The sequence below is a fragment of the Xiphophorus maculatus genome, chromosome 23 (genome assembly GCF_002775205.1).
Source record: "Xiphophorus maculatus strain JP 163 A chromosome 23, X_maculatus-5.0-male, whole genome shotgun sequence".
In the NCBI taxonomy this organism is placed as follows: domain Eukaryota; kingdom Metazoa; phylum Chordata; class Actinopteri; order Cyprinodontiformes; family Poeciliidae; genus Xiphophorus; species Xiphophorus maculatus.
In genome coordinates, this window is record NC_036465.1 from 4,524,592 (window position 1) to 4,596,680 (window position 72,089).

Consider the following 72,089-nt stretch of genomic DNA (forward strand, 5'->3'; position numbering starts at 1 on the left):
TCTAGGGCATATTTTCCTCTATCCATTGTCCAGATTTGACATTTCATTGACCCATGTCTCATTAAGAATTCACCGTCTTTCACCATTCTTCCTCCCTCCGCGGAGGCTGAGCACTAAATTGCCGCAGGGGCGTTGAAGAGTCGGCGTGTCTTAATGGGGGACATGAGTGGGTGGTCTGCACTCTGACAGCCTTCTGCAGCCGCTTACCTTCCTGTAATGACTCACTCAGCTCAACGCAGTCTTTCTTTTGCTCTTTGGTTTTTAGGCCCAGATGTCAACAATGCTGGAGAAAAAGGCAAAAATTGGGTCTTTAGTTTCCTTTCTACTTCTGCATTAAATATGAACCAATATGGTTTTCTCAATGTTCTCATAGCTGCATGTAGGTGATTCTTAAATGAAGATAGAAATGATGTTTCAAAGTTCATAATGAAAGCTTCTCAGTTGAGATAAATAAACATTTTGATGTGAACATTTAAATACAATTCTAAAAATTAGTTCTTAATTTTTTTTTGAGTTGAAGGAAAACACAAGAAAACAAGTGTAGAAATGTAATCTTGATTTTGTAGCTTGCAATTGTTTTGTGCCAGACTCTTTAGGTGTTTCTCAATTTTTAAAACTGTTTTTTGTATTGCTTTTGCACTGGTTTACACAATAAAACCCATGGACTTAATTACTTTTTAAAGATTTATATTTTGTTTATTAACAACATTTTTAGACCTGCTTAGAGCTTTTGTGTTAAAAAAGAAATCAAGCACCAAAACCTAGATCTAAATGAACAGTAATGTTGAAAAACGTTCAGGTAAGAGAACGTTTCAGGGAAATATGGGAACATACAGCCAAAGAAACCGCATCATTCACTAAACCTCGCTGGTGGAAGAGGCAATAGAGCTTGAGAAGCTCAGTGGTTATGGTCAGACTGAGGAAAACCTTTGTGGTTGGACGAAAATCCAAAGTGATTTAAGACAGATGGAAGTCTAAAGCACTGCAGAACTCAAATGCTCAGTTAAGATCAGTGGTCATGATTCAACACTTAGAAAGAGACTGGACAAAATGCAGAGAGTTCTAAGGTTATCAAATAATTTAAAAAAAACTAATTAAATTTACTGACAAATATCTTGATGATTGCCAGGACTTTGGAAAAATATGTAGTTGACTGACAAGATGAACCTTTTGGAAGGCTTATGTCTCATTATATCTGACGTAAAACTTACAGCATATTATAAAAACATCCCAACACGAGTCAAACATGGTTTTGTGAGTGTAATGCTTTGCTTGTTTAGGACAGAAACGACGCATCAATAATTGCTGGAATCATAAATTATTTTCTTTAGCAGAAAATCCTGAAGGAGAATGTCCTAGTATGAATTCATTACTTTAATCTCATATTCATTTAGGCTATGGAGCAGCACAATAATCCAAAGCACATCAGCAACTTCACTTCTAAAAGGAATAAGAAAGAAAACAGAATGAAGGGTTTTCCAGCAGCCTAGTCAAAGTATGCACACAAATCTGGAAATCTGCAAAACATGCTGTGGCATGACCATTCCTTCTGAAAACCAGTCTAGCTGATTTAAATAATTCTGCAAAGACAAGTGGGTCTTAATTTCTCTGCAGCAATGTAAAAAACTCATTGTTGCTACAACCCGTTATTACATTTAGGGGCTAATTACTTTTCACATAGAGCCAGGTTGGATTGGATGGCTTTTATCCATCGAGAAATAAAATTTGGATTTCAAAACCGTATTTTGGGGGGTTTAATAGACCTATTGTATTGCAATAAAACATATTTTATCTGACAAAGTTACAAGAGAAAGAAAAGAAATGAGCAAGGTGGCAAATACATTTTCTCTGGACTACAGCATATTTGTTAATTAAAGTGGCAACGGTTGTGAATCACCTGTCAGAGAGCCTGTGTTTTACTTAATATGTAACACATCCCTGTTGTTCTGTATGAATGTGCTAAACACTGTTTACTTCCACAAATAGCAACGGCTCATTTCAGGCTAACGTGCAATTATACAGCAAACTGGTTGGATAAGCTGGTTGGTTACTGCAATCCATGGGGTTCGGTGAGGTTTCACAGAGAAGTCGTCTGTATATAAAAGTTTAGTTTTAGTTTTAAAAGCTGCTTCTGAGGCAAACAAAGTCTTGTTTATCACAGCAGAAATCTACAAATTTCTCCTAATTCTGTGTCATATTAATACGGTTTTGAGGTTATTTCTCTTCATTTAGATTTAGAATGAAAAATGGTTAACTTGAAAGAAAATATAGGTTTTAATTATTTAAATGATCAAATTATCTTTTTATAAGGAAGTTTTTTAATGCATGTGTTTTACCTTAAATGTGAAAATGTGTGTTAAAACGGAAAATGCTGGCAATAATTTTAGCTTAAGGTTCCTTCCTAAAGCAATTTGTTTTGTCTATTTATGAGAAAAAAATAATTAATATTCCTATTAAACTCTAATGCAAGTTTAATTATTTATAAGCTTTTAATTTGTAGTGTTTTTAACTTTTAGGAAAATCTGAGATTTCCACCCATTTCGGAAACTTTCCCTCTCCTCCAACTCCAGACCTCTTTTGGTGCAGATCAACGACACAAACATGTTGGAAATGAAGGACAGGCTCTTTCTGTAGTTCCATTTATATGTTAATCTGTCGGTGGACCTTGGCTTGGATTTGAATGATTCCAGCATAAGGTTTGGTGATGTATTCTACTCGACATTTCCTGACAGCGCTTGAAAAGCCTATACATCCTCGTGGTGTCAAAGCAATCTATCATTTGCGTGGTTTGGCACAACGTCGGGCCTCTTGAATCCATAACTGTTCCATTTAGTTCAAAGTCTAGTGAAATGTCAGTCGAATGTAGAGCAGAAAGGCAAGCTGAGGTTACCTTTCATCATAAATCCAGAAGACAAAGTAGGAATTTAACTTTGTATGACCGACTCTGCTTTCGTTCCATGACTATTTGCTTGCTTACGGTGGCAAACGTTCAAAGGAGAAAAAAAGCGAGATTTTTCAAACATGAATGATGCACCTTAACAGCTGTTAAAAGTAATAGGGAGAGCTGAGTGATGGCTGGAAGCTGGAGTCTTTGTTTTTACAATGTTGCATAAATATAAAAAGCTTTTGTTAGACAGCAACTGTTGTCTGTTCATTCTGATAAAAGGCTTGACGTAAACTCACCATGACACGTCTTGTAGTTTTTCAAAGTTCTCCACCTTACTTACAACCATTTCAATTCAAAAATATTCTATTAATCCCAGAGATAAATTAAATTTTACTCATACAATTTTATTCTAAGACTTGTTATAAAAGCTGATGGCTGTGGGGAGGAAGGATCTCCGGTAGTTGTATGTTTACAGAGTTTCTGAAGAAGTTTATGACTGAAGACACTCTTTTGTTGAATGAAGGTTTCATGACTGTAATTTTCTAGATTTTATGTAAAATTCTTCTTTGCATCATCATCTTCTGCAGTCGTCCCCAGAACAGAACTGAACTTTTTATCAGGTTGGTGAGCCTTTTTAGTTCCTGGGTCTGAAGCTGCTGCCCCAACAGATGACAGCAGAGGAGATTACATTCTCCACAACAGACTTCTAGAAAATCTGAAGCATCTTCCTGCAAACATGGAAGGACTTAAACTTCCTCAAGAAGTACAATACGCTCTGTGCTTTCTTATAGACAGCTTCACAGTTTAGTCTCCAGTTCAGTCTGTTTTCAAGATGAGCTCCATCAAGGTATTTATATTCCTCCACCACCTCCACTTCTTCTCCGATTATGGAGTTCTCTTGAATTTTACAATCACCTCCTTTGTTTTGTTCACATTTAAAATGAGTTTATTGTTTCCACATCATACCACAAAGTGGTCCACCAGTTCAATATACTCCAATAATTGTCCATCTCTGCTCCAGCTGATGACTAGAGGCTTCTGAGTATTTCTGCAGATGACACAAGTCTGTTTTGTACTTCAAGTCTGAGGTGTACAGAGTGAAAAGGAAATGGTGAGAATACAAGCCCCTGTGGTGCTCCTGTACTGCTGACCACCTTGTTAGATACACAAACCATCTGTCTCTCAAACTGTGGTCTGTTTGTCAAGTAGTCATGGGTCCAGGTCTTCACCTGTCTTGTGGAGTTTCTGGCAAAGAAAATCAGGCTGAATTGTGTTAAATGCAGTGGAGAAACCAAACAATATAATCCTGACAATGCCCACTGTCCAGATTACAGTGGGCTTGTTGAAGCACAACTTCAATGTATTACATCACAGACTAACACAAACAATTCATGGTAGTTAATGGCAGTCATTTGTTTTAGTTTGATGCCCTTGAGGAACTGCCATGTTCCCAAATGAGGTCAGACTCTTTGGTGCTCAGTGGGTTGAATCAGAAGTACGTGAATCCTGGGTGTAACAAACAGACGAGGAACAGCAAACAAACCTTCAGAGTCTGTATGGCAGAGCCAGGGGGGGTGAAGAAACTGTGTAAAAACCATGTGTGCAGGGCGGTTCCTCTTTGTGCCTTTCACATTTAGAGCAGTCCTTATTTCAAATGTCATGCACTGATTGTGCTGAATGGAAGTTACTTTCAAGGACTTGTGTCACACACAAAAGCGTGGTCTCTGCTGTGAATGGCATTAGGTTTAAGTCCCAGAGCAAGAGCCCTGCAGACACTCTTACTATTCCTGTAGCAGCTGTGCAGCAGCTTAGTGTCATACAAATTCATCTCCAGAGCAACAAACATGTTTTTGTTTCATGAACCAAAATCATACGGCAGATGTTGAGCATTTGCATAACCATCCCATTTAAGAAATCCCAAAATGGAAACACTTGGAAACACTGCCAACTGTTCATCTTGTAATTTCTCAATTCATATTCTGTTTTTCTGGCTTCATCATATGACCCTCTAATTTGGGAAACACACAAATTAAAGGGGTCATAAGATTTTGCTATTGAGATATCAAGCTAACTAGCGCCCTAACAAGCCCTATGGTCAACGAAAGCAGGAAAAAGAGTTGAATTTGACTTTGAAAAAAGTGCAGGTACCGCTTGTTGTGGTCGTGGAACCGGGTAGGCGTCGAGGTCCACATCCAACACAGAGAGAGCACTCAAGTCCAGGTACAGATGTGTGGAAAGAGAAGAAGAATTGTAAGGTGGGGGTTTAACTCCCTTTGTTTTAGAAGCAGTCACAGAAGCAGGAACATTTTCAGATTTAATCATAGAAATAGAAGCATTGTCATGTCGCCCCGCTATTTTCCCAGAATCATCCTCATATCCAGCCATTTGTTTAGCATTTTTCCTCCTTTCCCTACAGTCTTGTTCTTTCATCCAGCATTCCAAACTCTCTTTATGTTTTTCAAGATCAACAAGACTCCTAGTCTCTATCTGTTTTTTTTGTCTCTTAAAGTACGTTCTCTATTTTCTATTTCTCTTTGTACTTTTTTCAAAACAGAGAGTTTCAATGAACCACCCGCAGGGAAAACACCACATTTTATCCATTCATGCACTCCATACACACTTTTTTCTCCATATTTTGTTATCATATAGTCAAACAATTCACCCTGAGGAGGAGATTGCGTTCTGGAACCACGTAGACCCATTCTTCTTGAATTGGGTGGGATATCCTCTTTAGACTGCAAACGTCTTCGCAGAATCCAACAAATCAGCTTTGTGGTAGCTCTGCCTCTTACTCCTTTAAGAGGGGCCTTTATTTCCGATAAAGGTCTTTAGGATTCTCTAAAGGTTTAGTTCCCCTAATTTAGAAAACCAAAACTTAAGAAAATACTTGCCTTATTCACCGATAAGGTCTTTCACTAGGACCCTCAGCCTAGAAACCCGTGGTTCCCTTTTTTCTTCCGTTTGAGACTGAAACTCAAACAATTCCGGAGAGACTCTTTCCCATCCGTTGTTTTCTCTTTTTTTATTATTTCATTTTATTTTATATTTTTTTATGTATTTTATTTTACTTTTTATTTTCCCCGTGGGACTTTAACCCAACGTTTCTTGTTAACACCGTCAGTCTCTATTCCCCAGGGTGAAAGGTTTATCGGATCCTTTAGAATTTGTAAAATTAATTTGTTAGCCTGAGTGAGTATCCCACCTGATAACAGTGGTTTTGAGTTTGTTGATCCCAGCGCTGGAGCCGTGGAGCAGACCAACAGCCCTCCATTCTTAAATCGAGCTTTGAGGCTGGAATTTAGTCCAGGTTGGCGAAACGCTGTTCGTCGACGTCCTCAGATGTCCAGTCGAGGGATCCGGGTCACGGCACCAAACTGTCGTGGAAAAAAGCTATTTCCAAGCACTGTTCAGGTAAAATCACTCAATCAGGTTTATTCATGAATTGTGCACAACTCAGAGAGCTCACAGGACAGTCAATAATGAAGCAAGTCTGAAACGGAAAGCTCTGCCAGGCAGAGACAACACATGAGTTTTGTACAAAGGGATAAAGGATCCAAAGCATGGGAAACAGACTGGTTCCCATGCAGCTGGGAAAAACAACGTCCAACCTTGTGCATGTAACCCAAACAGCTTTAACTTGGTGGGAATATACAGAACTTAGAATAAACATATAGCAATACAACTAGCAGGTGTAACCTAACTGTAATTTTTCCACATCATAAAGCAAAGATGTGAATTTGAGCATAAAAGATCAAATTAACAATGAACAAAATAACAGACAGCACTTGTGCACAGTTTTTCAAGAGTATTTCAAGAGTAAATAGGATTTCTTGCCTGGATTTTATTTGGGCTTAGAAAGGGTTTTAAAGAATGTATTTTTCTCCTACATTAACAATTTTGTCTTGATCTATAGCATAACATTTAATTAAAATACATCACAATTTGTGATTTGTCATGTGACAAATGTGAAAAAGTAAGGAATTATACTATTGGATTCACTTTGAGTACATCTACAGTAAGACATGTTGTTTTGTCACAAAAGATCATGCAAAGCTAATGTTTCACAAATGGTGGACGGAAGAATATCGATATAAAACAGCAGCGACTATTTGTAGAAATAAATAACCTCCTTATTGTTGCCTAATCCATGCAGAGGTAAAGTCTGGAGAGAGGTGATTTATTTAACCATAGCATCAGATAACTCAAACTGTCATATTACACATTAAAACCAAAAATCAGAGTAAAATAAAACATGTTACCTGTCAAAATGGCGCTTTCGGTTGACTGTCAAGTCGTTAACTCTGTTGTAAGGGTGTAGCAGATATATAATGTGTCTTTTTGAGGTGACTGCAATCTGGCAAGGAAGAAATACATCCGTTTCTTAGGTTGGTGGCAAAATCTATAAAAATGCAGAATAAATTCCTTTTTGCAGCATAAATTTGATCTTTGAAGTCTTCTTAAAGTAATATTAAAATCTATTTCTCTCTCATTCTCGTGGCTCAATATTGTGAACTTTATGTATCGTTACACCCCTACTCTGGTGTGTTATTGTCTATCAGCTTTGATTTGTTCCCTTTGAAGCCAAGTCTTATGCAATAGCAATTGTTTCGTAATCCGGTGACAACTGTATTCAAGAGGGAGACAGTATTTTTGATGAATGAGGTGAACTCTGACCTTTTTTTTCTCTCTAATCTTTCCCACTTTTCCTGGGCTCGCTCCATTTTTTTCTGATTCGACATAAGGCCTTCTTTTATCAGCCAACCAATCTCACTCTGAGTCTTTACAGTCACCACTTTATATATGTTTGCACATATTTATAATGGTGCTCATTGTGTCAGAAATATACATTTCACATTCATTTTTCTGCTTTGAAACAAAGTAAATTTCCCCAGCAGATTATGAAGGATTATAAGACTTTTGACCCTGCATTTTTTTGGAAACATTTATTTCAATAAGTGTTACTGTGAATAATTTGAACAGAGACCAGAAATACCTTGAGAATGTTCACTGACATCTGCCCGCAAAACTCGGATCAGGCCAAATTTGTTAAGCACTCGTGACAAGACACATGCAGATACAGATGGTGGAAAGATCAAGAAAGCATATGACAAACTCTAGCCTAGAGGTCTTCATTGTGTACAACAGTTTGCAGCTTCCATGTGGCATGCAATTTTAACATTTCTCCCCATGCTGTGTGTGGCAGCAAAACTCAAAGAATATCTTTGTTCTCCGTCTGTCCCTGGGCCCCGTTACACCCATGCTTTGGACTCATTGGACAAACGATGTGTGTGTAACAACAGCAGCAGCAGCAGAAGGAGCAGAGCGGGGCTTTGTCCTGAGGTGAACTCTGTTGCAGCCGCCGAGAGAGCTGCTGGCAGCTCACAGAGCGAAGAAATGAGACATCGAGAGCAAAAGGCACGAGAAAATGCAGTGGAAAACGAGAGCAAGACGCTGAAAAGATGGGCATGGTAAACAAAAACAAAGAGGAAGAAGCAGATGAAGAAAATATAAAGAAAAGGAATGAAAGAGCAAAGTTAGTAATTTAGTGACATACCAAGAGAAATAATTGAAGACATGATTGCAGAAGAACATGGAGGAAAAGAAGCTAGAGAGACCTGGTTGAAGGGAAGTCAAGGACCTTTGGCAGCAGTGAAATTTCCTTACCTCCCTCAATAATAGTTCTGCATAATAAGGCGATTTAGTGGGTCACGTCTAATAAAACACCCAGGTAGTGAGTGCTCAACTCTCACATCGTGTTTCAGGCAAATCTGCTTCTCATCATTCTGTTTGTGCTGCACACATGATGTTCATCAACAGAAAGACTCTGGCAGAAGATGCCGTGTTGTCACTGTGTCTCTCAGCTTAGAGGAGCTTAACGCTGCCAGTAAATGTATGTGACAAGCAAGGTCAACTTATTGTTTATACTACTACTCGTTGCAAATTGGTTCCTTAGTATTCATTGTTAGCTTTTGTTGTAACAAAAATAATTAGCCTATTATTTGTCAGTCAACCAAAGCATTTTTCATACACAAAAAAAGATTAACAAAAAGAGTACAGCAAAAAACTATTTCACAAAATAAACAAAACAAGACTGATCATGGTTTGAAAACAGAAAAATAATGTACAGAAACGTGATGCAAAACTCCAATCACAAAACACTGCTTGGTTCCAAGTGATGGGAGATTCATGTGTCATGAATGCATACAAATCACATTCTGCATGCATTTGACCAATTTTGGATTGAGTTTGATTTCTATTTACACTCACAACTGATGTAAGTCTTAGGAAAGAAGCCGCTAGGTCTCACAGAGAAACTTGGGCAAGTATTGGTGATCTAAAAAAAAAAGAAGCGTAAGGAGAATGTAGGTGAGTTTTATCCCTGTCATGCTTTTATATGTAGCTGCCATGCAGTCCTAGCTTGGAGATACCCATCAGTGGTATTTATACTGAAAACACAGGTAGCACAACATTTCTACCAGTGTGATGTTAGCAGCAACGTTTGAGAAACCAAAGTATTTGTGGTTAATGTGAATGTTATTTTGCAATGCTAAAGGGATAGCAGGGTGGCAGAGTAAACAACTTAAAATTAAGTTTGGATGAGATTTGAGAATCTTCAACTCAGATCACAATCAAATTTGAATCAGAGATTTTCATGATGGAAGTTGTTTCACCATGTATGAATCTGCCTTTTTCAGCCCATTTCTAGTCTGATAAATCACTAGCTCCACTCTTAGTTCCTATCTTCTATTCATCCTAATGGAGACGTCCCAAAAAACTACACAAGATTTGAAGCATCCTGTAATAATGTCCCCATTCTGTAGAGATCTGCAACCTGTAGTAGCAAGTGACTCTTTGGATCTTCCTCAATGGCTCTTTATAACTTTGGTTAAAAGTGATAAAGAACTGAATAACGTTTTTAATATAGATATAATAACAAATGCAAGTTTACCTTTTTTAATTTTTTACTTGTAATATATGCATTGAATTTCTACAGAGAATGACACTAAAATACCAGTCATATGTTTGAAACTCTTATTGAATTATTTGGTTATAATGCACATGATGTTCTGTATCTGTGTTCAATGTTCAGGTTTTATATAAGCCTCTCTAGTTCTGAACTCTTGGTTCAGTTGCAGTTGCCTCTTTTTCTAAAATAAAAACGTACTTGATTAAAACCTGAAAGCAGAGTGGATTTTACCTTAATAAGGATCTTCGGATATATGAGACGTTTGCTTCTCATGTATCAGATGCATAAAATTTAATTTAAAAGTGGTGAAATGAATGACATGCCTGGTGGTTTAGAAATAAATCTTTCATCTTCTGACGCTTAGACACAGCACTTAATGCTTCTGAATCTGGATTTCCTTCATGCTCTAAAAATTATGGTTTTCTCACTTCCCCGTAACTCAGCAGCAGAGATAGAGGCAGAGTGTGGAGCCTTCTGGTTTACAGGCAGCTGCACACGTTTCATACCAGAGTTTTGCAGCTTGTGGAGCAACAATCCTTTTATTGTGTTGAGCATGAGTCCATTTATTGTCTTTGGCTTCAAGCGCAGTGATTAATGATGTGTAGTATGACGTATCTCTAACCCTTTACACACAGCAGCCTCACAGCTATTTTTTAAACTCTTTTTAAAGTCTTTGTTTTCTGTTGTGATACGAATCCCAATCAGTGTTTAGTAAAAAATCGCCCACCTGCATGCATGATGGGATGCTGAGTTGAGTTTTATAAAGAAAAGAGGCTTTTTAAATGTGAACTGATGAAAGATGTTCATCCACGCTTCTTGATGAGGGACCACAGGGATTATGTAAACAGGCTACAAAGAGGAGTAAAGTATGTCAGTAATCTCTCATTTTCTAGCTTTGTTGGCAGTGAGGTGCTGCATTGTTGTCGAGTGGAGGCTGCGTTCAAAGCCACTGGCTTTTTTCCAGAATTTTAATTCAACTGTATTAGAGCTGCACTGCAACAGATAAAAGCTTCAGTGAAAATTCATGCAGTTTGTTTGCAGTTTTTCCGTTCTGAGAGCTTTATGTTGTTTTTCACTGTGTTTAATACGCACAGCCTCTAAACGGCTCGTAAATGCCCGGCCGTGTCCCACAGTGGCCATAGAAATCCAAAGCACAATGACTCCCTGAAGGGTGGCCGAGTTAACTTTAGCAGTCAAGCTGTTTCGCAAGCATCAAATACTAACTTTAGCTTAGCTCACTTGGCAGTACAAGACTCCAAAAACTTTATAGCAGATATAACCAAGATTTATCGCAGCGAACGATAAATCTTGGAGGGGGAAGATAATGTCTTAGATCAATATAAATGGCTTCATGATTGCTAGTGGAGTTTTAACACTTGCATGCACGCTGGTGGCTTCAGCTAAAAGTTAGATGTAACTAAAATCCCACTGTTTCATGAAGCAGAATCAGCAGGTTGAGGCTGAAAGAAAGTCCATTTGATGACTGCAGGATGCCGAGATCCTGTAGCTACAGAACAAACCCCAATCATCTTCTTTCCACCACCTTGCTGTGATGATATGTTCTGCTTTTATGCAAACATGCTGCTGTGCAATGCTGCCAACAAGCTCTGCTTTGGCTTTATCTGTTGAAGGACATTGTTCCTTAAGATGTGAGGTTCATTCAGATACAACTTTGCAAGTCCAAGTCAAGCTAGCATATTTTTGTAACCTAACACAAGTAAAATAAAATTTACTTTCAAACTATTTAGTTTTTGGAGAGAGAGAGAATGAAACAATTTTCAGACAGACAAAAAGCTTGTCGAAAGGTCAAAATAATGCAACTCTCCCATGAAGTAACATTTTTCTCTGATCAGCTTTTGCTCCAAGCATTTAGAAAGATGTGACTTTAAGAATGGAAATAATGTTTCAGTGTTTGCGTCACTTTGGGCTGAGAAAATATTCCTCCTCAAGGACATGACAATATTTTTGATTTCATAATTACTCTGAACTCATAGGGCTGAAAATCTGCAGCTGCCTTAATGCAAATGAAGCAAAAGCATTGGAGGATGAAACCCGGCATGCAGGGCAAAGCCAGGGGGTCTAAACAAAAAAATGTCTCTGGAACAAGTTGACCTCAAAACTGTCGCCAAGTTATGCATTTTGCGTGGGAGCTTGTTAGCTCTGTATCCAAAACAAGGGCATGGGTGGAGAAGAACCAGATGTGGACATTGGCAGTTGGTCTGCAAGGAACTCGGACAGTGAGAACTGCATGACGTCAGCGCCAGATGGTTTACTCATTAACATCCACCCTGGAAGCATGTAGGGAAATGCTGCGCTGATGGCTCACAAGACAAAATGCCACTTAAACCCCTCTGCTACTTTGATGAAATGTTGGTGGAAATTCAGCCCACTGAACTTTAATTAAAGGTCAAGGGGTAAACTGGTGTTCATGAGGTTAAATGCTTCTGAAAGTTTTATTTGGGCAATGCATCACTTGAGCTAAACAATTCATGAAGCTTTGTTTTTGCTGAATCTCTTTCTCAGTTTGCTTTCGGCAGCGACGAACTGAATGAACTCTGGGATAAAATAGGGGGCAGCGATAGCGCTTTGGCACGCTCGCCTGTTGTTCCATTTCAGTTTGATCCATGTGTTTGGACGCCTGCAGTGTCCTGGTTTGGCCTCTACATATCAAATGACCAACACTGAAGTTAAGTATTAACAGCACATGCTGTGGTTTCACAGCCTCAACACGATGGAAAAATTATCTCCACAGTGAAGAGAGAAAAAATATATATTTATATTTAAAACGAGAAACTGAGTTAGTAGCAGATTTCTGATGTAAAAATTCTGCTGATGTTGAAACAAAAGCTTTCGTGTGGCAGAGAAGTCAGGTTTCAGCGTTGGAAATTAGTAAACCTCACAAATCTCAAAGTTAAAGTTTATTGTTGGAGATTTTATATTTCACCTACTTTAGCTGCTTTTCTCTGGGTCACTTCAAAATGCTCTTGCTCGATTTTTAGTGCTAGCCAAATACACCTATTATTTTGTTTTTCCTGCAATGGGTTGATACATATTTTACAGAAATAGTAACATGAACACAGTTCGTCATCAGATTTTAGCTAAATAAGATCATTTTGCCATTCAAGTGTAAAGAAAGAATTAAAAAAAAAAATCTTTCTGCCTTGACATTTCTCTTATTACCCCTCGTTTGTCCTGATAGTTTGATCAACCCACATATTGAAGTGTGTGGGTTCACTCTCATTGAGTTAAGTTGAGCTAAGTCATTTTGTGCAAAAACAAAATGATTAAAAAAGCACCTGAAGAAGGGAGTTAGGTCACAAGAGAATAAAAACAACAAAAGGAAGAACAATACATGATTTAAACAATGTGACATGGGAAGGTCTGGAAATTCAAACATTTCAATATTACAAGTATTCATCCTTCAGACTGATTCATAGGTAATGAGGTTGATTAGTTGGAGAGACTTGGAAGATTTTAAAGTGGCTTAATCACACTACATTGCATTCCAGACATCTTTTTGTTTTTCATATCTTGGTGCAATTGAGAAAATGGGCAGGACTCATTTTTCAGCAGTAAAGCAAATATGTTTATTAAGCACTTTTAATATACATCAGAAAATTCAGCTTCGTATAATACAGAAATTATTTTAATGAAAGTTAAATGTACACGATAAGCTATTTACAATCCAATCACTGAGTCAAATCAAAGTGGACAGACCAAACAGGTTCGAGACCAACAAGAGAACTGTTTAATAAGACTATACATCATGATTTCCTGCCTAAAATCCTTCCATTCGCCCTTCGTGGCACGCAGAGAGGTTTCACTTATAGGTGTTTGTGCATGCGATAAGTTTTCTACTTCCCCCGAAATCCCAGCTCTTGGCAAAAATATAGCTCATTGTTAACATTTTGAGAAGCCTGCAAAGATGTGACATAGCCTCTAAACGCTAAAGCAGCTCCGCTCGGTTCATAAGAAACAGATGTTTCAGTTCTCTCCTAGTCATGGTTGACCAAACTCCTCCTCCAAGAGGAGGTGGGACAGTGTATGCTGTTTCAACTTTGGCTTTTGAAAGTCTGCATTTCAAACAATATCACTAACAGCTAGGGGCTGTCTTAATGGCTGAACCCATTTTGTGTCATGCCCCTGAAAAGTCCAGCAGAATATAATGAAAATGATACAGAAACAAAGCCGGAGTTCTGTTTGCAGAGCTGCTGAGAAATGCTAAATGAAAACAAAAAAACTGCTGCATTTAGCACCAAAACCTTGCTGACGATACACAACGGTTACTTAAATACTCTTGCACATAAAAACACCACACACACACATACAATATAAAAACAGAAAAATCCCATAGGGACGAAATCAAATTTGTTTTACATTATAAATGAACCTCCCTCCTGCTTAGATATTTAAAACGCAAAAAAAAGTCCCAAAATGTCTGCAGGCATCTTCTGAACACAGCACCATGGTAGAATGCAACGCAAATAAAAATGCAACAAAAGTGGCTTGTTTTCCTAAAAAATAAATACGCTTTATATCCCAGTAAACTGCTTTTAAAATGTTACATGCAACAAAAGGTTTTAGCACTCGGATCAAAGGTAACACAGATTATTTGGGGTCTCTAGAAAGGCAATGAATGACAACCATGACATCAGTTACTGTCTGTTTGGGACAATGCACCCACTGGTACACTGCTGTCAGTGAGACAAAATGCAACATACTACAAAATAATAAAGAATTGTCATGTTTCTTCTCAAACAGGTCATGAAACATGAATGGGATACAAAGCGAAGGGGAAAAAACATGTATGTCTGTCAGTTTATTATTTTAAAAGTGCATACACTGCTTATTAAATAGTATAACATTAAATTAAAATGATATTTTGAATGAAAACAGAAGGCTGTAACAGATGTAGGCACATCAAAGTATCAGTTCACATACGCTGCAGGCAGAGAGTTGTTTTATGGCATCCCACGGAGGGAGGATGGGGGAAATTCAATGTAGTTTTGTTATGCAGACGGAAACTGTTGCTTTGGCACATTCTCCCCAATGTCAGCATGATGGATGGTGGTCACAACATCTAAAACAGCAAAAAAAGAAAAGAATATGGTTAGTTTTTGTTTGTTTGTTTTGAAGGGGAAAAATATTGTTGGCACTACTGAAAAAAAGAGGTGTGAAAATCCTTGAAATAACTCCATCTTTCATAGCAGCAGCACAATCTCTTACTGTAAAAATCCAGCCTCAAAACTGAGATCAATTATTCTTGACAAAACCACTGATTGAGCATTTATTGCTACACCTACAGAAACCTTCACAATAAATTTAACTGAAGCTTTGAAAAACAAATACATACCTAACTTTTTTAGGTTGGTAAGAGGTTCTGCTAATTTCTAATTCATGATTAGATATTACAATTTGCTTTGTACTATTAAAATATTGACATTTTCAGCTGCAAGAAAGCCATTTATTGTCACTCGTCTTTCAAACCAAAGACTGAGTCTTAAAAATTAGCCTAATCATGAACTTTTCTGCTGTAAAACTGTGTGTAAAAGCACCTTATGCCCACTACAGTTTTATGCATTTCTTTTTCATTGTTTCCTGAAATTGTCTCCCAGATTTAACCATTTTTTCACTAAATATTTATAGTCAAGTACAGCTTTAACCAAAAGGTGTTTCTTATGTTTATTGTAAATTATTTTGCAGCTTTGATTTGTTCACAGCATTGTGTAAAAGCAAAGAACACATGCAAAAAAATGTAAATATCTTGCACTCAATTACCTGTAACTGTAGAGTTCAAATGTCTGGAAAAACATTATATAAGGCTCTACTGAGCATTTTCAGACAGGGTCACAAAGATCATACTTATTTGCATTTGAAAACACAGAGTGAAGCCATCTGGTTCATAAACATGGTCTCAGGACTTTTCATTTTGATGGCACTTTCTATGACATGAAAACTTGCTTTTAAGGAATGAACTATCCATTTTTAACAAGTGACACTTGTTAAACGGTTATCACACAGATTATCAACTATGTTTTGTAGTTTGTACCAATTGTTTTCAGAAATACAGTAGCTGTTGCGCAAATGTTAATAGTGGTGTTAGAAATGCACTGAAACGACTAAGAAAAACTATTAAAAGGTCATAGGAACCTTGCTAAAGTCAATGGATTTACCAACTCTTTAAAAAACCAAGAAATTTTAAATAAATATCATGTGGACACTAATCAACCTTCTTCCACAGTCATTAGTGGTCCTCCTTAAAGTTAAATGTTATACAACCTGTGGGGTGAAGAGATCAGGGAGGGCCTATGACTCTAAATCCAGAAAGATTGTACAGAACAATAGTCAACGATTCCTCTCAGTTTGCTCCAATCTTGAAAAAACATGTTCTACTTTTGGCAAAAGGCAATTGTACAAAGTTTTAACAAGGGTATTAATAATTTAGACCTAAGTGATTTTGAAATTGATAAATGTACTTAAATCAAAGCTTGGATTTTTCTAAATTTTTCAGTTTTTGATTATGCTCCTGCCATAAATAATGAAATCTGACCTTCCTTCACAGTGGTGATAAATCTATTCACACCACGTCTTCCATTCAGTGCAAAACATACTGTTAGGTCTCTTACCAGCTATAACGGAGTCTCCTTTTTGTAGTTAAACCCTGGGTCGGATCCTTCAATCTGCAGCTTCAGGGCTTGTTTAAGGCTCAGTTCTGTTTCCCCAATGGGGTAGTTCTCTAAAACATCCTGGTGGGCCCTGTTCTGCACAGTCCGTGGAACTGACACTCGACCCAAGAAGACCTGGTTGCCCTGTAGGTGATATTTGGGGTTGGTCATAATCCCGTTCCTTTTCTTCTCTGAGCAGCTCTGTGACTGGATGAAGAACGGGTCTTGGCACTGGCCTCTGTCCTGTTGCACGGAACCACCGATCATGATCTTACAGTGAGGATCCTTCACTGCAATATTGGCAACTGATTGGTTGAAAGCCATTCTCTTGTCAAACTGGGTCATCTCGTACTCCAAAACCTGGCCTTGGCTGGATCCACTGTTTTTTGTTTTCTTTTTGTCTCCCAGAGCTGCTTTGCTATTTTGAGTTCCGTTTCCTGTCTTAGTTCCCTTTGCCGACTTCAGACCTGACTTCAGCTGAGACCATTCAAATTCGTTGGATGGAGACGATGGCTGCTGATTGACAGATTTGGTTGTAGAGCAAGGGGACACAATCGACTGTCTGCTTCGGCTCCGAGGCAGTGAGTGCTGCTGAATCTGCTCCGTAAACGTCATTCCATGGAAACTGTCAATGGGTACAGTTTGAGCTGTAGCCGTGGACGACGTGGTTCTTAAAGAGGAGTTTTTTGAACTCTTGAGGGAATTGTTTGATAGGGATGACTTCTGTCTGTCCACAGTGGAGTCGGGAGATTCTGACGGCGAGCTGAAAGCGTGGACGGGTCCGTCGGGGAGACCACGTCCAGATGACTGCACGTCTCCCACCCCTGTGCTGCCAGAACTGCTCGATTTAATGGTGAGGGAATGCATTTTTCCGGTCACTGATAAAGGTGTTTTCTCCTCCATGGTATGAACAGGGGAAGGGTTGCAGCCATTTAATGTTGTAGCTCCGTATTTTTCTAGGATTTTAATGATCATTGAGTGGCCGCCTTTTGCTGCCACTCTCATTGCCGTGCGGCCAAATTGATCAGCGTGGTTGGGGTCCGCGCCATTTTCCAGCAGTATCTGCACGACGTCAATGTGTCCCTCTTGGGCAGCTATACCCAGTGCAGTTGCTCCCTGGTTGCACGTATGATCCACATGTGCTCCGTTCTCTATCAAAAACTGAACCACTTTGGTGTGGCCCTGCCACGCTGCAGACTGGAGAGCGGATCGCTTCTCATTGTCGCAGGCGTTCACGTCAGCATGGTAGTTGATGAGCAGCCTCACCATCTCAATATGTCCCTGCCAGCAGGATACATGGAGGGCTGTCCTGCCCTCCGTGTCGCAAGCTTCAACGTTTGCACCATTTTCAAGGAAATACTCCGTCATGGCCAGCTGATTTTCAAGTGCCATTATGTAGAGTGTTGGGCGACCATCTGCGTCTTTACAATCTATATCAGCACCATGGCTCAGCAGCAGCTCAACAATGTCTCTGTGGCCCTCAAGTGCAGATACCCTGAGAGCATTCCTTCCATCGTACCCCCTCTGGTCAATGTTCGACTTGTTCTCAAGGAGAATTTGCACGCAGTCATAATGTCCTTCTTGTGCAGCCAATATCAGTGGTATTCTACCATCATTATCCACCTCTGAGCAGCGAGCACCTTGTTCAATAAGAGCATCGCACACTTGCCGGTGGCCCTCAAACGAAGCCATATGTAGCGGGGTCCAGCCTGCATCGTCCCTGTGGTTCTCATCCAGCCCTCTGTCCAGCAGAGTTCGGACCACCTCCACATTTCCCTGAGCCGAGGCGATGCTCAACACAGTCCTTCCCTCGCTGTCAATGCTATCCACAGCGGCTCCCCAGAAAAGTAGCGTGTTGACCACAGACGCATGGCCCATTGATGCAGCTGCCAGGAGAGGAGTGCGCCCGTTCTTGTCTGTGTGATCCACATCAGCTCCCCCTTCTAAGAGCAAATCAACTACATCCACATGTCCTTCATAGCCAGCCACAAGCAGAGGAGTCATGCAGTCTTTGTCACAGTGGTCAACTTCTGCTCCCCTGTCAATTAGAAGGCTCACAACAGATGCGTGACCTTTACTAGCAGGAATACAGAGAGCAGCCACAGACAGGGCAGTCCTCCCATCGACATCTTCATGATTAACTTCAGCTCCGTGGTCCAGCAGGTGCTCCACGATTTCTCTGTGCCCCATGTATGCCGCAGCAATGAGAGCCGTTCTTCCTTCATTGTCTGCTTTGTTGACTTCAGCTCCATGCTGAAGAAGATTTAACACAATATCTTCATGGCCTCCCCAAGCCGCCGCCCTCAGTGCAGTTCTACCATCTGCATCAGCACAGTCCACTTTGGCTCCAGCATAAAGAAGAGCAGACACAACCTCAGAGTGTCCGCCCCAAGCTGCAGAGCGGAGCGCGGTCCACCCATCATGATCCGTGTGGTTTATGTCTGCTTCACAACCAATAAGGCAGTTGACCACTTTGGTATGACCCTGCCTCGCAGCTAGAGTAAGCGCTGTTTGTCCATGGTTGTCTTCCAACTCCATGTTTGACCCTCTAGATATGAGCAAATTAACCACATCAAGATTTCCACTGTATGCAGCATTGGCCAGTAGAGTTCTTCCATTAGAGTCACACTGGTTTACAGAAGCCCCGTTGTCAAGTAATGTTCTTATTGAGTCCTCTCGCTCTAGGGCTTGCTGTACAATGCAAGAAGCATGATCATCTTCATTGTTCACATGAGCACCAGCTTTGACCAGAAGCTGCAGAACTTCCTGCTCTCTTGGTATGGACGTGGTCAGAGAGTCTTTAGTGGGAGTTCCATTCCAGACCATCCAAAGAGCAAGATTACAGGGCTCAATCTGCAGGTTGGAGTTGACGAGGTGAAGAGCAAATTCCTGCACTTCCAGAGACTTCAGCTGCTTTGCTCTACAGGTGTAGCTCATGGCCAACATCCGATGGCCCTCTGCTGCATTGCACAGATACTTCTGGGTGCAGTGCTTCACATCCAGCAACCATTCTGCAAAACTATAGTGGAAAAGGATTTTAGTACTTCCAAGGCCATCGATCAATAACTTGGAAAGAATGTCCATCTTTTTCTGAAACTCCTCCATAGTCAGTGTCATGTTTTTGGTCCAGACTGCGTGGTACAGTTCTTTGACTGTAAGTGGCCTGCAAGTCGCCAAGATTACATTAAGAATGGGCTGAACTTTGGCAAATTGTTTTCTGACGAACAGCCTTTGACAGAGCCACAGGTAGAGCCCATTGAGAGTGCCTGGGATGTCACGGATCTCCCGAAGCATGATGAAGTTCTCCACCACACCATCCAGAACGCGTTCCAGGTAGAGGAAACAGCCGCTGCTTTTGATGTGAAGTTGGTTGAGCATCTCAGCAGTCTCCTTCGTTAGGTGCTGCCTCAAAGCCTCCTCCTGGTCCAGCCGGTGAAGGATGTACTGCTGCACATCCTTGACGATGTAGGCCTTCCGCAGATCGTCAAGGCTGATTTTGCGGAATCCTGAAAACAAAAACAAAGTGCATTAGATGAGTGGGGTGATAAATAGAAAAATTGAAAAAAAAATGGGCATGAAGATACAAATGGCAACTCTTTTTTGAAGAATACATAGTTAAAGAGTCACTTTTCCCACATTGGTTATAACTAATCTTGAATTCATATCCAGTTTCAACCTGTTGGTCATAAACCTTCAGGTGATTAAGTGAAGCAAACCTTTAATTTTCAGAGCAGCTATGTTGTTAAAGACGAGCCTTTTATAGGAAGTGAGAACGAAACCCCTCTGGCTACTTGAAATAGAAACAAATCAGCAGGTGTTTGCAATCAGCTCAAAAAATATAGATGAAAACTAAGCCTTGACAAGTGCTGAGACTTTCAGTTTCTGTTGTAGAGAAAATTTGAGACATGGAAGCACAAGTCCTAACATCAACAGCCTGTACATGTTTCACACAAGCCTCACTCCCACATGGATCTTTAAAAGCCTACTGTAAGAGTTAATTATCACAATGAGTCCTAATGAATGATTTTAATGGGATTCCTCTGTAAGACATGGGAAAATTGCCTCATAATAGCCTTGGCTAATAGACATAAAGTGGACTCTCGTTCATGTTGAAACCATCTATAGTCTGTCCAGCCTGCAGCACTCCTGTATTCTTTTATTTACATTTCCCATGGTCTTTGAGGTCCACTGAGAAAGGAAAAACATGCTACCAGATGGTCCCTTGGCATAGCTAATGTAGTAAATACTTACAAAAGACACACAGTTGCCAGAAAGACTTTTTATACTCCAACATTTTAATCAATTTACATTGAAATATTTACATTAAATTTCTTGTGGTTTTAATATTTACATTTTATTATTTTGGTGAGAAAATACTAAGTTTAAAAGTATTGTTAGCAAAACGGAACCAAGACATTTGCTTCCATTATAAAACCCATTCTATAACATGATTTAGATCAGAAAGGCTGATGAAGTTCTGTGTTCATCTTACCGAGTTATTTTTCCAGGCAGAAAAAAGTTCGTTTACCCCACTGGGCCGAATGTGACTACACAGCTGCAAGCCTGATAACTCTGATATGTTTAACAGCAGCTCCCAAACACTAACTGGCAGTTTAGTAAACAGATCCTGGTAAACAGAAGGAGGACAAGGTTGTCTTTATCACCTGCTCCTAGGTTTGTTCAAGATAAGCAAACTCCCTCCAACAGCAGCTCACAATAACAGTTTCACTTTGTCCTTGAAACTTTTGCAAAAAATCATGTTTATAATTATTTATAAATATGAAAATGCACAAAAATAGGCTGAAGTCTTTGTTCTGCAAGTCACAAGCAGCCAATTTTTGATTTTCAAGTACCAAACTTTAAATTTTGAGGTGAATGTGATTTAGCCTCAAGGTAATATTTGTTTCTATAGGTTACTTATTTAGGTTACTTTATTTGGCAACCGCTTACCTGTCACTGTTTGAGAAACTCTTTAAAGTATGGTGGAGCCCCCCACCTATTCCTGGTAAAGTGTTAATTTTTTTAAACCACTTTGTAAATGTTGTAGGTAATAAACTGACCTCTGCCTGACCGGTGCTTGATACCTTTTCGTTTTATCATCTCCACCTCGAATGCAACAGTGACCCATCAAAAAATATTTTACTGAGTTACTGAATCCATAATAATTAAAAGAACTCACTGAGATTTTGGATTTTATCATAGGCAGACTCTCTCTCTAATGCCCCACCATCATCTTACTATCTTCTGTTGAATCATCAGTTATCAGGAGTTTTTCTACCAACCTTCTGTACTGACAAAGACCAGCTTAGAGAGATTTTACAGAGCTGGAGTCCCAAACAAATGAGCAATAAAGTTTCTTCACTATGTTGTCAGTAAATACGAGGCAAACAATCGCTGCATTTATGTTCACTCATCCGTGCTAAGGAACAATAACACAAGCAGACGAGCTTCATGTTTCTGAAGCTGCAAACATGACAGGAACTGAGTGTTAAAACAAAAAAGAAAAAAAACTTTGAGGCTTTTACTTTGTCCCAACACAAAAAATGACCCATTGCAAATGTTTTGAATTCTTATACCAAAAATTGTCTCTTCCCAGCAATATACTTTATGACAGATTGGACACTAGAAGTGCTTTAGGACCCAAACCTGCTTTCAGTCTTGTGTTTTCATGGAGACCACGTTCCACACTCTTCTTCTCTGACTCTATGACCTCCTGCTCTGGGTCCCACTACAGTCCTGGAGTTGGATTCATGGGAAGCATGTAAAGTATCTCAGTGTACCAAAAGCCCTGAAGCAATTCTTTCTTTGTCTGACTGAAAACTGATTATTTTTCAAACCTCTGCTTTAAAATCTTGGCTTGCTACTCAGTTTGACAATTTTTCAAGAAGCAATAAGGAAAACTGACTCGCATATCAAATTAAGATTTTTTTTAGGAACACAGTTGATGATCAAGAGAATCATATGGTGCTAATGTGCATTCCTGTAGTCAATGGTTCAATCTTCAGACATAAAAGATCAAACCTAAACATCTGAGGGTGTCAGAGGATTTTTCATCCTTCCTCTTATTTGTCCTCCATTTAACTTTTAATGCTAAACCAGCTAATGCATATTTTTCCTTCACCTCTTCACTTTTCAGGCAGAATACCAAGTACCTCAGTTAACCCAGGAACAAAAGTGTAGATGTGAAATTAGAACTTTGTTTCTTGTCATGCATGGGTATGAGAGCCTCATACTTCTTCCTGACCAACTTTTTCTGGTTTTGCTCTAGCTGGGACAGGAAAGTCGCTCAGAATAGCAAAGAGGCCATTAGAAGGGAAAACAGACCAAAAGAGCCTGCAGGAAACCAAGAGACCTAAAACTGAGATGCTGCACTGCCTTCATTACATTCTCTAGGAAACAGAAAAAAAACTGTTCGGGTATTTAATTTATGATTCACAGTTTCACCACCTACAGTCATTATCAACAGTTATGAGATTCACTGAGAAGTCAAGAGATAAAACTGCAGCTGTTGGATTGGAACAAAAAGAATCCTTTTTTATTTAGCAACAAAGAAAATTTGTGGTAGAGAAGCCAAAAGAGACATTTTCTTCTAGTTTCTCTATGTGTTGAAAGGTACTCAATAATTTCTGCTTTGTTGGACATCCATTGTAGGAGTTGAGCTTCAAATTCCTTTTCTCAAGTTTAGAAAAAAGGAAAATCAAAATTTTGTGAAGCAGCTTAGCAATAAAAAAACTAACAAATGAAAAATGCTGGAACAAAGTGAAACCAACTTGCAAAGATGAAAATCTGATGACAACTTGTAGGATACAATGAATTAATGACACTCCTATTACAAATTAAAATGAAGGCATTAATCAAAAGTGCAAATTTCCAGACAGTCTACACTCGTCACTGGGGTGGAGTTGGAACTTTGACAGCCCAAAATGGAGACAAGCTAAAGGCCATAATCACAGCAACCTGAGCTTTTTTTAACACTTTTATAAAGCCACAGATTGAACGCATCCAAGTCACGTGCTGTTGATGAAGCAAATAATGCAAAAAGAGCCCCAACCAAATACTGAGAACATGATCTGTACAATAAGTAAACACATTTTTCAATATTTAAATTTCCCTATTAAATATTTTTTTGGCTCGAGTTATCTAGTTTTAAAAATTTTCTCAACTGTAAGCCATAATCAACATTAACAAAACACTAAAAAGTCAAAAGAATTAGTTCTTGATGATATTCAAATTTTTGCATGTTTCACACGAGTTGCTCGATAGAACAGAAGGTATGTGCTGTTTTTATGTCATGTAAAAATATAAAAACCTTCATATTTAGCCAACTACTTAACTTTCTAATGCCCTTACTAATTAGATTGGAATTTAATGGTGGGTGTAATTTTCTTCATGAATAGTTAAAATGTGTAAATACTTGGATCCCCTCATAAAATGCTTATAACTGCCTACTTTAACAGCTCAAACAAATTAATATGCACAGTGGAAACCATCTTGGAACTATAGCAGAGGCCATCATCCACGGTTTTCCTTTTCTTGGCTCTTAGTCAATCAGCACCAAAGAAAATGAATGGCACTCCTGCATTGGCTGCTTTAGAAATGCTAGCCAATAGTATGTCATGTAGCATTGCGGCTAGGTAGTTCAGCTTACTAAGCTGCATTTATTTTCTTTTGTATACTGTAGATATGCTGAATGAAAAAAAATCTTCAAATGAACAAATTTTTCACAAGTGATTTAATTGTGGTCCACTGTATCTTCTTTTGTTTCAGTTATGAGACTTTTATTTTTCTTTCAACAAAAGATCGCTTCAGATTTGCTTTTCTCTTGAATAGACTTGTGAAGTCACATAAATGTTAAAGCTCAATAAAGCTGTAAACAACCAAGAGGGAAAGTTGTGAAATTTATCACTTGCTTAGTTGCGTGAGACTCAAGAATGCAACAAGACTCTTCAGCTGCAAACATTCAGAAGCCTTCCAGATGCCATTATTGGCCCTTTCACTTACATTTGGCACCATTACTTCAGGCAACCCAAAGTGTGAGAGTTCTGAACATGTTCTGATCATCTTATGTGTTTTATCTGATAGAATAATTCTCTGAATAAAACTGACTGGTAAATAAAACAAAAGGCACATTGATCAGGGTAAGGGATGCAGCTCCGGAGTGCAGGCCTCCGAGCCAGCTGCTGCTCATTACAAGACTGGATATCAGCCACAGGAGACAGAACCCCACACAACAGATAGCCTGTTTGCTTTCTAGATTAATGTGTTCAGATGACAAACGAGACGGTATGCATGTGCGCCGGGGAACTAGAGGTACGTGTTCATCACCAGGATTTTAGAGTGACTGCTTCTCTGATTCGACATGTTCTTTTCTAGTCATAGGATCCACAAAGAAAACAGAAACCTAAGCCTTGCTGCATTCTCCTCAGGCTCTCCAGTAAACCTGTGCTCAACAAACGTCTGTTCGACAGCTGCAGATTCCCCCCGCTCCAAAAAACACCAGAGCGCCAACCTCCTAAACACAAGTATGTGGATGAGTGTAGGTTCCAAAAGTCTGCAAACAGCAAAAAGTGTGCTGCTATTTAGGCTTTCAGAGTCTGATCACACAAACAGCATGAAAAGGGCCTCCATAAATATATTAATTTGAACTAAGAAGGTGCAACAAATCATCTTCATTTAATTATTTTTTGTAATAACTAACCAGAAGCAAATGATTACACTTTGGCAATTAATTAGCGTGAAGTGAAAAGAAAGCATATGAAAGCATTCCTGCCCAAACACGCCTTTTGCCGTGTTTTTGTGGGAACTGAATGAGTTTCCAGTCAAACCTGTTGTAGGGCAACTGAACAAAGCTGAAATGGTGATGGGGGAAGGTTAACAGGATTACATCCATCTGTGCTCCACGGCTTACTTACATGGCTAGATTGTGATAAAACAAGAGAGAAAATACTTACCTAAAAAAAAAAAACTGAAATAATCATATGATCAGTCTAATCAGTTTTTCTTCTAGTTTTGATTGATAGAATCCCATTAAGTTGATGACAAGAAGCTGAGTCAAAGGCACTGCAAGTCAAAGGCACTGCACCTGGTTACATGTGGGTGCATTCGCTCTTCTTGTTCCTTGATGAATACAGACTGAGTCGTCACTATACATCTGAGCTTCAGGCCGCAGGTGGCAGAAAAAAACTCCAGAGAGTAAGGCCTTGTACACTAATATATCCGCCACATTGTTTCATAAAATATATCATATTCACAGGACCAATTTCAGAAACGTTTTCATTATCATGAACCTGCACAAATATGCCAGATATGCCAAACACATAGGGGGGTAGTGTAGCACAAAACTAAAACCTGTCGGCCAAATCAGATTGCTTCAAAACAACCATGACTTTCTGTTAGAAACTAGACATTGCACCAGGAGGCTTGTTGTTTATATAGGCTGTACTACTTTTAAACATATTAAAATATCAAATTATTAAAACACAAGACGATGTTGATTGGGAATCCTGTCCAAGCGTGTGGATATATTGGAACATTATTTGTCTCAGGTTGCAATGCGCAAGAGCCTAATTCTTTGTTTTCCCATGTGCACATGCAAACACAAATGTGGAGTTTTCTCAGATCTCCACTATATATAGTGATATTAAAAATTAGCTTTCATGTGGATAAAAGGCCAAAGTGCATAAAAATATGTTGTCCCATATATCTGGCTATATGTGGAGTAGACCTGAAACACAACTATAAAACACATAACCAGCATGATCTCCACTGAATCTTAGCATTTATCAGACCATGTGCAGAGGGAAGAAACTTCAGTGTTTAATTTTCTTTTCTTCAATTTAAATTCCTTCTTTAAAACTAAGAGGTTTGCAATGTTGATTTTGTTTTTGTTTTCCTCTACAATACCTTCTAGAGTTCCCTGCCCCACAAAGGATCTGATTTCCTCAATCTGCTCTCTTGTTTCTGTTCATCAGTACACTGGCTGACCTCCAAGTGACCCCATTTAGGTTACCATCCACCTGCACAGAAAATGTTTCCCTCTAGCTCATCCAGAGCCTTTTGTTTGCCATCAAGTTATTATGGACCATCTAAAAGCCCTGACCCTGAAAAGATTCCGCAAGTCCATGCAGCCGATCAAGCATTCGGAAAAGCTGGAAAAGTTTGCTGTGGAATCAAGTAGTTGCAGAGTCATTCTTGGCACGCAGGCTGTGTGGTATGAGAAATCTTTAGGATGTTTTCCCCCCGCAGCCAAACCAGCCGAGAAACGGCCCAGGAATTCTTATTCCTGCGAAGGTCAAATTAAAACTTAATAACAGCCTTCAACTGTATATAAAAAAAACTAGCAAGTCTGCACCACAGTCTTGAAATGAAAAATCCTAAGTTCATAGAAGTGGCACAGGCTTGCCACATACCGAAGGGCATCACCTCAGAAGAGGAGGTGGAGGCCAGCCACTTTGTTCACCATGCAGCTTGTTGAGTTGCTGCAGGGAGGGATCTGAGGTGTTACACATGCAGACACGGTACACCTGTAATTAGCTCGGCTGTCAGACTGCATGATGGTAAATTACTGTATTCAGCAGGGATTATGGTCTTCAAGTCATCCAAAGTGATGCTCAGCATGCAGCCTCACAGACGACAACTCATACAAGAATATGGACATAATTCAGCTTGTTAGCTGGTTTAAATAAAGGGAGGGAAAGTGAATTAAAGGTGGCATCCTTGGTCCTGTTACTCTGAAATTGTGTCTAAAAAGGACAATAAGGGATTTGTGGTAGGAAGGGTTCGTCAAATGTGCTCCATGACTTAGTTCTGAACTGGAGTGTCTCTGGTGAAGCTTCAAGAATGGCCAAAACTTTTTGGAGACAGTTTGAAAGTCTTTTGGGCTGTTAGTTCCACATCACAAAGAAAATTGTTGGCGTCTAACCTCTTGTAAAAAAAAGTTTAAAATTAGTCTGCTACTTTCGAAACCACTTTACATACAGCTGTCCAAAACAATGCCACAGAACGTCATTTACTGAGGAGTCATCAAGCTGAGCACTCTTTGTCTTTCTATGGGGAGAATTCCTAAGCCCAGAAGAAATAAACTGTCCTCACTGCTTTACGGCAGTGTTTGTGTTGTCAGGCAGCCAGAAGATCTCATGCTCCCTCCTATGAGTGCTTACATTTGACCAAAAAGAAAGCATTAAAAAAGTGAGGAAAACAAAACACATCAAGTCAAGAGTTCTGTTGACCTTCTTGCGGAGGGACCGCTTGCACTCGTGTCAGATTCACCCGCAGGGCTGCAGAGAGGGTTGGACGAGGCTGCACTCTTAAAAACAGGGCTGCTCTTTTTATTTGTGATCATCGGTGGTAAATCCCTCCTGTCTCTATGGTAAGCTGAATTCATAAAGCTCAATTCATGGTGGGCAGAGAAGAGGTGTGAGACGTGGTTCAGGTCCTTGATAGGGTGGGCTAACTTTCCCCCCAAGCAGACAAACACTCTCACAATATCCTGAAAGTGTCTTTTTCATATTGGAGAAATGTGAATTCTACTTTTACCTCCTCCTTTCTTTTTAAACTTTTTCCCCAACTTAGAATATTATTTAGTGCTTTTATTTTAATAATAAAAGCACTAAATCAGAAGAAATTTTGTCATTTTTCAAGGAAATGAGTAAAACCAAGATATCAAAAGTTCTTGCAGCATAAATCTCATCAAAGCAGATCTGTGGTGTGCCCATTTTCCTCAGACTAAAACTGGAATAAAACCATGTTATTCAAAGCTATGATTCATCCCCAACGGAAGACTTCATCTTCATGGTTTTTAAGTGGTTAACCTCTTCTTAATGGAGGCCAACAGCCCCTTTCAACGACTGGAAGAAAAATCTGATAGTTAAAATGCTGACGTTTCTAATGATGATGCATATCGATTTGAAGTTCCTGCAACTCTGAAGACGCAGTTTGTGAAGTTGGAGATATTAAATTTCACAGCTTCAGCAGACTATATTTAAGCACTGAAACAGCATCTAATCAATGCATGAACATCTCATTTTCCTGCAGGTTTTCATCTCCAAGTCCTAAATCTCAGCTTGTACAATGTTTTGTTTCATTTTCCTTTGAGCTACACTGATCATTGTTACCTGTCTGTCTGTATGAGGGGATTAATCACACTGGTTATTGATGCAGCAGCTCCATCTGAATATAACCAATCTTCGTTTTATTTAGATCGAGACGAGATGATAAAACACATGATTTTGCTTAGGACGCAAGTCTTCTGTTTTATTTACATTATTGATCTGATATCCACAAAAAAAAAACAGATTAGTGCTAAATGCAGCAGCAGTTAAAATACATCCATTTAATTACACCAGGTACACATAATTGTCCTACAATAATAAATTTCTAAAATTTACAATTATAATTTTTTGAAAGATTAACTACTAAGTTGTACTTTTTTAAATGATTGATTTTAGTACCAGTATCTTTTAGATGAAACTTTGGAAATCTAATTATAAGTGTATCTAATCTCTTTTAGATGAAACATAACATGTATGTTACAGAATCTTCTACCAGAGCATCTGACTGTCAATCACAACTGGAACACAGAAGGTTTATGGTAAATGCATTAGACAGTGTTATCAGCTATGGGTGTGAATATGAGATTTATTCTGTGATGCCTTAAGAAGAGGACTTGATTAACAAAAGCCAAAGCTTAATTATCTTAATTTTCATTTATGACCTAAGTTTGAGGGATGCAAAAACAAAACTTGTGAGCTTATAAGTTCAGCACGAGGACATCTCATGTTAACACAAAAGATCACAGCAAACTTTCAGCATCAAAGTAAAAATTATTTGAGCAAGAGCAGGATGACATTAATGGTGCTCAACTAAAAGAAAATATTTCAAAACAAGAGATGTATATGTACCAAAAAGGAGGTTGGTTCTGTGGGAGCACAGCAACTTGATGTAAACCAATCTTTAAGTTACAGGTTCCCAACTCTACTGTGCCACAAACTACAACAACCATCACCTCATCTGTTTATGGAGTAATGCAACCAGGGATAGAAAATACTACCATGTAATTTCTTCAATAGACAAGTCAGGGACAACAAATAACTTGAGTTGGGTAAGTCACTGCAAATACCATGGCCAAGATGGCAGAAATCACCCACTTCCTCAAAAGGAGCCTAAGAATTAACTTTCAAGTTAAATGTCGTTTTCAGTTACAAGTAGAATAGCCTCCTGAGACCCAGAGAAAAAAAAAGTTTTTGAATTTCTTTTTCTTTACACTACATGACTCTTTGGAGTGAAAAAACATCACTACAATTGAAAAAGTTTCAAAACATGTTTTTATTTATTTTTTAGAGTATGTCCTTTGGAGAGGACATCGGGACTCTCTTGTGGCAAATATGAACACATTTCGAGGCCCAGGATGTCCTCTCTAAGGACCAACAGGATTTAACACAGTGGCATGTATGGTTTCAGAGTTATGAACAAAAAAAACTATGTCCTCCACAGAGGACAAAAATGTATTGCTGGGTCTCAGGAGCTGAGAAGGCAATTTGAGGTTTGTACAAAAGCAGATGCACACACTAAAAACAACAACAAAAACATTTAATTTGTTGGTTTATTTTTACTTTGATGCCTGGCCCACCATTCCTAAATGCTTGCAAAACAAAACCATATTGCACTACCCAAGGTTCTATGCTTTCATGTTTAAGCATGGATCATGAAAAATGTGCATCATGGTTGGAGTGATTTTCATTCATCTGTTAATCATCACAAGTGTTTTCAAGGCAAGTGTTTCACTTTTCATGTTGTTTCCACATTGTTTAAGAAAGGTTTAATGCCATTGACAAGATGTGAACTACTTGGGGGGCGGGGGGGAAGCAGTTCAACTGCCAATTTAGTGTACATGCAGACCAAAAATGACTGGGTAAATTATTTAATTTCCAAGAAATTGGCACGTCTAGACATGAACCCCAGTGCATAAGTTGAGTAATGTGTTTTTAAGCAATTACCATATCCTCCAACAGTCAGTTCGCCAAACACAACAGAGATCCTGTGTATTATAAAGCCTATACCTGCACTTAAAGAATTGGTGTATTCAAATGTGTAATTTGATTTACAAGTAGCTGACAGGTAAAATGAACACCAGAGTATGAGTTTGGGTACAGTCACAGAAGATGCATTGCAGATGCAATGGACAGCATTACCAGCATTTATAGGTTTGATGGAGGTTTTGTTTTTGGTTACTGGATGACATCTATGTATGTGATCAACAACGGGCTGCAGAGAGTATACATTGAACACAGAACTTGCTCTCAATGAGAAAAAAGTAATCAAACTACCCAGATAAAGGTTGCAGTGTGCCATCCTAATCACACTGGTTTGATCACTTCCTCTCTTATTCTCCATGTAGTACTCCCTTCTTCCCGTATGAGTGAATTTGCAGATTCTACTTGAGAAATACCGACTTTGACAGGCATGAATTGGGCAGATGGTAGCTATTACAGTTCAGTGATGTCTCTGCGCGATAAAAAGATCACACACACTGGGGTGGATCAAACACTGTGAGAAGCCTGTGATTAAAATTAGGTGGTAATTATTCAGATGAGACCATAAGTGACACAATTATTCTGAAAGGTAAAGCAAAAAGAGTCGGCAGAAAAATGTTTGTCGGATCATAAAATAGAGATGATTCTGCTCGGTTTTTAGGAAGCGTCACCATCTTTGCCAAGAAGAAATTATTCTGACAGACAGTTACAAAATAAGGTTTGAGAAGCTTTTTCTATTTAAACACTCAACCCCCACCAACCCTCTCCTTTCCCTAGCCGTCTCCCTGCCAGAGGCCTTGTTAAATTGGCACAGATTCTCCCCAACTCCAAAACAAAATCGCTGCCTAAGTGTTAACACTCTGCTACCCCTATCATGCCCTTACAGTAGCCCGGCCTGCAGAGCGGGGACGGCACAAGAAAAGCAAGCTTTCGCCAGATGTGTGCTGCTACAGCGGACCGAGACTCATCCTGAGTTTTAGGATGACTTGCATCCCAGGAATATCACTTTTTTTCTATTAAATGATACCAGAGGAAGCGTTGTCTAATTAAGCTGGAGATGTCATATAATATTAGTCAGACAGCGTGCTAAATTCTTGCTCTGCTCCTCACGGACAGACCGCTCTTTGTTTCCGAGGCATTAGCTGAGCGGATGCGAGCGAGGCATTCTGCTACAGAAAGCCGGTATGACTCCGTCTTCCTGCTTGGTCTCAGAGGTGTTGAAAACTTCCCAAAGCACATTCCACTCACGGACAGACACAAGGAATAACAGTTCAGCAAGAGCTGAGGAATTCACAGAGTTGCTCTTGGAGGAGGAAGTCATCTCTTCTGCTTATCCCTTTATGCACCAATCCAAAGAAAGAATAAAGTGTTCAGGATTTGCCTCAAAATCACTAACCCAACCTTCTGATCTAGAACGCTTTCACCAAAATAAGCTTAGAATTTTGGGAAACTCACAGAACACTTGGCCAGAGACAAAATAGGCCACTTGTGCAAAAAAAAAGTTGGCTATGCAAAGAGCATGAGTGTTTTTTTGGCAGGTCACCATCATCTCCTAACTGTAAACACTTGGAAGGGGGTTTTTAGTGGACACATGCCCTCAAGTTGATATGCTGAAGTCTTCATCCAGGCTACTAGAAAACGAACAAGAAACAAAATGAAGACTTAAGTAAAGTCTTGGTATGGTATAGGGGAAAAGAGGTGAGACAACTGAAATCTGAAGACTGAATCTGGAGAAAACTGCTGAAAATGGTTTTAAAAACCCAACACTTTCTAAATTGTGGCCGTGACATTTGATGTGTAGATTTGGCTGTTTCCCACTTTTCTGAAAGGAAACTATTACTTTTAAAAGCATTTGCTGGGGAATTACAATAAAAGCCTGACAAAAGCTGTGCAATCAGAGAGGAAGGAAAACAATTTAAACCCATCTCTAAAGAAATTTGAGATAACGACAGTTTATCAGATAGTTTTGAAATAAAGATCCTTTCAGCCATGTCAGATAAAAAAAAACAAAAAAAGCTCATCGGATAAACATGAGATAATCAAAAATTAAGCTGCCAGACACAGAAGGTGCTCCGTAGTTTTGAGGAAGAGATAAACATTTCTTAAAACCATTCTGGATTATATATACTCTTGCCAGCTCATCCATCTGATTTATTCCCAATGAAAATCCAATTTTAGATAAAAATCTATCTGAAGCCCAACAAGCAAGCATAAACATGGAATGAAACTGTTTTAATGCAAAAACAAAGTCAATTTTATCCCCCAACTGTGTTGCAGTGAAGCTCAAAGTTTTAGAAAACAGTGTTTTAATACAGATCCTGAAAATAAACCAAAAGCAATGCTAAATTTAAAACCTTTGATGAGAGGGGAGGGAGTGGACCTGCTGCTACTGGAGCTGCAGAAAAAATAAATAATAATAATAATAATAATAATAATAATAATAATAATATTTGCAATGCTATGATATTTTAACCAACACCCACTCACCCTCTGCAATCCAATACTGTATTTGACCAGGTAAATGGATTTTCACTGACTGGTCGGTCAGTTCAAGCAGAAAGGGCTGAGCTTTTCACCTTTTGATGTTAGAAGTATTATTTTCACTCCAGCATCCTTTGCTACAAATGATCAAATTGTCACTGAAGGAATCCTATGCTATTGCAATTTAGGCAATGAAATGTTTATTTTCTTATTTAAAAAAGGAACTAAATTATGTGTTTATTTGCATTTAGTGTAGTCCTAATACTGCATAAAAGGGGATAGGTGGATAGGGTTGTAAGAATAATCAATAGAATAATTGATTACTAAAATAATTGTTAGCTCCTCCTCTACTATAAACACAGTTATGAAGAGCACAATTCATGTTACAAACTGATCTTATTTAATTTGAACCTGCTTTCTAGTGAAATCTGTAGCATTGAAGACAAGAGATGAGATTCCGTTTAGCAGTTTTGGGAAAGTAAGGGAGGAACCCGCAGCAATGCGAGGAAAACATCCTCCCACGCAAAGAGCTTCCAGAGTAATGTTATGCCCACTCATCTCCACAGAGTAAACTGTTGCTGGACTGACAAGGAGATAATAGCAGCTGGTATGGCACAGTCTCATTGGAGCACACTAAGCAACACTAAAAGGTCCACAGTTGTGAACTTGATGCTTGGAGAGTTGGTGGAAAGCTGTGCACAACTTAAAATAAACAGTAAACAAATCATGCTGCAGACACAGCTGTACCAATGAGGGCAAATAAAATCAAACTGTCATTTTAAACTTCCTGTTTATGGTAATCAATAGACAGAACTGGGTAATGTACCTGTGAAGAGTTTGGTGATGGCTTTGTTCTGCCTGCGTGCAGAGCAGATGAGCAGCAGCCAGGGAGGCAGGAACTCATGGTGACTGGCGAGGAGCTCAGCAATTGTCCTGGGAGACCCTGGCGATGACCTCTGCTCCCCCTCACCCAGCTGGGAGCCTTCATCAATGGAGTCGACAAGCAGGAAGAGGGACTGCTGAGGTGGCTTTACGCTCAGCAGAGGCAGAAGGACACACCTGATGGAAGAGCGGTGAGATGAGAAAATGTTAATACATTTCACATTTTGGCTTTTGTTTGTTCTACATGTTCATTTGCAATCACATCATGCCTTGAAGAAGTTTTTATACACCAGCAACATGTTCGCATTTTGCTACATTTAAACAACAAACTAATGTTTTTTTTTTAGCATTTTATGTGATAGACCAGCACAAACGCCAGTATAATTGTGACGTGGAAGGAAACTGACATGGTTTTCACAAACAAATCTGCTGCAAGTCTTGTGGGTTATGTCCCTACCACGATTGCACAACTTGAGAAAGAAGGTTTTCTTGTTTGCAGAATAACTCCAGCTCAGGTAGAGATGGGAGACCATCAGTGAACAACATTCAAATATCTTTCTACAATTCCTCATTAGGGACATTGACTATCCAATTCTAAAACACAAACAAACTTTGATCTACACCATTTCATTCTACATCTGGCTGTATGTTTGCTGTTCCCTGTTGGACAGTGAATATTTTTCAAGGATTACTATCAATTTACCTCCCCATCAACTTTGACCTGCACCACCGCTGCTTAAGAACAGCATCTCTGCAGCATGATGCTCCCACCATCATTATTCACCACATGGACAATGTTAGTTTTTTTCACCACATGGTTCTGGGTTGTTAGTTTCCGCCATATATAATATTTTGCATGTAGATCAAGACATTTAATATAAGTCTCTCTGACCAGAGCACCTTCTTCCCTATGGTTACAATGTTAAAACACTTAAAACACTACTTTGTGGAGGCTAATCATTTAAAATCTCAGTAAATATATTCAGATTTTTGTGGAAAAAGCTTTGGGGGTGTGAGTATTCTTGCAGCTGTATACCACTAAAATGACAGACACAACAGACAACTGATTTCCCCAAAGCAAACCACATCATAGTCCATATGGATGAAAAGGGAAAATAAAAGCATAAAAGTAAATGCATCTCTGTCCAACCCAAACTGCCAATAATCTGAGCTTGAAAGGGAAAAAAAAAAAAAACTCAAACTTTGGGATTCTATGGGCTTTGATTGAAAACTACACAACATGAAAACAGTTTTATGCATCAAAGTTTAACAATGCTCCCTACAACATTAATACAGACGCCAAAATATCTGCAGCCGCCATGTGAAATCCAGCGATAAAGCAAACATGATGTAAAGCATTCTGTATCATCTCCACATCAATACAAATCTGAGCACAGCTAAACGCTGCATTATGCCGTTATCAGCAGAAAAATGCAAACCAGACATGTAATCTGCAGTTTTCAGAGCCAACAGGCAAGTTCACACATAAAAGCTCAGTGAAGCAACCAACACATTCTGCTTCATTTGATTTTTTCTGTGCAGCCATGTTTGTGTTGGCACAAACCTCTGATCCACTGCGACACCACAAGATCTCCTTTGGGAAGGTGTCATTTTCCAACAATCAGAAAATTACTTCCAGCTCGACTGGCTGTGATGAAGGATCAGAAGATTTCCTTTAAGTGACATTTGAATGTGCCGCTGGGTTAATCAGACGTTTAAGAGGATGAACAAATTAATTTATGGTTGTAAGAACTTGACTCAGGATTAGACTCAGCTGTGGGGCGTTTGAGGCTCTTCACAAGTGGGTGTCAGAGAGATAAAAATCTGTCACCTTGCTGATGATGGGACACTCTCTTTAACCACCACTCTCTTCTAATGGAACAGACGCTGCTTGTGAGGTTTGACATTAAATGCTCAAACGGTGATATATCGAGACTTATCTTGTCGGCCCAACAGACCGTCACTAAACGTTTGGCTCGACAGTAAGATCCTTTCAAAAAAATAAAAAGCTTTCAGAGAGCATTGCAACAACAATTTACTTCTCCTGCTCAGTGATTCAATTCGATGCAAAAGCACTTCAATCCCAAAGAAAAATCTAATGTTGTCAGGCCTACAAAGGTCCTTAAAGATTTCTTGTAGATGGTGATGGCAGGATCTCCTGTAGCAGCCTGTATTACAGTGTATCCGATGAAGCCTCTGACTGAAGACACTACTGCTGTATACGGTTTTATAAAGCGGATGCTCAGGTTAATTTAATAAGGAATCTTGAACAGAAACAGTTGTTTTTATTAGCTTCTTTAGGCATTTTAAGTCACCGACTGGTGCAGCCATCCCTGCAAATGATGGAAGAACAGATTGCACTCTTCACAACAAACTTGTAGAAAATGTTTACAAAACTATCCATTGTATAATTGCATACTATGTGTTTAGTATGTGATAAAGTTTACAAATAGGATGTAGGGGTAAATAATCAGTCTATTTTACAAGGACATGCTAGCATAGCATTCAGGTCTGTTGGTATCCGCAAAAAGACTAATAATCCTTGCAAATAGTGACATCTAGACAATTAGGATCTCAGGTGGCTTCAAGCTTTTTAGTAAAAAATAAAAAATCCAGGAGTGTGCTGTGGTGGCGCAGGGGGTTAGCACGCCCCACGTTTGGAGGCCTTAGTCCTCGACACGGAAGTCGCGGGTTCGACTCCCGGTCCCGACGACCTTTACCGCATATCTTCCCCCTCTCCTCACCCTCCTTCCTGTCTGCCTACTGTACAAAAAATACGAGCCACTAGCACTGCAAAAACTCTTCGTAGAAAAAGAAAAGAATAATAATAAAAAATCCAGATTTTTTCAAAAATGTAATCTTCTTTATCAGAAAGCCCAGCCCTACAACAAGCCCATTTCTAATAGGTTGTGCAATTTATCGAGTCTGGCAACGGTCATAGTTGTATCAGTTCAGTATCCTGAACCAATCCATCTTGCCAACCTCTGACTTCTATAAATGTATGTGGCAAATATTTAAGCTCAATAAAGTACTGCTCTGATTTTTGACTTTCAAAGTTATTCCACATTTTAGAAATAAGAAATGAGATAAAATTATCAGTTTTAAAATGTAAACCTTGAGCTGCAAACTTTCTCTAAGCAATGTAAACCATCAGCTGGAATGAAAAGCACTGTTAATGCCTTTTAACCGTCACGCTGCACCTCAGTGCTGCTCAGCCTTTTTAGCTGTGCAGTCAATCACCCAGTTTCATTGTCACAGCCCACACAGAACCTGCAGCGCCATCTGGGAGTCCTGCCAAAGGGAATGTCCATCCGCAGGGGTGACTTGTGAGAGAATGTGTGAATGGTTGTGTATGAGGCCACGTTGCCTACCGAGACAATCAAATCCACAGTGACAGCAAGTGGGCAAAACAAAACAGCATTCTTCCCTCACAATTCAGCTACTTTCAGGCTGTCAAAGAGTCAAAAGGGAGGGATTCCAGACAAAGAAAAACTCAGCAGGGTGTGGGAGCTGGACGGAAAAAATAAGCCGATTTCATTCGTTAAAGAAATATGCTGCACACCTGGAAAACTAAAAGCCATTGGCCTGAGCCTATGCACTAATTATTCTGGTTCTAAACAAAAGCCCAAATTGATTCCAAAACCAATTTAACATGGAGAAAATTGGGGGAAAGGAGGTCTTATATGAATCAAACGTGATCCCCATCTGTCATGTTGTGTTGAGGGCTGCAGCCACCGTCACTGCAATCATAATGTACAAAGTGAACCTTTCAGTGTGATGTTTAGTGAAGACGTCTTGGCTGACAGAGCTGCACTGGGCAGCGATTCAGAGCCTCGCACATTCACGCTCTTCGTTTTATAGGACTGGCAAAGTCACAAAGCACACCCCAAGGCCCACATGCTCACAGAAAGCGGCACTGGAGTCAAAATACGCTCTCAATATAACTTTAACTGTGGAAAAATGGTCAAGATATGTGAAATTCCAGGCAATAGAATCAAACGGACGAACCGTTCCTCTTCTTTCATTAAAATAATCACCAATTCATTCAACATGGAGTTAATTTAGAGGGATTCTGCTGAGTGCCTTTCTACAGTCAGGGGAATGCTCAGCGCCACAGAACGGAACCACAGCTGAGTCATGTCCTGACTCACCCAAACTACCATCAGGCAGATCGTTCTTCTTCCCCAGGTCTGACATTATGCAGGTCAGTATAGCAATCATTCCTCTGAAAAGGAGAGAAGTGAGAGAGACTCACTCTGAGAACAAATGTTCTGAACATCCAGGTGTAGACACTTTGCTTACTTGTATACTAGAGCCCTTAGTGTGCTTTCATCTGTGTCAAAGTTTTATCAGGGTTGATGAAGTTCTCTAAAAACCATTGAGTTTGAGAACTAGGTTTGAGAAATCTTAGGAATTGACATTGCCATCAGTTTGTGAATCATACACAATCATAACTGAAAATTTCAACCTAGCATAAGTAAGTTAATACTACAGATACACTAAAGGTGTATTCATGCCTGGTGGTTCAGTAGACTGTTCAACTGGGAAACAAAATTGAAACATATGTTCCATTTTCAGCTGTTGTGGTTCACTTTCACACTGCACTTTGTCAAACAAACAAAGCCCTATGAGCAACTTGTTCTCACCCACCCTTGTCTGTGGTGGCACTACACTAAGAACCATTAAAGAAAATGACACAAAAACCTCTGAAGACACCGAGCGTAATTTCCTTCTTCACAAAATGTAATGGAGAGGCATCAGATTTTAGCAGTTTTAGGATTTCTCTTTGGTCTTTGGCAAGAGATTACAAGCCATTTCTCCTGTTGGAACTAGACTGTTTTGTGTTTGTTTTTATCATATTTACTCAGAATGCCCCATGCTATAGTTCGCTTCCTGCTTTTGGAGCCATCTCCAGTCCTCTTGACATTCATACATTTTATATGAATGCATTCTACTTTAATTGAACAAAGAGCTGTGTTTGTAATCGAACCAGAGTTCCCATTTTTGATCCGATTACACATTCACACTTCCCAAACAAAACAAACGTTTTGGCAAATGAGTTCAAATAAAATGGACTAAACGGCTGGTGTGAACAGACCCTAAAACTGCAATTGCAGAGATTTGCTTAACAAAGCTGGGTGAAGAAACGTTTGAGATGTTTTAATTAAGTTTAACATATTAAAAATAAACACTGAAATTCCTCTGAACTTACCAGGAAATCGACATCCTGAAGCGAAGCATACAAGTCTCTATCAACTTACACAATATTTACATCCACAAATGATCCTTAAAGATTGAGCTATGAAAAGATGGTGGAAATAAAGTAAATTTTTGGTTTAATTACTAAGTCTACTAATTTTTGACTAAGCGGTGGCATAACTATAGAGATTTGTACATCATCAGAAAGAAAGGCAGCAGTTGTCTTTAACTGCACAACGTCAAAGTAAAAATATCAGTTTCGTTTAATGTTTGGGATTCTACGAGTCAAAATATATCATGTTAACCCTACAAATCTGACAGGAGTCGTCGCTCAAGTGGTCTTACAGCTAAAGCTGTGAAAATGTAATCTTCTTGAAAAAAAGATTAGTTTTTATAACCTCCAAACTCTAAGCTTTTAAACCCCAATTGAGGAAATCCAAAGGATAATGACAGATTCCTAGACATGGATTAAACCTACAAGTCCAAGAAAATACTTTTTTTTTTCTATTTAAGACAGATTGTATTGACTCATCAATGTAATCCGCCTATGCTGACAAAGAATAGTGGTGTCTTCACATGTGGGAAACCTGCTTCTGATCTATGCTTATATTTTGACCATTTTCTTTATTTAAGGGCATATATGATTTCTAATACTTTTATGATTATAACTTTGCCCAGGCTTCAGGATCATCGTAGTTACGTTCATAGGCTTTAGGGACCTAAGCAGATGCTCTACTGTTTTTGACTCAGATCTGATCACACTCTGCAGTTGGTTCATCTGAACGTGATCTCTTCAGTCGGACAGAATACAGGTATGGAGAAGAGGTAAAAATTAGAAAAAACTTTTTACAAGTTATAGCAGTCTGGAAGCAGCAGCATGGAGACCTAAGAAACTGGGAGACTATGGGAGGATTTAAAAGAGCTGTGATCCAAACTCTGTCAGCCTCTAACTCACCTCAAAAACCAATAACAGCTTCTGATGAAAACTGTAATTCAAATAACTAAAATCCCCACATCAGTGGTTCAGGTGTGTCACAGGTGTGTCCAAATGCATCCCAATAACATCTGGAGTAACCAATTTTTACATTGGCGAGACATGCAGAAGTTATGTAACCTCTCAGCAGTAGTTGTGGTACCGAGTCATCAAAAACCATGTTGGGTTTGAAGACAAGAAAACTCACAAGGTTACATCTGATTTTGCAGCTTTTTTTCTCTGCATCTATTGCAAAAAACATCATATTTGACTGAGCAAAGCTGAACTATCAACATATTCAGGTGGCAGAATGAAGCATTTTACATAAAATACAATGTGGCATCGTCCAAGAACGAGAGAAATGCATTTCCTCTTGTGACTCTCAGGTACCTTATTGTTGCTTTTAATTGCCACTCTTTGAAAAACAAAGTGGCTCCTCATTTGATTGATTTTCTGCTCTACTATTGTTAAAGCCGACTTAAAGTATTACTGCACACTAACATAAATTTGTCATCGCTTTCTGAAGATAAATGTAATATCAGTATTAAATAGCTTAAAAGATTTAAAAAAAATGTACTTATGTGCTACAGCAATCAAGAATTACCCTGAAATTACTTGTCATGATGAAATAAAACATCAGCAAACACCCCTAATTACAGCCAAATGGTCCAAAAGGCACTTTTTACAAAATGCTTGTATCTGCTCTTCTTTAAATGGCTGAGACGATGAAACAAATCAATTGGCCTCAATCAATGTCCACTGTCAATTCTGAGCGCCATCCCTAAGCAAACCAAAGCCTCTAGTCAACTGGAAATAAATTATGTCAAGCAGATGACTTGGTCCAAGAAAGATTTAGTAGAAAATTTAACATTCAACTTTGCACATTCAACTGTGCAAATGCATGCCGAGACATATTGCAGTAAATATCAGATAATCTTCCAGTTATATGAGATTCAAAAGACTGTAATGGGACTAGTCTCATGGAATAATTCATGTAAAAGCATTAAAATGTGATATTATACAATATATAATACTTGTCCTCTTTATAATCTTTCCTATTAATAATTTACCAGGGTGTAAACACTCTAAAAGCAGCACACATACCTCCTCGCAACCAAATATTTCCATCACCACCCCCAAGCTTTTCCAGAGCCAGACGAGGTGAGCATTCCTGGATAGCTATCCAATACCGTTAAAGGAATCTGAAATTTCATCCTGTCCTTTCCAACACTTCGCTCCTGTTCTGCTCAAACATAAACGTGCATTAGTCTGGATGCAAGTAGAGATGACCAACAAGCTGTCCAGTACAGAATCGGATTATATTCTGCAAACCACTCTCTCTCTAGTTGCTAGCTTTTCAGTAACAGGGCAGCAAAAATGGGTTTTCTGGCACAAAGAAAAGCTTAAAATTTGAAAACTATTCAATTAAATCTGCTATAAACATAATTTCCCCCCTTAGAAGTATGCATTTCTCCTTCGCCACTTCAGCAAAAACATTTTTCTCCTTTGTTTTTGCACGTGTCCATTGGCTAGGCTAACCTCTGCCCAAGCTTTAAGCCTTTTGCAGCGTCAAACAGTTTTTCTTTCAGGACTGACCGATCTTTAGCTTCACCAATCTTCCCATCAATTTTGACCAGCCATCCTGCATGTGTAGCAGAAAACCATCCAGACAGTACAGTGCTTCAACTGCAGTGCGTCACAGTGAGTACGGTGTGCCAAGGGTGACACGCAGGATGAGTTTTTTACCACAAGCGGCACTACCTGTATGCCACGTCACCCCACTGTTGTTTCCCAAATTTTCAGACAAAACATAAAACGTTTGTATCAGCTACAATCAAGGCGGTAGGTCAGGCTTTTTAAAGATCAGAAAACTTCAACTCCTAGTTCTCCTGTTAACAGATCCCTGACCTGAGGCAGTGATCTCTACATTTCCTCCAGGAACACCAGCTTCATGTTTCCTGTCAAAGTTGTTCTTTGGTCTTCTGTTTGTTTACTGATGTTCTCCAACAAACTTCTGAACACTTCCAGGAAAAGCTACCTTTATTCTGACAGGTGGACTCTACTGAGCAACCACCAGCTGGGTAAAGGAAGCTGGTTGCATTGAATTTAAACAACTTACAAATTAATCCATCACTTCTCTTATAATTTAAAAAAACGTGTTGGTCTGTCGTATAAAATCCCAGCGAAACAGATTGACGTTTGTCGCAGCAACATGTGAACACTTTTTCAAGTCACTGAACATTCACCAACATGGGTCTAGTAGTACTTGAATCCAAAAAGTGATGACTGTTGTGGGATGTGATTGGCTTATGTTGCCAGTCCTCCATCAATCATACAGGATTTTAAAAAAAGGACACCCACGTCACTGAGGAGCCAGGAGGATCAGATTTAGATTTTAAAGCTCCCACAATAACAAATCCTAAAACAAACATGTCTACTTCTTCAAAAAAAGTCTGTCTTTTGTTTACTTTCAAAGTAAACACGAGTAATTTGAGGTTGCATACCATTGAAAAGATCACAACAGTGGCTCTTGCTTCGGCAAATGATGGTCAGTTTTCACAATTGCTTTTGACCGCAGCCATTCTTTGCTTTCATGAATAAACTCACAGCTCCTCTTGCTGTGGTCTTAAGAGTTTAAAAGTTGGACAACCATTACATGAATGAGTTATGAGTGCCCACCCGAACACGTAGGCAGAAATGCTCCACACACACTGCTTGTGGTGTGGCGAAACGATTGCTGAGTCATCGCTGCAGCCGCACCAGCACTGCCGTTTCTCCTCATCTCCCCAAACAGAGCTGATGCTTCACACTGGGAGAGTTTTTTTTCCCCCTTTTGTTTCTGAAACGCAGCCCTAATCTCCTGCCCATTTTCCACAGCAGTGGCCCACATGAAAGCAAAGGAGTCGCGTTCATTTTAACCCTAATAAGATGGCATCGACTCAAAATGCTAAGACAGACATGAAGCCCGATTTGAGCAGAAATGTCAACCTATTTGGTGTATCAAAAGTTGCTTTGAACAAACAAAGATTTACAGAAGAGCTGCATTAAGAAAAATCTCCAACAAGTGCAAAATCAATTCCTTCCACATATGTACTGAGAATAAAACACTAGTTGAGAATGTGCCAACTCTTTCACAGATTTAAGCCAAGATCATTCATCACTTCGGACGCCTGTGCCCTTTACAGGCAAATAAAAACCTACACAGCTGCAAATCACATTACTTTACATTCTGATACAACAGATCTACATAAAGACACGCCAACATTTGAAAGCAGTTCGCTCCATCAGCAAAAATAAAAAATACAAAATCTGCTAACTTCAATGGATTAATTCCCCCTATTCTCAACCTGAAAGAGGAAAAATGTTGTATGCCATCTGACCTGCCTATCAGATCAGTTCTTTAAAACTCAGGTGCTTGCAAACCGACAAATGTTTGATAAAACACAAGTAGACTTAGTAGAGACTGATGCGGATGTGAGCAAGACAGACAAATCTGGAAGTTAAACCCTTGATGTCTGCAGCCAGACAGACAATGGTTTTAGGTATCACTGATGGCAGTGAAGTCGACCAATCTGAAATGTAAATGAAACAGAAATATCAAGTTTATTGTCTGAACAAGACAGCCAGCACTGGCTGATTCAGATCAGAAGAAAAGCACGCTGAAAGGTGAAACTGCCTTTTATCTCTGTGGCAGCTGCCAGCAGGCATTTGACCTGTTAATGCATCACATTACTTCTAAAGATGTGTGAATTCCAAAAGGGCCTTGAAAGCAAAAAAAAGGCTGTTGGTGTCAATATTTCAAAGTTACAAAGGATATTTAGTTTCTAAGATGGTAATTATTGTATTTTCAAGCTTAATTCTTTCCTGAAAATGTTAACTCAGATTTGCAAAGTAAATCAGGATTCTTTTAAAACATCTATTTTGTAATAAGTTGTAGCAAAGTGGGAATTGCATGAATACTAGCGAGCAGTTTACTGTAGAACCATCCACAAAGAGAAGCCTTTTCTTAAATAATAATACAAATAATTGTTTCCAAGAAATGGAATCAGTGTGATATGATACACTTAAATTTCCCCCCTGAGGCACAATAAAGGTTATTTCTATTTCTAATTCTATGAAAGCAAGATTACGCTGCTACTTTAAAATAAAAAAATAAAAATTTTTAATGAGAAGGAGGAAGAAGTGCTAGCTTGAATGACATTCAAGAAAACTCATTTCAACTCTTGCACTGAACAATTGTTTTGGTGGAGGCAGCGGTACATGACTTGGAGGTGACTGGTGATAATATAAAGAAACATGTATAATAATATTTAGTTAAAATCACTTTTTTCTGTGATTTCAATCAAGTTTCTCATGCAAAAGTCTTAGTATAATTTCAAGAAAGAAAGAGAGAAAATCTACATCTAAGTCCTTAATATTGATGAAAAAATATTAGCTCCATTGACAGATTATTTCACTTATAGCATGAACATTTTTCTCATGTCATGAATGAAATAATTAGGCCATGGAAGTAGGATGTTTTCATCAATATTATTGACCTAAAACAGGCTCCAATATCTTGCTGAAAAGTTACTTATAAACATTGTTTTGTCTCATTTCAAGTGTACTAAGATATTTGCACTAGAAACTAGACCGAATACTTGGTAAGATTTTGTGATTTTGTAGTCTAGTACAATAAAATTAGCAAACTAGTCACTGGGTTTTCACGTAAAATTTGGTTATCTTGGTTAGTTGGGTAGCATTTTAGTCATGACGAAAATACATTTTCTTCAACTCCCACCACTATTGTCCTCATTTACATACAAGAGCAAAAACAAAACATAGAAGAAAACATATAAGGGAAGCTCTTAAGCATTAAGGAACATGCAAAATAATGTTAAAGCATATTAGGAAAAAGAAAAGACAGAAAGTCTATGAATTGCAACACTTAAGGGTTTTGGAATTTTGTTTAAATCCCAAAATCTAGAAAGCAGTTGCTGCAAAAGAAGCCCAGAATCAAATCGCACAGGTGGACATTAACTCATGTCAAAGCGGTTTTATTGTATTAACATAAGAGTGAGGATTACTACCAACAATGTGACTTGTTTGCCTTTGACTAGGCTAAAGAATTTGGCAGGGCCTCTTGCACTCACTCACTAGGCAATGTTTAAAAATCACAGCTGGAAAGGGGGTTTAGAGGGGGCGGGCCAAAAGTTCTCACAGCAAAAATAAAAGATAAAAAAAGCCATTCAAATGCTTCTACTAAATTAAACCTCTGACTTTTCCTTAAAAATGTGAAAACCCACATCAGTTAAATGGAAACAAGGTATGTACCCCTCTGAATTTTTATTCCTCAAGTAAATTAACAGTCATAATCCTGAACTAACAGTAAAGTTTTATGCTTTTCCATGTTCCGCCCTGCTTTTATTTCCTTACGTTTCTGTGCCAGACATCATTCTTGGCTTCTTGAAAGCAGATAGCATCTGGAGCAGAAAAGAGGCCATTCAGATTATTTGTGTTCAGCAGTGCTGGGGAATCTTTTACACTTTAAATGAAGATAAGGCGCTCAACCAAGAGTCCCTTTGGCCGGCTGACAAACAAAAGGAGGAGTGATAATAAGATTCTGGGCCTGAGGTGTCGACTGCAGGGTGAATATTTGTTTCACGAGGAGGGGCTGACCAAGCGTGTCTGTCCCGACTTCCAGCGAAACAGAGAGCGGAGTCCTGGTTTGTTTCGTAATAAAAACCTGCCTTTTATTTGAAGAAAGGTCAACCTCAAGTCAGAGTCATCAGCACCAGCCGTATGATTACGAGCAGCTGACAAGAAGAGCGCTGGCTTCCTTAGGAAAGACCGAGTTGATATGGAAAGTGGTTATGGAGCATTAAAAAATGATTTACCTCACCCCACTCTCCTGCTTTGTGTGTGTGATGTTGAGACGGTGCTGTAAGTGTCACCAGATGGCCACAAAAGCATAAGTGTGTGTGTTCTGCAGTGCATTCCAGCCTGTGTTACACAGACAGCCTGACCCATGCTGTGCAGACAAGTCATCCAAGTCCACCGCATACACTCACTCTCACGTGCAGCTCGCCTTTAAAGCCTCCGTTTGCAATAACAGTCCATCTTGATTGCGTTACATGCCCAGGCAGGGTGCTGCAAGCCCACAAAACCAACTGTACTTTAGCTTAACATCTGCACTTCATCCTTTTATAGCAGTCACTCCTCAGGTCTAGGAATCAGTCACAGTTCAAAGCTCTGGCCACCTGAGCTTGGCCACGACTTAAGAACATCTGACCTTTGTTGAATCAGAAAGCTGAGCGGGGACAGTCCCACCCAGCATGCCACACCGGGGGAAAACCAACAAAACCATGACAGCAAATAAGAGGGGAGGCTTGTAAGGCGGAGCCTCTGGTTGTGAGTGTGAGCAAAAAAAAAAAAAAAAAAAAGAGGAGGATGAGGGGGTTTCGAGGTTAGAAGGTGGAGAATAGGAAGCGGAGGGGGAGGTGCCGAGTTTGGATTTAAAATTTCAAGCAAACACTATTTATACCTCAAATGACAAAAATGAGTTTCTTACATACATTTATACAGAAGATGTTATTTGAGTAAGTTACTCACTGTTACCTTTCTACTTTGAACACCAAATATAAATATCAATATTAGGCATTCATATTTTTTATGCTGCAACAACATAAAACAATGGCATATATGGCATATAAAGCTACTAGGGCTAGAATGATTAATTGTGTTGAATCAATTATTGAATTAATCATCAACTAATTTAGTAACTAATTAATCATTAACTGGAGCAAACTCAAAAAAAGTCAAATGCTGAAAGAACATCTTAGATCAGTAATTAAATCACATATATCACAAAATATACATTTTGCATTTAGGAATAAAATTTGCATTTGTCTGTAAATATGTTCTACCCAAAATTCCTAAAGTAGAATAGTTTTAGCTTCATGATACAAATTCTGCAAAAAAAAAGACTTTTTAAATTTCCTTTTATATTAAATTATAAATTGATTAACCCGAAAAATAATAATGAGGTCAGCCTTATACTGTACTGATGCTAAGTCAAGCAGAAAGGCTTGAGCTTTTCACATGTTGATGCCAGAAGTATTTTTTCTCTGCAGATGCGTCCTTTGCTACAAATGATCAAATGTTCATTAAAGGAACGCTGTTATTACATTTTAGTTAAAAATATTATTTATAACTGCAAAAATCTGCAGAATGTGCCATTTTTTTATCTGATTAATCGATAACTAAAATAATTATTAGTTGCAGCCCTAAAAGCTCCAGCAGAAAAGTGATGCTTTCATGTGAATATTCATGTTCTTACTTCTTAAAAGCTTCTGCGGGGTTCCTCTCACACTCCCCAGGCTGCAAAGTGCTCTGCACAGCCGGGTCGCGGACCTTCTCCTCGTAACCCGGCACCAGCCCGCCTCGGCATATCTGGGCCACCAGACCCCGGATGAATCCACCGACACACAGTGTGTCCGAGTCATCGGCCCGGCAGAAGTGGAAAGCCAGGCTCTGCTTGTGCAGGCTGCGGTACGTTCCCTGGGCTGATGTGGGCCACAGCAGCTCCGTGCACAGTGCAGTCTTCCCACTCCCAGGTCCTCCCACCAGTAACACCCCCCAGGAGCTACCGGACTTGGCCGATCCGGTCGTGATACTGCCGGGGACGGGCATGCCCCCACCGGGAACAGGCAGGGGCTGCTTGCTGGGAGTGCTGCTCACTCCGCTCAGGTTGTTGGTTTTCTCCTGCAGACAGTGCTGGATCTTGTGGAAGACCCACTCTCGGCAGTAAAAGCGTTTTCCCTGCAGCAAACTGGTTTGGGCCATTTTGAACTGATGCTGCTGTTCCACCTCTTCCTCCTGCTCATATGGGTCCCTTTATTTTCCCCCATGCATTTTTAAATTCAACAGAAGCCGGCTGCAAATCTGAACATCCATTTCTCAGCTGTAAATGTTCCCCAACAATCCCGATGTTGGTGCAACTTAGAGTGGAAGTGGAAGAGAATAAAGGAGCTTTTCTTCAGATGGCTACTGTGTGTTACAGAGAATCTAGGTCAAAATAAAAAAAAAAACAAGACTGACATTGGGACTCAAACTGTAGATTTTCCACCAACTTTTTCCACAGCTTTCCCACCGGTTGAACTGAGCGCTCCTTGTTATTGTCCACGTGTTGTCTTAGCATGGCGCTGGGCCGGGAAGGGCAGGGCACCCGACTCTTGAGAGGCAAAGCCAAGCCAGCACCACTTGATATGATTAGCCATGGGGGTTCCTCATATATTTCCACTGATGCATTTCAGACGCTGCTGACCAGAAACACGTTTCCATTACATTAACATGGATGAGGCTGCCAGTGCAAAGTCACTCTCTCCAATAACATGTTGAATCCCTGGAATAAAGGGGAAAGAGTATCCAGATTAAACCCAAAGTGCAACCTTGCTGCATCTAAAATTCACAAGTAGACATGAGCTGGTTGTAAGTATCAAGGTATACCAATGCTTTTTACAGTTACAGTTCTAAAATAGCTAAAAAATGTTGTCATAAAGTCTCTATGCTTTAAAATCATTTATAACAAGATGCCAAAGAAACTAATTAGTTCTTGCAGCTGTATGGAGCATAGAATGATGAATAAGTCTGCCACAGTAAGCAATACATTGCAAAATAAGTTAAGATAATAACAATACTTTCCTTTTGCATTATTGTTTATTTATCTTATGTCTCTTTTTTTCCTTCCCAAATACTGGACAAGTGTATTGGTCTCAACTAGCCCCTTTTCTTACAAGGTGTAAACAAGATAACGGTACCACCTATCATTTCTATTAAGGTTCATCCTTTTTGGAAACTACATCTGACAAGCTACACGTGCCATGTCTGTTTAGGCTCAACTAACCTGCTCTGATTTGCTTATTATACTCTACTCGCAGCACAACAGTAAAACAGTATTACACTCTTGTCAGTAGGCACTAAGAAACAAAACCTTTTTTTGGTCTACAAAGCAGATAATACAATTATAATCCTAATATATTATTTTTTGTGGATAAAATCATTAACCTGTTTATTTCAAGGTTCTTATACTTCATTTTAATACTCAGACATTACATAGAAAAACACAAATAGGATAATTATCCCTCTAAAAACACATGAAAACTACAGCAGATTATTTCCAGCCTGCATATAAACGTGGGCTCCTCTTACAGCTACATAAGGTAGGCAAGCTGGTTTTTCTATGCTTTCATCCTACACAACCCACATCACTGCCTGCCTGCCTTGCAACTAAATTCTTGGCAGGGTTTTTCTTTTTTTGTCCAGTTTCTCCAGTCTCTCCACTGATCCTGTCTTCCTTCCTATGTGGCTTTAAATCCCAAACAGTCCACATCCGTCCTGAACTGTGAGAGGGGGGGGAAAGTCCCCATTTTCCTGCACGTACAGAGTGAAAGTGGAGGGTACTTCAGCATTAAAATGTTTTTTTAAGGCAATACTCAGTAACAGTGGATCAGAAATTGATTTATTTCTGACTAGTATCAGTTTAGCTGCACGCTACAGGAACATCAACACACACACACAGCCTTGCAGGTTACTTTGTAAGGTTGCCAGATAACTAGACTCTCATACATTTCCACCTTTCTGCTTCTGTGGGGCGCTGAAAGCCTCCTACAAACAATACATCCCTCAATAAATGCTCAGGATTTCACGGGTCAGCTTTTTTAACGAGAAACAAGCTCTGTATACCATTTATTTTAGCAAAGCGGCACGAATTCATACCAGTAACTGAGAAGGCTGCAGAAGTCTTTTGTATGGCCAGAGAAACCTCACCCTGTTTTTTAAAGAGAGATTTTTACCTATGGGGGCTTTTAAAAACCCAAGAATAAATTTGCCAACAAATGAATGCATTTAGGGCGACATATAAATGTTAAATGTAGCTTAGCTTGTCAATGCATTCAACAGTGACTGTTCCTTCAACTCCAACTGAACCAATTGTGGAGCGTTTCGCTATTTTTCGGCTCAGTTTACCGTCTGTAACAAACCACAAACGGGTTTCCTCTCACCTCTCTCACAATATCCTCTCTCTATTTTTGGGGTGTGTAGCTTCCTCCGTAGAATTCCTGTAATTCCGCGTTCAAACCAAACGTTGAAATAAACAATTACCCTTTTCTTCCCGTCGCTGGTGTTCAGCATCAGGGTATCACTCGGGTTCTTTCTTTGAATCGGTCTTTTCTGTCGGCGGTCGACTCCTCCTGCTGCCCAACACAGCTCCACAGCGAGCTGACTGATTCTCCGCCTCCGACCACTCCACATAAATTCAGTGCGCGCACACGCCAACTCTCTCCCGCAAAGACCCATGGGATTTGAAGTGTTATCTTCCTTCACCAGTGCAGGAAGACTGGAGTAGTAGTGGAGTTTATGCAGGGCTAAAAACAATATAAAAAAATAACTGGATAACTTGAAAAGCATTAGCAAACGGGAGTAGAGTATCTATCTATCTATCTATCTATCTATCTATCTATCTATCTATCTATCTATCTATCTATCTATCTATCTATCTATCTATCTATCTATCTATCTATCTATCTATCTATCTATCTATCTATCTATCTATCTATCTATCTATCTATCTATCTAATAAAAATGTTTTCACTCAAAATATACATCTAAAAAGTTGAGTTGCACAAATCTGAAATGTTATATTAACAATAATATTATTAATAACAATAATAGGAACAGTACAATTTTTTTATTTGATAAAACTTTATGTGATCCTATTTCAAGATAAATATTACAGTATAAAATAGTTTGTATTTACTTATTTGCCATCTTTTTAACAATCAAATCAGTTTTTTATCTCTGGAGTCATGGAACAATTAAGTATTTTACCTCACAGAGCCAGACAAAATAGCAATATGTCAACATAAACATTAAGAAACCTTATGCATATAAAGGTTTTTTCTACCAGCTGTTTGTTACTTATATTAGTAAAGCTTGTTATCAAGCAATGACAGTTGAAGAATCAGTACACAACATAAAGTGCAGTGTAAAATATCTTTACTTTGTTTAAAACATTTTAGATTTTGTTATATTCTTTATTGCAAAATATCAATAATAATGACTACTCTAATTAATAACACCATCCCTGCTGTCAAGCACAGAGGTGTAAGGATTACTGGACGACTTCCTCATTTCGAGTACCATAAAGTCTGAGATGAAAACTTTCTTCCTTAAGCCAGAACACTGAAAATGGGTCGATGAGGTGCCTCCTGTCTTTGAATTGCTTGCTTTAAAGTTTGACTCGACACGGCTGTCTTGAGCTTTATGATAGCATATTAACTTATGGGAAACTGGTGGAACACTCAAGCCTTATTGGAAACAAGTCTGGTTTGAATGTGAAGCATAAAATAACTTGATGGGACCCAGAAACTTAAATGAATCATAGCAGCAACATCCACATGACTTTCAGGTCAAAAGTTAGACAATTGAGTTGTTGTATTTGGATTAAGTTCAAAGAAGTTCCACTCTGATAACTGCAGATCATCATGTCACACCGCGGTATTCCTAAATACGTCTGAACATGCATGACATGAAACCCGCTTCAGTCTCTTTATTCTTCACTGGTGTCATGTTTCTCCCACCTTAACTTGACCTTTTGCTTACTCCATTGTTCTCTCTCAGCACAACCTCAGCCTTTTCCCAAAGCAATTCGATGTGTAATGCTGAACCATGAAATTGGGCTCCTACAGAAAATCAGATCTGAAGTGGAACCTGTCTTCAGCACCAGATTGAATTATCTCTGTGAGCACAGTCAGCATCAGCCGGAAACATACCTCCGGTTATTACAACCTACGGCTGCAGCACCTTAAAGTTACATCCCCTGAGAAACTTCTTCAGAGAGTGCTCAACAAGATGTAAGATCAGCAGCTTCGGATTAGATCAAAACACATCAGCCTGAAAAGCCTCTGACAGACACATTCCTGCTACAAGTTTTTTGCAGTATTTATTTGGAATGGGACTCATGTTGCAAAGTTAATTCAGCTGAAGCAGTAGACCACTGTGTTGAAGCATTACCAAATCTCACTTCTATTTAAGAAAGACAGCAAACATATTCATTGCATAAGAGGATTTAACAAATGTTGTAGGTCATAACAACTAATAAATTGGACATAATGAGAATCCAGAATCTCCTATGGCAACATCTGTGTTGCTTTTTGTGTTGTTTTGTCTATGGGGATTATTTTGACATTGACAGCAAAAAGAAAAAAAAAGAAATCCTTGCAAATTAATTTAAAAGTAAATTTCCAAAACACACACCAGGCATCTCACCATCAATGATAACATCTGGTGTGTCATCTGTGAGGTTTGATGCACATCACAATTTGTGGCTCAACCATTAAGAGAACCACCTGGGATGGTTTTTATCTCCTTTCAAAACTTGGTTCATTAATTTTTAGTGGTACAATAAAGACATAAGCAGCTGCTGTGATGTAATTTAGATAGAAATGTATCTAGAGATACATCTAAAACAAAACCATCTCCAAACAAAGTCAGAATTCAGTTCAAAGTTGTTTGGTAATCTTTTGACCAAGCAAAGTGTGAAGGGGAAATGTTTTTAAACTCTATCATAAAGGTTTAAACTTCCCCAGATAACTAGTGCTGACAGCTAAAGAAAATTTAATGTGATTACAAAGATAAACCTCAATGGCGTGATTTTATGTGTTAGCACACTTCCACTAATATGCTAATCTGCTAATAGCCTCGCTATTTTTTTGTTTAATGCTTTTACAAACTTTGAAAACATTTAGCTGTCTTAGCTTCCCCTAAATTAGTTTTACCAGACCATTTCTAGTTGGCTGTTTTATAAACTTTGAGTAGAAGTAGGTTTGCAGTTGGTCTATTATCTTTCCATGTTCAAATGACAGACTACACAGAGCTCTATGAACTGTTTTATAATCTAACTCTGTTTTAACATCCATCTAACTTGTCTGCTGTTACTTTGTTTATGCTGATTGTTCACTTCTTTCTTTTTTTTTTTTTAAACAAACCTCTGAGGCCATCATGAATTTATATTGATACTAATACTAATCTTTAGATTTTTATTTGGAAAAAAAAAACTAAAGCATTTTTCTTCTCTTTCACAATAAAACACTACTTCTAGTTGGTTTATTATATAAAATTCCAACATAACTCACTGAATCCTCCAGCTGAAACAAATTAAAGCATAAAAAGGTTCACAGAATGTGAATACTTTCAAGGAACAATGATGATTGCAAACTGCTGTGGCTTTAATTTGCACATAGTTTCCATTTTTAAATAGCAGCATATGATTCATCGTGGGAGCAACAACAATATAGCAACAATATTAAAAATTAAAGAACAAAACCCCTTCAGTAATTGTCTCCAAGATTGGTTGCCTCACAGCAAAAGAACAATAAGCATGTCATAAACAACCCCATGACTTTCAAAGCAGTAGTTGATAGTTTGAAACAGTGCTTTAACTATTCTAGCTTCCTGTAGCAACTAGCAATGCAACCATGTCAAAATTACAAGTACGGTACATATATTTCCATAAAGCATTAACAGTTAATGCTTTATATATAAAAAAACCCTCCCACTAAACCGATGCATGAGCTCAATTGTGAAAAGCCTTTTTTTTTTTTTTGAAAGGTTTTATTGACTCTAGTGGCCTTTATTTGACAGTGAATTGACAGGAAAGAGGGTAATGAGAGAAGGGGGAAGACATGTGGAGAAGGTCGCCAGGCTGGAAATCAAACCTGCAACAGCCGCACCGAGGACTAAGGCCTCTATATGTGGGTTGTGCTTAACCTCTGCGCTACCACAACACACCCCTTGTGAAAAACCTTTAAGTAAGAGTAAACAAATTAAAATGAGAAGTGGGGGGAGTTTGACTGATAGTTCTTTGTGGTTATGACCCATCTTACAATTAGCTTGTAAAGCTATGTTGGCAGAGAAAGATATTCCACAAGATGTCTTTCTACAAGCTGTTTCCAATATTAATCTAACAAAAAACATTTAACAATAAGAAGTTACTTTAGAAAAAAGGACAAATGCAAAACATCAAAATCATGATTGGATTTGTTTGAATTGAATGTTTAGTTTAAAAAAGGACCTCCAGAGACTAAATTGGAGTAAGGGTAGTCACTATAGCAACAAAAGGCCAAAAGAGCTCTAGTTTGTAGTTCAAGATTGATGAAAGGGGGTGAATAATTTTTAACAATACTGTATTTCCAGAAATTCTTAAAGACTTTATAGTTTTCAGCCTGCCCTCCAACATAGCAACATTTTATTGGTTGCATTCAAGAAAAATATTAAAGATAGGATTTTAAAAGACTACAAATAGGTGTTGTCCTTCAGCAAGGTCATTTCTGTAACTTTGGCAGAGGCCTACAACAGATGGAAGATGCGTCTGTCAGGTCGTGGCTGCAAAGGAATAGATGAGATGTTTTGAAGCAGAGTTATGCTAATAAGTTATGGTCAGTAAATAACTAACACTAAGATAGTTTGTGCAAAGGAAGAATGATGGATATAAACTGGAAAAAAAGATTTTAAAAATGAAGCTGGTGCAGAGGAGGCATGTGGATATACAGAAGGTTATACATACAGAGGAGGAGGCTACGGAAAGGGGAAGATGGAGGCAGACTAACCACGACTCCTGAGAGGAGCAGCCATGAGAATAAGAAGAGTTGCTAACTTGCTTTACTGGTTTATTTTTGGCTTTGGAGCTGTTTTGTGTTTAGGCGTTGTAAGAAGTTTCTCAACCTGCAAAAACATGCTTCTGACAATGAAAAACACATTTACAAAACAGCTGTAATGGAGACGAATGTAACCCAACAGCAAGCAAGCTCTTCTTATGTTTAAAAGCTGCACCAGTTTAGATGTGTAACCTGCTGGTGAGCAGGAAATGTCAAAGTGTCCCTGGTGGATTTGGGAAAGACATAAACTAATCCATATATTGACCTGCTTTCCAGAAAAACCATAAGCACTGATTTACTATACATGGTTGGATGCCCATCAGCGTATAAACAAGAGAAAGACAGATGGAGCTGTTTATTTGACACCACAGGATGTGTAATTTTATATAACACTGCTCAAAAAATTATTCTCACCTTCCATTAACTAATGAATGACCTCCTTCAGCAAAGGTCAACAACCACAGCAGGTTATTGAAATCTTCAAACAAATGTGATTGTTTTGGTTGGACCAGAAAGAGTGGTCTTTGAGATAAGTTTGAGATTTGGCTCCCAGCACAGCGCCTTACAGTGCTAACAGCATGTTTTTAGGCCACATTATGCACACAGACTTCTTGTGCTAACTCTCTGAGAGTCCTCAGTGAAATGCTCTCCAATCTGCCAGCCATTCCAGGATCAGCAGGAGCCAGCTTACAAGTTCGCTCCTCCCCGCAGGAAAACTGCAAAGACGCATGTTTCTGCAGCTATTCATTCTTCTCACACTGAGTTTGATGTGCAGATCCACTCCCAGCAATCTGCCAAATTCACACAATTACTACAATTTTTCTATCTTTGTGTCGATGAAACACCAAGCACGTCCAAGTCTTTGTCCTCGGGAGACTGGATCAGCTTGAGCTGCCATGTTTGTTCCCTGTTTTGTGAATATGTTGAAATACACTACACCTTGTTATTATGGACATGATGACGCACATTTGGTGATTGGGGTTTGGCTTGAAAACTCAGAAAGTCACACTGTCTCCTAAGTTCTTTGCTCATTTTTTTGTTCTGGTAAGTACAGCCACTAAATGATGAAACCAGATGCTGTGCTGTCAGTTTAGTGTTAATATGAAAAAAGTGTAAGTAATATAGTGTGGTCTTCATCTTCAAATGTTCTTTCTGGGTTGGAGATGTTTTACTCCTAAAGCAAAAAGGGTAACACTTTATTTGACGGGTTGTGAATAAAACTGTCATGACACCGATAAACATGATAAACATGACATAACACCTGTCATGAACATGAGTAAGTCTTCATGAATATTTATGACTGTTATCATAAAGCGTCATTCGGTGAATCATGACACTTTTAATACAAAGTTGACATTATTCAAAATGTCTTTGTTATGACAACTTGACATTAACCAAAAAATCATGATGTGACATAAATTTGTTATAAAATTATTGCTGATTAAACTTTAAAAATGATATAGCTTTATGTTATTAAAGCTAAAACATAACAGGTATTATGTCATGTTTATGATGGTGTTATGACAGTCTTATTCACAACCCTTCAAATGAAGTGTTACCGCAAAAAATGTATCAAGAAAGTAATTTCTGGCAAAATGTGATACATTGTTCAGAGAACTGCTGAATTTTCAAACAAACCAAGTTAATTTCTAATTTAATTTGTCTAAAGATATATTTCATTTTACTTAAACTTCACAAATACAGAGGTAGCAGCTGCAGTCAGTGAAAAACTGGAAAAATAAACCGAAGCTCTTGATTTACAAATTCATCTCCTTTCCCTCACCAAAAGAACAAGATCACAGACAAGAAGGATTAAAGTTGTTAGCTTTATATGAAGGACGGCTGGACTGTGCTTCACAGATAAACTGAGAAGCTGGAAAAAGAGATGCTGTCCTCCACATCAATAGGAGTCAGTTGAAGTGGTTTAGGTGTGTGAACCTCTTGGTTGCCTCCATTTAGAGGTTTTCCACAAACTAGAATGTCCACCATGTGGCAGAAGCAGAATTAAAAATTCACCAGTCAAGTGTTGGATTCCAAACCAACACTTCACAGAAAATGTAGCACAGTTTACTTTTACATGTATTGTAGTCCTTAGAAAAAAACACCAGAATCAGTCAACTCTGCAGGTCAGGCCTCAAAATAAATCAGAAATCAGTTTCAACTGGGACAGCAATTCAGCAACCTTTACAATACAAGAATATTTGTTTTCTTTATAGACACAAAATAGTCTGCAGAGGTGAGCTTTCTCTCTTTTGTTTTGCATGTAGTTAAAAAACTAAAAATACCTAATTTTAGGCTTTTGAAAAAGATTTTACCAGATGACAATAAAACCATTTTTGTGAAAAATATGTTCCAAATGTATGTAAAATTTAGAAAAGTGCAGTTTACAGCTTCATAACAAAGCAAAGAAATAAGTCCTGGTTTTGAGAAAGAGCATTGCAATAACTGTCTGAAAAAAACATGGAAAAAATGCTAAAACTAGCCTCTTTGTAAACTTTATATTTCTTAGGTCTTGGCCAAAGTTATGAAAAGCTACATCGAAGGAGTCCCAAAGACCATGTCAAGCTTTAAAGCCATGGGCTGCAGACTCAAGGATTAGCAAAAGCCTGAACAGTGTCGAAAGCCTGAACATTGTTCTTCTGCCGCTCGTGAATGGATGGATGAACAGATGGATGGGCAGATGGACAGATGGACAGAAGGTGGACATTGTTCACTCATATATTTGGGCAGTTCTGATTTTTCCACGTTGCTGTTGAGGGAATTTCAACAGACACGACCAAAACTGTAGCTGTTGTTGTATGTGTTTTGTCACTTAAAAGCAAAAAACTCCATCCATCCATCCATCCATCCATTTTCTGTTCACCCTTGTCCCTAATGGGGTCGGGAGGGTTGCTGGTGCCCATCTCCAGCTACGTTCCGGGCGAGAGGCGGGGTACACCCTGGACAGGTCGCCAGTCTGTCGCAGGGCAAAGCAAAAAACTCTAACATGCAAAATTGTGGTGATTAGAAACATTTCATTCTGACAAAAAAGCAAAAACTGAAAAACAAATTATTATTTCATGACAATGCATTTACCAAAAAAGGTGAAACATTCTCTGTGGCATAACTGACATCACAAGAAGAGCAGGCATTATAGCTTGGAGGGAGGAGATCCACTTTATAAATTCAGATATCACTGTTCAAGATGCCCACACACGCGCTCTTAGAGCAAATACCTGCTATAAGGGGTATGATCCCTGCACAATATGAGCAAAAATCGATATTTCACCACAAAGAATGATAATGTGTGAGTAATGGACAGTGAGGACAGCAGTGACTCGTGCAACAACACCTTGGAGTCTTTCTGAATAGAGGTTGAGTAAAACATAATTGGCAATCATGAATCCTAAAACCACAGGCCCAAAAGGCTCTAATTTGCAATCACAGGATGGGGCAGTGCTGACACTCAGAGGTTTCAGTGCTTCCTCGTGTATTAGCCCATGAGTCACAAAGAGTAGAAATAATTTTGTGAGTGATAATAAGCTATGCAAAAGCAGATTAACATGTATTTTGGTAGCACACACGTCCAATTACTGTGTCCGTTAATTTATTGGATGTCATTTTATTAAAAAGAATCATGGCAGCACACAGAGCATTCAAAAACCAAAGCTCAGCCTCACTTTAACACAAACCTTTAAAATTCATCACAGAAAAATATTGAGTTTAAAATATAAAATGAACAGAAACAATCATTACCAAGAAAGATCATGGTGCACATCCTTTAAGCAGACCTTAAAGTTTTTCATACTTTATCCTCACTTTACAATCAAATAAAAATTTCCATTCCCCCAAAACACAGAGCTGTACAGCAACCTGATTTGTCAGTCTGATGTAGTGCAGCTGGATTACCAGGATTTTAACCATAAAAGACTCAATAAATCATAATAAAAGATGAGCACCATTATTTCGGACCACATCACTCTGCATGATTGAGCTGCAGGCTGACAGGCTGACGGATTTTTTTGTAATAAGATAATTTATTTACAAGTAGAAGCACAGTGACCACACAGAAAGCTATATACATTAAATCATTTGTATGAATTACAGCACTAACCACAAATGCTGGCCAGTTTTAAAAAAGGCTTAAAGTAAATACATATTTTATTGGAATACTATAATTTGGCACTGGAAATTTGAGCGCATTCATTTAGAATGACTGCGTTTTAATTCTTGATTATTTTTTTTTAAACCTGCAGTAGAAATATGAGATGATAGAGCAACCCATTTCTCTAAATCCTGTTCTTCATGGGAGTGGCTTTAAGCACTTCATCAATTGTGGTCAAAGAGTGCATGCTGCATCAACTGGATGGGGCAACCTGCATCAAGCAAATAGACCAGGACATTTTAGAGAAACTGGCTGCCCCAGGGTCAATGCTCAAAATGACATCATCATAAGAACATTGACCACAGCTCCTGCATGCTTATGGCCTGCCCACATTCCTGCCAATGTTCATCCCATAAAGTGAGAAACACACTACTAGTGGAGACACACTCCACTGGATCAGTTTGCCGAAAACTGAACCAGTGTCACTGTCTATGTAGAGTGACACTTAACAATGGAGAATGGGCTCTAGTCACCAGAGAATATACCATTAAAGTTAACCCAGAAGTATCTACAAGAATTGTTGAAAAGCAATTCATGTCCACTGTTTGAAGTGTTATAGGAGATGATTAGTGGTGCTGCTTTGGCAGAAAGAGGATTGCACAAAGTGAATAGCATGAGTGAAAAAACAATTGGGACTTTGTTATCAACACTTATTCCTTGATTCTGGAATAAATGTTTATATACGAGTTAAATTTTGCACATCTTTTTGGGTTGTGCTAACCTTTATAATGCAAATGTCCAACAGTGATTCAGTACTTTTTGCATAACTTGCTGCTCTGTAACAAGTAGCTTATTGTCAAAATTCAGAACAGATGTTTGCTCAAAAACATTCCTTGTTCAGTCAAAATTGGTATTTATGCATTTTCTCCTCATCATGCTATTCACATTTTGGCATCATAAGACCAAGCTGAGATCTGACAACTGATCAACAGTAGCTTGTCACTCTGAGGTTTCAAACAGGATATTCTCAGACGGAAGTGGCCACTGAGGTTAGAGTGTCACAGAGTGTCAAAAGCAGGTTGTAACAGAAATGCAGTGAAACTGGAAGAGTCACATAAAGTCATAGAAGTGAACATTGTTTGGTCACATTTAACACTAATGACCACTTCATTGTGAACAGTTCCTTGCGGATTAATGCCACTCAACTAACACAATTAAGGAGATGGAGAAACCTAAGTGTTCTGTCAACTCATTCAAAAACCATTTCTATCAATGTAGTCCGCATGCTAGATTATCAGCATGGGTATCTGAACACAGGCTCATCATCTTACATGGGCTGAGGATAATTTACATTGAACAAAGGACAAGGAGACCTGTTCTTCAATTAAAGTTGACTCGCGTTGAGAAGAAATGATGGCTGCCAACAATGTTGAAGACATCAAGTAAAGCTCTATGCAATAGCTACTGTTGTCACCAGACAGACCTTTGGTAGAGGTGATGGGTAGGTGTCTCTACTCAATACAGATTTGCCCTACACTAAACGTGACAAGCCCATACTACAATTAAGGGACTTAATCTAGTCACTGTGCCCCTAGAGAAACAGCACAAGCCTAATTTCATCTTCATGGATGACAATACTCCAAGCTCATTGAAGTTGGATCATTTGGGAATGGATGCTGGAGCCAGGGGTACCTTGAATGGAGTGACCTGGAGTTTCTTCAGACCTGAATTCCATAGAAAACCTTTGGGATTAGCTGAGTCACTGTGTAGAACCTTGTAACATGGAATCCCAAAATCTTCATGAACCTAAGGGCTGATCTTCAAGAAGAGTGGGATTCCATTCTTCAGCATGCAATAAGTCTACTTGTGGACAGCATGAGACATTGTTGTCAAGCTGTAATTGATGCTCAAGGCCATGTGATAGGTTGAGACATTGGTATTTTTTGTTGTGGAATGTTCACCAACGTTGTTGACTTTTTCTTTAATACTTTGACATGACAAAATCTCCACTGAATGTTTCTACTTAAATGCCTAACTTTCAGGATGCAACATCACTGTGATGTAAACTTTTGATGTTTTCTATAAGTTTCACTTGAAAGCCAAATATCCCTAACTTTTTGTGAGTAGTGTATGTTGCATTCCTATAACTGCAGCCTAAGTTGTTCAGGGCAAATGGAGATTGTCTGTTTTCAGCACTTAAGCTGAAAACAGACAAGTGTACTCAGCTCAGAGTCCTCAGGCTCATGGATGAATAGCTGAGAGTCAAAGTCTGATTCAAACAAGTGTCCATTCCTGAAGGGAGAGTGCACGCCTTACAGTTTCAAGGTTATGGAGCTGCACATTTTTGAAAGCAGAAAAACATTTTTAGGATTCAGAACACAGCTTCCTTCACATCTGAAAGAGGTGGTGAAAAATGTGACAGTGGCTGGGAAGCACATTGTGGAGGAAATTACGACGTGTCTGCAAAAATTAAAATTAAAATGTCATTTTGAGTCTCGTAATAAGCTTTTTAATACTTCATGACTGACAAATTACAATGCAAAAAAGCCTGGCTTCCATCCATCAATTATGTGCTGACGCATTTCAGTTTAAATTGTGGGATAGTTGTGCGAGAAGTTGCTCAACTTTATCTAATTTTCAAACTTTGCAAGATCTTTCTTAAGGTAATACGGCTATCTACTTAACAGTGGCCAGACTGAAGAAACTGGAGACAATAGGAAAAACAGTTCCTTATTTCTTCCATCATGGCTTCTTGTGCATTAAAAACGTTAAACCAGATTTCTCATATTGACTTTATTTCATCTAATGATTAAGGGTCATGAACTTGTGTCCCTTTATTCTTGAAACTGTGCTTGCTCTTATCCTGCGGGCTTGTCCAGCTCAACAGACTGAAACTAACAACAATGCTCTGAAATATTTATGTCCCCAGAGAGAATGTGTGTGTCAGTCTGGGTGGAAAAGTAGCACAACACAGCAACTGAGCTACCGTGCCCCCTACATTAAAGTAAAGGAGTTTCTCTGTGTTCCTCCAGGCTGTTTCCTCCTCTGTCCCTGTCAGGAATACCCAGAGTTTTCCTATTTCCAAGTCACAAAGTAGAACATCTTACATGTTGGTTCACAAAAGTAAACATATACTGGAGTACGCCAAAACTGTTGTATTAATTTAATTCCTAGCTTGATTGGTCCATATTTCACCCAACACCTAGTGAGCAAAAATTAACCTGACTGGTTTGTTGTTAACCCGACAGTTTGTAGGATGTACATATGGGCTTTTCTGTATGATTAAACAAATAAAAGTGATTTGTTTATCCCCACTCCCCATGTTTAGAGAGGTGCTGGGCTGCATGATCTTTACAACCATGATTGTTGTTGTTTAAAATATACACACTCACAATGGCTGAAATGGCTGCTTGTGCTTAACAAGGTCATAAAGACATTTGCAGAAAGGTGTCACCCTGCTTTCGTGTTCACACCCTGCACATTCTGTCAAACAGAGTTTGGTATGGTCATTTTCTTAGCAATAATTTATTTTAACATATTATTAAGTTAATTTACAAGATCATGTCTACAAAGTTAAGGAAATTAATATTTTATTGAACTGATAGCAAAGTTACAAATCAGATAAACCACAGATTATGTCTTCCTACTTTAAAAAAGGAAAGAGAAATAGGATTAAAGGTTTAAGGATTAAACAATCCTTAAACCTTAAACCTCCTTAAACCAATCCTTTTTTGTTCTGTTTTTTGAATGTATTAATACAGACAGTAGTTGATTAAAAGGCCAGAAAGTATAATGCCATGAGTTCCTTGTTTTTGATCATATTTGGGCTGTTTTACAGTCTAACTTTAGTTGGAAAATACCTACAGACAACAATTTCTCACAGGCTACAACCCCTGAGTGCTGCTTTGGTCTGGGACATCTAATCTGGAGGGGTGAAGGGGGTTGTTCTGCAGTGACCTTGCGACAAATGGCTTAATTATCCGAGCTACCAGCAGACTTCATGCATTCTCTTGTTAACCCCACGCTGTCACACTCAGTCACACTCATTCTGCTGTGCACTGACCAAGGAGTTCAGAGGTCGCTGCACTCTGAGCAGATGCTCCTGACTTTTCATGTCACACACTGACTGATTTAGTGACTTAATGATCAGTGGCTTGCAGAGGGAGGGAACTTGCTAAAAGTTATAGAAGGGGCAGCAGAGGTCATAAGAAGGAAAACTTTTAAGTAATGAAATGCATCATAAACTTGCAGTTAAGTTGGATAAAACAATAACATCTTTATGGGTTTCATTTTGTGCAAAAAAGACAGAATCTTATTTAGCCTTAAGTTGTCACAGAGTAAAAAATAGTTACTGTTTAAAGCATCTCCCAGGCATGTAGTGTCTCCCTTCAGCTCTCTTTTTCACAGCACTTTGATCATTTTAGTTTACCCTGAAGTGTTTTTTTTATCTTGTGCTTTATTTTTTCTAACTTTTATAGCTGCATTTTTTTATCACTCATGTTCATGCTAATGTCAGTAATGGAGTTGTTTAGAAAAATCCTCCAAATGTTAAATGAGGACATAAAACAAAGCAAACGAAGAAGTTTATATTGAAACAAATGCAGAGTGAGTTGAGTATGCAACACAAAGAAGACATAAAAGTGATAAAGTAAGATCATTTTTCTTCCAGTACCTCACAGAGCAGAAGTTAGAGCTTAAACTAGGCACCTTTTTATGTTTTTAATCAGTGATGCAACAACTGATTAAAAAGTTGAGCAAAAAGAGCTGTTGGAGTTTTTGAAGAGTTGCCAGTAGGTTAGAGGTAAAAATGTAATTATGAACTAAATGTCTCATTAAAAAGCACATCTGAAACCCCCTATAGCTGACCCCAAATTTGAGTTCAGCTTTTGAAAAATGTTTCTCTCTGTATATATGTAAAATAATCTGGGAGTATTGAAATAGCAGGAAAACTGCTGCACCAAAAATGTATACAGAAAAATAAATCCAGTCTGAACACTTAATGGGTATTTACACTTGCTGCTGGGAAAATTTAAGCTATGCAGGATTGTGCTGGTTCACCAGTATTATTAGTTCTTCTGAACATTTTGGAAAATATCATCTTGAGTCCTTTAAAAAATCAAATCAGTCACTGCATGTATACTGTAACATGTCAAATTGCATAAATGTAAATAAATATGTAATATCATAATCAATATTAAAAATTATCTACATTATAAATCAAATGTCATCAGGAATTCATTTATGAATTTATGATTCATTTAGCAGTAAGATATTTCCACTTCACTATCAAATTAAAGATCCATTTCTTCATGAATTAATTAAATATAACAAGACGATAAAACAAAGAAGATTACTCTGATTCTACAGTGGACATCTAAAGCTAATAAGGGATATTTTGAACATCAGAAAATGATATTTGATTATCAGAATAGAATCCAAGCTCCTTAAAAAAGTGATATCGGATCAGTTTTGTCTCTTAGGAGTTTGAAGAAAAGGTTTAACAGTGTTGGAACCAAATAAGCAGATGAAACTTGCTTCTACTGTTTGTTGTAGATTTAATGTTAATCAATGTTTAAAGGTAACCAATAGAGGATTATTTGAAAAACTTTCTGAGTTTTTAAATCAACACAATAAGATTCCTAATTTAGAACTTTGACACATTAACAGACTCTTTGAATATAACACTTCAAGGTTCGAAGTTGAGAATTGAGGACATCTGTGGAATTTTTTACTAAGACTTATTTAAAAGGTTCATCTTGGATATTTTTATGGGATTTAGGATGAAAACAGTTACTCAACCTTTCATAATCAACAATTTACCACAGAAATCCTGTGTGCTACCAGCCTAAAGGCAATCTTCACTTTGATTGTCCATCCAACTATTAAAAACCTGATATTATTTTTATCCACATCAATGCCTGATGCCTAAACTACCTTTTTTTTACAGATATACCAACACTACTGTTTCTTTCAGAGAAAAGTGACTACATGATTGTAGTCGACAGATGATTCATTCATCAACTCTGCTATTCTTACTTTTTGTAATACATTTATTTCATTGCAGAAGGCACTAGAATTTCTAACTATAATCAGTTGAAATCACATGTTTTTTCTATTTTCCTGAGTGAGTGGTTAAAATTTAGTTCAAATGAAAGCAGCGTGCATCATGGTTCCAGTAATGAGAAATCATTTGAAATTGTTTTAAACTGCAACCTGGAAGCACCGTATAAAGATGAAATATACAAATCACCTTCAACATTTGCAAGCTGTTCCTGTCTCTTATTTCCATCTTGTCCTCTCTCCACCTCCTTTTTCTCGGTGAGCGTGCCTCAGCGCTCCTCAGATGCAGTTCAAATAAGATTTCTCCGTCAACCTCTTTAAAGGTGCCGTTTCACAGCGTGTCTCTTCCACCCCCTCCACAACCAATATGCAATTATTGCCTAAAGTGAGCTCTGTGCTGCGCCAGGTGCTGCAAACTGTGTGTTTAGCAGGAATGCTGTAAAGTGGGGGTATATTGACATTAACTCGTCTCCTGTATGCCATTATGGACTTTTACCCGGCTGTGCTGTTGCTTCCCTGCAGGTCTGGAAGATGACACAGATTGAAAAGCAGGGGGAATGGCACAGTTGATGATTTGGGGAAATTTCTTGCTCTTTTCTAAGAATACAGTGCGGCTTCTCTGTCTGTCTCCATTATAACTTGTGTGCTGGCACATAGGGATAATAGGGAATGAGGAAGAAACAGAAACTACATCGCAGACAGTGTTCTGGAACAACACAGCCTTTCAACCGCCTACACACAGCTTTTATTCAACGTGTTGCTTCTTTTTAAAATGCAAGTAGAACCTCATCAACTTTCTGTGCCTTCTGCAGTTTCAGTTTAGTTGAGAAGAAAATGATGTCAACAGTCAAAACAATTATAAAACTGTGTTTTATTTACCAGCAAAGGCGTCACACTGAAACTTTTAGAAGGGCTTGATAGTGGTAACTCTCTGGGACTGTTAACTGGTCACAGAAAACAATGACTACATATGCATCAAGTCCCCACTTCCTTTTCTTATAGTAATGATTTCAACATGGATTGTAGGTCATCGTCCTGAAATACTCAGTGAACACCCAGTTTCAAATGTATGACAGATCTGTGAATTCATAATGTTCTAGTATTTCACACACTTAATGACACCAGACACTTTAACAAGACTCTGAGAACCTCTGAAAGAGTAGCAATCCACCATCTCACAATTATCATCTTCAACCTTTAACAGACTTATTATCTCTGAGAACACCTGCATGAAATAACATACTAATAACATGCTAATCTTTAATTCCTTAAAGATTTTTTTCTGAGAAAGAAAATGGAATTCATGCCTTATGATCTCCTCACCTTTAATACTATGTGGTATAGAACATGTTTTATTTACATTATCAACATTCTGAAGTCTGATTTTTAATGATCCTTTATTCATGATAACTGGCAAAAATTGCATTATGGAGCATAGGAAAATGTTGTGTTGTAGTCAAACTGCTCATCCTGCTTTCACTCCCCGCACGGCCATTGTCTTCCATTCCACAGGTGGTCAGCCCGATCTCTTTCATGTTAGAAAGTCAATAGACTGTGACTCTCATGTGATGGTCTGTCGAATTTTTTTAGACAACTGTTTGTGATTTTCTACTAGATAGTAAACCGACCCCCCAGTTGAGAAAAGGAGGGACAAATGTTTGTGTCACTATATATGTGACACAAACATATACTGTATATGTGCTGCAAATTATGTATTTTGCATGTTTCAGCAACTCTGATGTGTAATTTCTTCCCCTGCAGAGATCTTTTATAAAACAGTCAAGGGCTGTATGGCAGCTAAAATGGGATTAACAATCTGGTTACAGACCAGCCTCTTTTGAAAATATTTTTAACATTTTACTTTTACTAAAGAAATTATAGGATGAGAGGGGCAGAAAAAAAAGGAAAATTATATGAAAACAGTATTGACTCATGTCAGTCCCCACATTAGCTAATACTACTACTACTGTTATTCCTGTTAACACTAATATACTAAGTAACAACTAATTAACTGATTATAAAATACATATACAAAATATGAATATAAAAATAATTAATAATGTACTACAGTATGTTGTCTTTACTATATAATAATAATAATAATAATAATAATAATAATAATAATAATAATAATAATAATAATAATAATAATAATAATAATAAACAATTATTAGTATCATTATTATTGTACACAAAGAATGATTTTTTTTATTAATTAAGTGCTTAGTTTGTTGCACTTTTACCTTGCAGCAAAAAGGTTTTAGGTTTGAATCCCAGTTGGAGTGGCTATGATCTTTTACTTTATTTGACCATTTTACTGCTGTCTTATTGAAATCCAAGATCTCATTTACGAGAGAGACCTGTTTTGATAAAAACAAACAACCAATTAAGAAATATAACTCAATTAAATTAGCTACAGTAAATGAAATATTGGAACTGAACTACAACTGAGCAAAGTTCTGTACCCAGTTCTGGGGGCAGAACACAGTACCCAGAGCACTACCCAGTGCTCTCTCTGGGTACCTCAGCTTCCTCCCTCAGTCCAAAATCATGACTGTTACGTTAATTGAATTGTCTTAATTTTCCCTAGGAGTGAGTGTGTGCATAGTTGTTTGTTTTGTGTGTCTCTGTGTTGCCCTGTGATGTACTGATGACCTGCCCAAGGTGTACCCCACCTCTCGCCCAATGACTGCTGGAGATTTTCACAACCATGCCTCATTGACCTTCCAAGGATAAGTGCATATAGATAATGAATGGACTAGTTTTAATATAGGATGCAGAGAATTATCCTTTGTTTCTTTCACATGCCTAAGCAGGTTGAATGTTTTCACCACAACCAGTATCATATTTCAGGGAGACATTTTAGAAACAATAAAATCTAAAAGCTACCTTTAATGTTTATTCACTTTTTATTGTTTGACTCTTCACTGTGAAAATGGGCCACTGCGTTACTGTTGTCCAACATACAATACAGTCATTTGTACTGTATCTGTGATTAGTACAATGCCTTTCCTTTGTGACCAGTTAGAAACAACACTCCTGTGTTCAGAGACATGGAGCATCTGCAGGGCTTGAAATCACATGAACATTTATCTTCTGGATCAAGTCACCAGCCACCAACACAAGCGTTTTGTTTAGCAGACACACAGTGGCATTGAGACACTTCTCATATAAAGATTGCTTGTTAAACTGTAAAAAATTATTTTAAAATAAGTTTCTTGCTAGAGGAGAGATGAGATCTCAGTGCCTGGGTGAATGCTGAGTTGCAAGATTGCTGAAAATTTTAACATGAGCTATAAATACAAGTGATGGATTCACTTCAGGCAAGAAATAGGGGCCAAATAAATTTAGCGTAACTGGAAAAGGACATCATGTCCTTGGGTTTCTTTTGCTCCTTAGCAATGTGACACAAGCAGTGTCCAGTATCTTTTTGACAATTTTTCTGTGAAATCCCATAAACATTTTTCTTTTCTGAGTTTATTCTGCTTTGATGATGCCTGCTGGTGCTTCTGTCACTTGAACATATGTTATAAAGTTTTTCCATGCCAATGGGAAAATTGAGTGAGAGCGGATAAATTAGATTTCTGATGCCAACAAAATGCTGAAATATGGCTCCTGTATCAACACGTGATGATCAGGAGACATCATGGGTTTAGAAAAAAGTAAAATGATGACAATGGGGGAAGCTTTTTATACTTTGATGGTCCTAAGTTAAACAGACAAGACTTTCTCAAGGCAACGTAGAAGAAACTCCGCTTCTGAAAAACAGCATCAAGTAGTAAGGTCAGGTTCTAAAGCACACTTTGAACATCTTACAGAACCCTGTGTACAATCCTTTATCTGAAAACAGAAGACTAATGGTACAAATGTAATTCCATCAAGGCACAACCATCCATCTAAACTTATGGGCAAAGAGAGCATTGGGGTGTTTTCACTCTTGACAGTCCAGTAGACTCGGTTCAGTTGGGGACCAAAATTACAACATTGTTTGAGCAACCTTTTCACTCCCTCTCCTGTGGTGGCACTGAACCAAGAACCACTGGACGACATGACATAAAAACCACTGAGCAGGATACTGAGATAACTTACTTCTTTGAAAAATGTATCAGAAATGGAGTGTCATCAGATATTAGCAGTTGTAGGATTTTTCTTTTGTCCTTGCCAAATGACCACAAGCCAAAGAAAGGTATTTTTGAAAGTAAACATAAAGAAGCCCTGTTTGCTTTGTAGGAGAGACAGTAAACATGTGGCTGTAGCTGAAGGGAACATTTTTAGAAAACGTCACAATTATATTCTGCTTTATGTTGGGTAATTGTGTAAAATCTCAATAAAACATAGACAAGATTGCTGTAATTAAACAAAAAATGCAATAGGGTTTGAAGAAGTTGGGCTATAATTGCAAGGTGCTGTAGCTCTCTATTGAATCAGTCTAATAGCTTTATAAGCAGCAACACATTAAGCTGAATAAGGACAGAATAATGGAGTAATTAGCTGATTACATTTCAGTCAGGGAAAAAAATCATGAAATGAGTCATATCACCTGACTGTAACCAGTCAGGTGATATGACTGCAAATCTTTTGTGCATCAACAAAGTGGCAGAGGGCAGATTCATGCAACCACCAGTACAGATCATCATCTTGTGTTTTATAGAGTTAAATTAAATTCCCTTTTGTCAATGTTATCTTCCTTTCTCACTCCTTCTTCAGAACAGCATTATAGTACATCATGTTATATATTCCCAGACTCAAAGTGGCCTGAACTGTCTTCAATCTGCTATGATGGGAAATCTCAGAAAACATGGAAATGAGAGTCGGCGAGCTGCCAAGGAGTCAAAACCCACCATGTTCCTCACACCATCTGGTGATTTTTTTTCTGGAGAGCTGTGGGTTATATCTGTGAGATTTGTGTTTGTAGGGGTGTGTGTTCATGTGTGTATTTGGGCAGGAAGAGGACCCAGGGGCATATGGCCTGTGAACCTTATATCAGAACAGACAGTGGGAGCGGCTGTGAGCAGGGATGGTCCAACTATCCATACCGTCTATATCTGCTTATTGAACAGTCCATCACATGGCAACACAGAGATGCACAGGTCTAACAATAATTCACAGGAACATGTGTGAGCAGATATTGATCAACTGCTTAACAAAACACAAATAATCATAAGAATATATATTTGAAGTAACCAACAAAAGCACCAAAGGTTTGCTCTTTAACCTGTAAAGTAAATCCCATGAAAGAAAATCCTTACCTCATTGCTTGGGATACAACTGATGACCAAAACGGAAGCATTTGACCTTAAAAAGGGATCGGTGGCGCTTTTGAGAACATATCAGGTATGATTTTAGATTTCAGAAATAAGGATTATCACAGTTTTGTCCTTTCATGATCTGTAAAGATTTATATGTGCATTGCATCCTGGTCTTTCCCTTCCTGACCAGCATCAGAGCATTTCTCGAGAAATGTTTTTGGTTTTCTCTGTTTTGAACTACTACTAGTCAGATGGCAAATCTGGACAGAGAAAGCAAAGTGTTTAGAAAATGGCTTTATTCATTAACCAATAAAGAAAGGTTGGGTTTCGCTCACAAACAACCCAGTTTTGTTTATATGAACTATAAAGTTCACCTTGCTTGCTGCTCGATCTGAACTCTGCTTGAAATGCAGTGTAAACTTGTGTTTATTGATGCAACATTTCTGTTGTGTCTGACAGATGGTGCAAAGCCACTTTGATGGCAACGTCCAAACAAGGGGAACATCAACCCTCCCCAAAGCTAAAATGTTTTGGATAACAAAACACATTTTTATAAGAAGTTTTTTTGTAACTTAGGGAATAAAGCTATCCAAAGCTATTTAAAGAGATAATTGTCCCTTAAAACTCCAAGAACTGGTTGTACTGCCCCGGGCTGCAAAAGTCAGAGCATCTGCTATCAAGATTTTAACTGACAATGAATCTCTTAGATAAAAGATTGGAGGGATTTTGGTCAACTCTTCTGTGCAAAATTGTTTCTAACAGGCTTGTTTAAGGTCAGAATTAACTTCTTACTTTAACTAGAAGGTTTTAGGTCTTTTTTGAAGCCCTTCAGGGGTTGACTTGCTGGCGTACTATGGATCATTATCCTGTTGCATAACCGATGAGAGCTTAAACTACTTTAGACTGAAGCAAGACGTGTTGCTTTCAGCCCAGTTCATGTTGTCAGACAGGTTCTTTTTAAGGGATTCCTTGTTTTTACAATTCAAGCATTAATCAGACCTGGGTATATCTTATGAAATTAAAATAAAAAATTAGATTAATCAAGTCAATACATCAAATGTAGTTTTTAAAAACTGCATTTTGTACTTTCTTACCCTCTGATCATTGTCATCTGAAATCAACCTTTCTTTTTGGATTTTTTTATTCAAGATTCTTTTCTAATATTTGTTTCCAATACATTTACTCCTTATACGTCAATTATTCAGGCTATTCTAAGCTAACAGGATGAACCATTCTTATGTAACAAATGACTTGAAACATGATGTAGCCTATAAACTACAGTATTCAGGTAAAAATATTAACAGTTCTGTGTTTCAGTAAAAAATGTTTGGCTGCATGTGTGACATTAAACTGGCATAAAATGTGATTTTAGTCCTTGTTACATCAGTTTTTCACAAAAGAGATTTGTTTTTTTTTAACATTTTGGAACATCTCAAGCTGTCCTACATACTTAACGCCTCCACTATGAGCAACCATTGTGGAGAAATTATGTGGGGTTTTTATTATTCGGTGATATGCAGATAATTTCCTCACCTCACAAGTTAGTGGAGCTGGGCTTTAATTAGATGGATGAGTCATCTGTGAAGCAAATTTCTTCTCTTTTTGGTAACATTTAAACTACAGTAACAGCAGCAAGATGAAAAGACTTGGTTTCTGTTGCGGAAAGTTGTCATTGTGAATTTGCACTAAAATTCTTTGCAAGTCCACTTAGATATTTAATTGAAACACTTAATATATCACGATGTCAGTGATATCAAGCTGTACTGGTAAAAAAACATTTTTTTTATTTTTAACATATCTTTTTTCATAATACAACTAAATGTGGATTTTTAGGAAAACTAAATGATCACAACATCTTAATGTCCTTAAGATGTTAAAAATTACAGATACTAGTCCTCTGTTATAATCACAAATGTCTC

The 72,089-nt window shown here is 38.5% G+C and overlaps 1 protein-coding gene across 2 annotated transcripts; it reads right to left on the reverse strand.

The window, feature by feature from the left end:
- Positions 1-13,416: 13,416 nt before the first annotated feature.
- On the reverse strand, positions 13,417-50,351 carry ankrd50 (ankyrin repeat domain 50). Of its 2 annotated transcripts, none has more exons than XM_005807791.3 (5): positions 50,225-50,351; positions 47,403-48,467; positions 33,857-34,089; positions 16,481-20,025; positions 13,417-14,934 (listed from the first exon to the last, which is right to left on the reverse strand). In XM_005807791.3, the coding sequence occupies exons 2-4, from the start codon at positions 47,906-47,908 to the stop codon at positions 16,484-16,486; spliced, it is 4,281 nt and encodes a 1,426-aa protein (XP_005807848.1). In that variant the 5' UTR covers positions 47,909-48,467; positions 50,225-50,351; the 3' UTR covers positions 13,417-14,934; positions 16,481-16,483. The 2 variants fall into 2 exon arrangements, with proteins under 2 accessions (XP_005807848.1, XP_023184404.1); XM_023328636.1 differs by having other exon boundaries at positions 50,125-50,351.
- Positions 50,352-72,089: the final 21,738 nt, after the last annotated feature.

What these genes read in the sequence shown, in the direction of transcription:
- ankrd50 (XM_005807791.3), bottom strand. Translation starts at nt 47,908, where the DNA reads ATGGCCCAAACCAGTTTGCTGCAGGGAAAACGCTTTTACTGCCGAGAG. An exon ending in CCCGCAGAAGCTTTTAAGAA is followed by an intron (nt 34,090 to 47,402) that starts GTAAGAACATGA and finishes CTCTTCCATCAG; the next exon opens with GTGTGTCCTTCTGCCTCTGC. An exon ending in CATCACCAAACTCTTCACAG is followed by an intron (nt 20,026 to 33,856) that starts GTACATTACCCA and finishes TTTTGTTTTCAG; the next exon opens with GATTCCGCAAAATCAGCCTT.